Consider the following 72089-nt stretch of genomic DNA (forward strand, 5'->3'; position numbering starts at 1 on the left):
GTTTCATCCGCAAAAGAGAAACCCTCCGCCTGAGCACAAACAAAAATATTCCACTCGCACGTACGGTTTAGGATGCAAGAAAGGGGGGGAGGGGGGGGGGGGGGCTTCGAAGACATCTCAGCGTCTGTTCTCCCCTCTCATTCATGTCTGATTCCTGCGTTCTCTCAGGCGGATGTTGTCGGCGCCGTCTGCGCGGGGCACGGCGCGTGGCAGAACTTTGAACTTCTCCGTGCCCCATCCATGTGATTTTTTTTCCTCTTTTTTTTTTTTTTTCCCGCGATCGCGCTAACTGCCACGTTTTCTTTGCACCGCCGTGGCGACGCCTCCAGGTAACAAGGAGATTAGAAGCAGTCAGAGGCCCATGTACCACAGCAAAGGTTTAGCAAAAGGGGGTCTTTAAATATTTAAGGTGTGAACAAAGAACACAAATGTTTCGCTTGGAAATCATTTACATTTCATTGCCGAGACTCTGTTGTGAGACTGATGCAATTTTTGAATGTTGAATTTACGGGGCTTTTTTTTTTGGGGGGGGGGGGGGGGGGTGGGGGGGGGGGGGGGGGGGGGGGGGGGGGGGGGTGTGTGAAAAAAAGGATACAAAAGCACGTCTTGGTTGAAAATAACGCCCCAAAAATGCTTCTTACTCACTGCGAATGCAATCTTCACGCAGGTTTCCCTTTGGCATCCACATCAATAAATCGTAAACAAGTAAACAGATCGATCACATGTGGTGGAAGAAGGCCGACTACTTCGGCCTCTTGTCAAAGTCAATTAGAGTCCTCAGGTGACGACCCTATTTGCATTGTAAACTGGGACCCATCGTGTGAGAGCTAATGGGGCCACAACCTGAGGAGATTAATTGAAAGTGACATTACTTGAACTCTCCTCTCTTGTTTTTCCTCCCTCTTGCGCAGCCCCTTCCGAAAGATCGCCTCATCTTATTTTAATGTGGTGCCACAAGTCTAAACAGCGAGGTCACGTCCCCTCAAACTTTGACACCAGCTGGAGAGAAGAAAAAAAAAAAAAAAAAAAAAAAAAAGGCGTTGTGGTGTTGGGATTGCTCAAACGCAAAGAAGGGTACCGTTCTACAAATGCAAAGGAGTATCTGCTTTAAAGATGGACAAGAAATAATTACTGCTTTACGGACAGTATGGTGTTCACAATGACATATGACACATAATAACGTTAATGCAACAATGCACGTCCTTGTCTGATTACCACTAAAAGTTAATATATCTGTATATTTATCTTCAATGACTCGTAACACAATAGTATTCATATATCCAGAGCACATCAGGTAATTATTATGGAATCTTATGGATTGATAGATGATTGGGGGGGGGGCATTTTCTGCAGTTTGACAAAAACAAGCATTGATGTTCCATCTGGAAAAAAACAACAGATGGTGAATAAAGCAAAGTGTCACTTTACCGCCATCCCTCTTGTCCCGTCTAATTAGTCTTATTAGATGTTATTATAATATGGTTATCATCTTCCTCCGATATAACAACGAGGGAAACAAAACACCATTAATTCACCCATCTGCTTTTTGTCTTTATATAAAGCAAAAGAAGCAGCCGTGATTTGTCCTCACGGCCCGAGAGCTGCAGACCTTCATTTTTCTGAGTGAAAGAGTTGCATCCCACCCAATTGAGCAGGATGAGGTGATGGATGGCTGGATTAATACGCGGCAAGTCAGAAGAGGCGGCCACCGCCGGCGCTCTAATTTATTTAATATTGCAAGAGAAATGACCTTGAGACCAGGGGAAGGGCTGAATTTCTCCCCAGACGGCAAACAGAAACAATGGAGCCGTCCTAATTGTGACATTACAATCCAGCACACAGTGAGCGATCAGAGGGGGATTGATTGGAGGAGTGGAAAGGTGGACAACTTTGTGAAAAGGTCATAGCACTCTCCACCTGGAGTTTTGAATATTTCCAACTCTCCGCCTCCTCTGCGAACACGGACAAAAGTGGAAGAAGAAAAAAAAGAAAAGAAAAAAAAAGTACAACTCCTGTGTGATTACAGACTTTCTGGACGGTGCTATTTTCCCCAACGCATTAGTGAAATAAGATGGTAATTTCCCTGGGCCAGGGTGTATCGAGGCAGAAAATGACAAAAGGAAATAAAGATAGAATGGAAAGGGGTGTGTGTGGGGGGGGGGGGGCGACTCATCCTCCTTGCTCTCCCAGCGTGGGCGCTGACGTGGAGGCTAATTGAGGGGTTAACAGGGGGTGGTGTCGGCTGAAGGTCAGACTGCTGTTACAGCCAGCGGGAGGTCCCAGCTCCCCGATGAACTCATCGAGTGTCGTTCGCCACGTTTCCGTGTTTTAGTGCCAACGCTGCTGCCAGTGTTAGCAGCGGGCCCCTCTGCCAGAGAGAGGGGGGGGGGGGTCACAGGTGAGGCCGGCGCAGAGGTTACAGATGTGGCCGCCATGAAACGCAATCGTTCCGCCGCCTCGCTTACAAGAGAAAGAGGAAATTAGAAACAGAGTGTTTAGAGCAACAACAATAATGGAGGTTAAGCAATAGCAAACTTTTTTAGATTTTTTAACAAACATAATAGTGAAGTGAAGGAAAATGATGGAACCACAAAGGAAGTGTTGATAAATTACATTGATTTTCAGTATCTCATCACACGCCCATCTCTGGTTGGTCTACAATCCACCAGGCAATGGGGAGAAATGTGCATTATGTTGTTTCACAGCCTAAGGAGATGTATTGTGTGAGATGTGGCATTTTCCAAAACCCAAAGATATTCATAACGCATATCAAATAAACCAAAGATAAGCAAGACACGAGAAACAAACCACAAAACGAGTCACTAAAGGGATTCTTTAACAACCAAAATAGTCGCCCAATTTCTGGATCCCTTGAATGTAATTATTAGAATTTTTAGAGATGTTGCAATAAACACACGAGTTAAACCATAGGAATCAAAAGCACACTGATACAAATCAATGTCATTGGACTGAGCCTGAACAAAAGCATCAGCCTGTTATTCTAACAGGAACATAACGAGGAAGATAACGGCAACAAAACAAACATACATTTTAGGAAATAGTTTTATTTTTTTCAAACTTTTCTGAGATTGAAGATAATGTACAAAAGTAAGAACATGAGCTGTGACCCTCTAAAATTGACAAATTGAGATGAAAATGAGAAGGACCAAGTGTCAAGCACAGAATAGAAATAGACAACATAACTACTGTAGCTACATAGCAATGTATACATTTCTCTCTTTTTAGATGAATTCTTCACATTATCTATCATGTTCTTTGATACTCTTGGCGTGAGTTAATCATAAACATGTAAATGAGGTTTTACTTTCTGCTCAGAATCTGCTGCAGAGGTTCCTCTCCAACCTCCTCACACACAATAACGGTGCGCCATTAAGACGATCCGTACATGACAGCACATTATCTTTGTTTGGCGTGCCGGATGGGACACTTTTTGTAACCAGTTAGCAAGCAGCGCTAATGAAGGCCAGCATTACCGATCATCACTTGAACAGCATCAAAGCGGATCTCCGAGGGGAAGGGAATGACTCCGCTGGTGATTCACCAAAAACTCATCTCGAGATACACAGAACTAGGGAACCGAGGGGAGAAAAGGTGAGGAAAACTGCCTTTACCCTGCATTAGTTTACCATTCCAACATGACAGTCTGTGATTCCTTTTTTTTTTTTTTTTTTGTATTACGAGTCACAAGGCCTGATACACGAAAGCCGCTTATGCGGCACAAGGGTCGCCGTTTTTAATTCCGAATCAAACCCCTCATGAACGGAGTGCAGTTTAACATATTTACACGGTATGTATGGAGCATCACAGGAAAAAAACTTGTACCATATGCAGCTGAGAAAGCCTGATTGTAGATGGCTGACATTAGATAAAGAAAACACATTGCTTATCTTTACTCTGCAGTGAGATGTTATTTTTCTTGAGTATCTGCGCTGTATTTCTAGTAATCCCAAAGCGTCAAATACTGCCAAATGTGGAGTGATGTGCGATCCATTGATAAAACGTGCTTTCATTGACCTGCCACCAGGATTTAGCAAATAAATATGTGCTTATCAGCATTTTTGTCCAGTTTGTTTCAGGTACAGGCATCGTCGATTAAGAAGTATGCTTGGAATAGAAATGCACAAAGAACCAAGAAAGGCACATGCGTTGCTTTTGGTTATAGAAAGTAGCATTTGTGATTCACCTTTGATATTTCACCAGTTTGAACTGTTCTACAGTGCTACAGTAAATAACTGTATATGAGACTTGCAAAACTACAATATGCAACTATGAATGTATGAAGTGCCACTTAAACCTTTTACAGTGTTGTACAGTACGAAGACTGTAACCTCAGATTTTGAGCATAAAACATACTGGAAAAATAAAAATCAGAGTAAATGCATCATTACGTTTTTTTTCTCACAATGACTGAAACGATAAGATACAATTAGAGAGCATTTCGGATGTAACAGAAAAATCTTTAAGGCGGTCTGTAATAATACGTCTTATGTAAGAGAATACTTAAAAGGTTACCGTATTAAACTGAATCAATTTAATACGGATGCCTCTACATGGCAAACATAAGTAAACGAGACCCCCCCCAGTGAGAATATCGTCCATTTCTATATATAGTTGTTCTTAATGCTTGTTATCGGGGCTGTTGCTGTCGCTGCAGCCTCTGCAGCAGAGCGGGGCCTCTCCACTCCTACCTGGGCCATACAGGCCTACTCTGCTGGAGGGAAGGAATGCATGGACAACCAGAACCAGGACGACACAGGGCAGCACCGTTAGGCCCCAATCCAGTAAAATCAGAGGAGTGAAGCGTTCAAACAATTACTTTAGCGAACAGGGGTGTCAAATTCCGTTCAAGTTCAAGAAATGTTTAGACTAATACAAAAAATGATCCCACTAAATCTTCACTTAGATATAACTGAATGTAGGTGGTACGACTGTCTGCAGAGACCCTGCCCTCCGCCTTATTCTGCTTTGTTTGGGGTGGCGAGAATACTCAATAAAAATGGAGTAGGTGCGAGATTGCAAGCACGCATCCAAGAAGAGGGTAATAAAAATGGCAAATGCATCCCGGAAACACCCGAGGCAAAACAAAAGTGAATCTGGCGTCGGTCTCCACCCATCGTGGACCCTTGTTGAGGCGACAAATTGTATTGATGTGATGACAAACCGCAACCAATAAAATCCCACTCATTGTGCCTTGAAAGAAACAATTTCCGACACACCGGAGACGAGGAGGAGGCACTTATAGCTTCTGCTCAGCTGGTTTTGATGGAATGACCCAGTGTCAAAATACATCTTTCAAAGCATGCTTTCCTCAGGCACACCTGCAGCAGAGGTTACTGCGCGCACACACTCAACGGTCATCAAAAAAAAAAAAAAAAAGACATCCACAAACACACGTGGACTAGCAGACAAACACACACAGTCACGTTCTGTCTGTTGCTGAATTTCCAACTCATTCTTCCAGTTGTCTCGCTATGTGGGGAAGCAGATGCCGCAGCACTCCATACAGATTTCCAGGCAATCCGAAGACTCGCAGCAGGCGTCCATGATGCCGCAGTCCATGTCGCAGGGGCAGTTGCAGTCGTCGCCCAGGTCGTCCGCGCAGCAGCAGCAGCAGCAGGCCTCCGGTGTGCAGGCGCCGCACGAGGCCTGCGTCGCCACCATGTTGCAAAGTGTCAGGAACTCGCAGAACAGGCAGGCCAAGATGCAGTGGACGCAGCAGTCTGGGTCGGCGTGTCGAGTGGTGAAGTACAACAAGGGCATGAGTGAAAAGTACACAAGAAACACACAAGTAAACCAAAAAAGTGTGTGTGTGTGTGTGTGTGTGTGTGTAGGAAATCAAAATGCCAGAAATACACAGTAGGAAGCGCAGGGCAGGGCGCCTGAGCGAGGAGTCGCATGCTCTGCAAGCCGACAGGTGGAACAGAGGTACGCTGTGAAATGGTGAGGGCTAACTGGGCGGCGCAGGGGGGGGAGAGAAATTCAAAGAAATGGATTCCTTTCCTGCGGTTTTGATTAACCGAGTGTTAAATAATTGTGGCATTATCATGCAAACTGCTCGGTTGATCACACAAAGATGATTAGCGAGGTCCAAGAGTCCCTCCTGGTAAATAGGTGGATTAATGCTGGCAGGGCTCACACCACTGATTAACATTTAACCTCCTTGCAGAATTGTCTTTAAAAAGCTGGTGGCGAGTTCCAGCTTGTTGTTGCGCAGCAATAAAAGGGTTCCCCTTTGAATTACCAATACACCCATTAACCGTCACAAATCTGTTTCTGAATGGCTGAATTAGTTTCATTAAAACGCTTCAGTCATGAATAGGTAATGAAAAAGAACAAATGAAATGTTTTGCTTCCGCTGACACAGTGTGTTAGTAATGCCATGCAGCAAGTGCAGGATGCAGAGCCAAAAAGTTTACAAAGGGGGTTATTCCTCTTCAATATAGTTGCAGTGCAGAAATTAAAAAAAATACATCTACTTTTCTCATCTATATTTTTAAATCAAACTCAGTGAAATGCAATACATAATAAGGAAAAATATAAAAGGGTGCACACACGGGGAGGTTAAATAGATAACTGCTTATGCAAAGCCCACAGATTGCATCACACTTTTTGTTGCCACACCAGAACTTCTACAGTTGGATCAGTAAATCCTCCGGAAAGTGTGCCTGGCATATGCTCCTTGCAGCTGTCTCCTTTTTGAACCACGTCCACTGCACCGCCACTGCTTTGGAGTGTTAAAAAGACATGATGTGGATGGATGCAGAAAAATAGCATTACAAACAGGGCACATTTGCATAACTTTCATCAGCCCATCTAGAGCTGTCAGAGGGGGCTGTTACTGATTGGGTTAGAGGGAGCGGAAGAGCGAAGGGAGGAGAGTGTGGAGGACGGCATGGGAAGGCGAGCTGAGGACCGCTGGATGCTCATGTTTGATTAATCAAAGTAGGTTTTTTTTGGATTTTTTAACTCTATTTTTGCGGCGCTCAGGGCTGCAAAGCTGACCAGAAGCACTAACTGACTGTGATACAAACAAGATAGAAAAGGGAACATGAAACGAGCAAGTGCATGTACGTACGTGTGTGTGTGTGTCTGTGCACGTCTGCGAGGGTGCCTGAAGTTTGAATGCATCTTATTATCCTTATCTGGCAGTGACGCAAGATGCATGAGAATAAATTCACTTCTCAACATCTGGTGTGGACTTGCCAGTAAACTGCTGTCGGGCAGATCGTGGATCTGACTCACGGTGGCATAACAAAACAGATACTACATCCTATGCTGGCACCCGCTGTAACGCACTGCCGTCAGATTGGTAGATAGGGCCACCGAGAACGTGGGAACAATAAACGCTGCCAGGGCTAAAGCTCCGCGAAGGAAAAAACCTCAAAGTTCAGCCTAACAAACTTCGAAGGACCCAGAGGGTAGCACACAGGCATTAAACAGCGGACGGCCAACTCAGCTATTCACTTGGATGTATAATTCAACACCAGCGATTAGTCTGGATCTTAGAGAGGCGAGTAAGGAGGAAGGGATAGAGGAGGGGGGGGGGGGGGGGGTCGCGTGTACCGTAGACAAGAGGGCTGGACGTGAGTCACATCTCCGCAAAAAAACAGAGAAAGGCGGACAGACGGAGAACACTGGGTGAAGCCAACCAGCAGACAGACGGAGCGGCATGCGCTGACACCGCTCCTGTTTAATGTCAGCGGGTGAAGCCGATGAAGCCCAGAGTTTGCAGGGGGCAAAAGGCAGCGTCCGGGCGCCTCTGAGGGACTGGCTTGAGACATCTGGAAGGCTCGTATCAAAAAAAAAAAGAAAATAGAAAAAAAAAAAAAAAATGCAGCGGCGTGACACAAAACAAGCTGGATGGGCCTCGGAGCGGCAAGCTGTGCAAAACATTCAAAGTTACAAAGAGGGGCTCGATGGACAGACGGTCAAAGATGAACAGAGACAGAGAGAGAGAGAGACATTGATGAGACAAAAGCCTTGGTGGCCATGGGAACGCAGAGAGGGCAGAGGACGTGGGCTGGTTAGAGAAGGCCTACAACATACACTTTAAAGCAAGGCGGTTTATAATGCATGACTGAGGGGAACAGTTGAAGCTAGAGGACTAGTGCATACACAACACACACACACACACACACACACACACACACACACAACAAGGCAACCGAGCTCGCGGCTTTGGCCCTAAATCTCTAAATGAGGCCACAGCAGCTTGGAGGCTTTAACTGATTAAACACAATTAACAAAAACACAAAACTGGATGACAAGCGTCGAGGCAACCCACCCTGCTGAACAAAAGCAGCATGTTAAGTGAGTCCTCAGAAGCCGTGGTGTTATCACACGATTGGCTACGGTGCCAACGGCGTGTGCCAAGAAACACAGGGAAGCGCAGACTCCCCAGAGATGGTTCCTGCTAGCTTTCGCATTTTATTGCCCGTGTTCAAGGGGCTGTTTAGGAGGCTAATTTCACAGGCAAACAGATTATGTTAATCCGTGTAAACATTCAAACGCCACAGCTTGGCTGTCCTCCGAGGGGAAATAAACAGTCGAGGGGGAACATATTGATTCGGAGAGCTCTTGTTTGCAAATAAGCAACACAAAAGCCATAATGAGACGGACTTGTTGAGCTGCTGTTGTTTTCCTTTTTTTTTTTTTTTTAAAGACCCTTTCTGTTCCGTTTAGTGCCAATTGAGATTTAATGAAACATGACTGGAATGTCCGGGGTATTTCTGTTGAATGCGTCCCACCTTTGTTCTGGCTGTTGTGGATGTGTGCCTTCTTGTTTGGGCCGCCCGCAAGTTGATCTTTTGCATATTTCAAGTTTGGCATCATCGGAAAAAAGATCCGACAGCCCGCTTTTGTCCTTCATTTGAACTTGTATCTCGAGCTGCCCATTGCAGATGCTTTCATACACGTTGCATTATTCTCCCTATTCCCCCATGAAGTCGAGGCCCATAAAAAGGCATAGGAACGAAAGGCCTTGAGCTGGAGGAATCGAGAGGAGTCGCCCCTGTACTTGTACAGAAACATGCCTAAACCCTCACATTGCCCGCGCTACAGAGCACACAGGGAACGCACGCATGGCCACAAACACACGCACAGCGGCAGAGTACAATGGGCGGAGGAGGGATGCCACGTTAATGAGGGCGAGGGTTCTGACGGGATGTGGGGAGAACCGGTAAGGGCCCGGAGAGGTGTGAGGGGCCGCGAGGGGCCCGGAGAAGGCTGGTCCCGACTTTTAATAGGCACCCTGCGCGCCCGGGCCTCGTTAGACGGTCACACCTATCTCCCCAATGGAAAAGGACCAGCCGGCCGCCTTCATTACTGGACTCACCTCCGCCTTGCACCTGACAAAGTGACGGCTTCCCTGCATGGCAAACGGGCCCTCTGACTTGTTGTCAGAGAAAATAAAAGCAACGGGAGCGGGGTAAGATGTCATTTGCTTGACGGGAGTGATAAACATGACAGGTCATGCACTCACATCATTAAAAGGTGAGAGAAGGTAAGGATTTATTATCAATATCTTGTAAGGAATTATTTCAGCCGAGGCCCCTCAGCAGAGAAATCCCCTTGATGGGTTAGATGGCATATCAATTCACTGGGCAGCAGATAGCAATGAGTTCAGCAGGTTTTACTGTCTTTTGTGCTGCACAGTACATCATTATTTGATAAAAGACCAGCTTGTTCCATTTGGACTGGTCATTTTCATATAAAATATTGGCGAACTGATGATGATTGTTTTTATTATATTTTATGAGAGAATAATAATTATAGTTATCAATTATAGTTATCAATAGTTTCAGCTGTTTCAATGGTGCAATTGTGTATTTTCAACCGCTGACGTACCAGGTGGACAACTTGTTTACAATAAACTGTTCTACCGTTTACCGAGGTTCATCTTTGTGCATGAAACAGAACAGAATTCCATCTTAACATTTGCACTGAAAGTAATTATTAAAAAACCAAATTACCCATAAAACATGAAATGAGAACATTTTCATTTTCCATTTGTCCCATTCAAATTGTTAAATGCCACTCAGGCAAACCATGGTGTCTCTGTGACTTGAGGATTGGCCGGGGAAATGGATTTTTTCTTCTTTTTTTTTTTTTTCAAGCAACAAACAAAAGATGTGATGCGGAAATTAAAGCGGGCAAGCAAACAAGTGTTTGAAAAGCTGGTGCGAGCGCGTGGGTCGTCGGCGGCGGCGTCGTTACCCGTGCGTGTGGACACTCACCCTCTGGTAAAGGAGGCTTCTGCGACCCCGTGGAGCTGCCTTTACTGCGTCTGCTGCTGTCGCTGTTGACCGACAAGCTGGACCTCAGTTTCCTCTGCACCCTCTGCGACACGGGCGTGGGCGGCTGCTTCCGGGGCTGCTGCTGCGTCGCCGTCGTCGTCGGCGGCGCGGCTGCCACTGATCTCGCGCCAGGTCCGGACCCACCCGCCGCAGCGCCTGCACTGGCGTTGGCACCGCAGGAGCACGTGTGCGTGGCTCCGTTGCTTAGCGCGGGCGGGCCTGAGCCGTTGTGGCGAAGGCCATTTTGGTCCCTGCCAGCGTTTCCCTCGGCCGGCTGCGAGGCCACTGTCTGGGACTGCGGTTGTGCTGGAGACGGGGGGAACAAAACAATTAAATGATGGTTGGTACCCATGTTTGGTTACAGAGCTGGTTGTTTAGTTGCAGTATTCAAGGACAATTCATTATTCTATTTCTTTGGAGTATTTCCTCTTTCTCTCATTTCCCCCCCCCCCCCCCCAAAAAAAAAAACACTGGACTGCTTTTTGATGCAAACGTGGAGGACAAGCATCCAAAGGAATATCGGTTTACTTCAATAACTTTCTAAAATGTTTCTCGGGTCTATTTTTATGGAAGTGTTCCTTTCCTCCTCAGATTGAAAGTTACTTTATTTCAATTGAGGAGAACTTTGTCTGCACTCGGTTCTTACAAACCCGAACGCAGCGGTGGAGACGCACCTTAAATAATTCCCGGCAAATTCTGCAGACGTTTCCAAACAGGATCATATCGATCACATGGCAAACATTTCCAGCCGGAATGAGGCAAAGGAGCGCTGAGATATAGGAACCTCATATGTGACAGGTTCACGAAAGCCACCGCTGTAGGCAGACAAGACATCCGTGGGAGCGGTACCCAGGTGAGTTACGGCGGTGTGTGTGTGGGGGAGGGGGTGGGGGGGGGGGGAAAGAGATTAATGCTGTGAAAGGGGAACGAGAGCACTGTGATACTGTGCATATACAAAAAAAAAAGAAGAAAAAAAAAAAAGCTGCTGTCTGCAACAGTAATGATCTCCTTTCCTCTGAAAGCTCAGAGATGGCCTTTCTAAGTGTGTGTCTGACAGCGACAGAAAGTCAGGAGACAGCGACCTGTCTGATAAGAAAGAAGGCGAAGGATGTGAGTGAGAAAAGGAGGTGGCATTTCTGAGAGGAACACCTGCACATTCAGCTCTACTGGGAGTTACCACGGCATTACCTTCCCTCCACATCAGAGCCCCCGTGCATGCGCACGCGCCGCCAGTGCACGGTTAACTTGAGATTTAGTGAATTATTCATCTCTTTCAAAGTCTGCCTGTGTGAACCGTACGTATTCAGGTTTTTTTTTTTTTTTTTTCCCTCCTCGGTTCTACACTTTCTGTATGTACGTCGAATATATAGTATCTTCGCCGCCATATTCCGCCTCTCTAGCGCGCCGTGAATCTAAGGCTTCTGCGGATGTCCCCAACGCATTTTCCAAAGGGGAGGCGGACCGACAGTGAAGTTAATATGAATAATTTCTATCCATCTCTATTTTCTTTCTGTCAGCTCACCAACAAGTGCAATTATGGTTAACAAGAGGGAGAGAGAGAGAGAGAGAGAGAGAGTGTGGGAATCGGCCCTAGCGCTTTTTAACAACACATCTCCCAAGGAGAGGCCGGACGAGGATGTGGATGTAAAACAAAGCAATTAAATACACACACTGGGTTCTGCCTTGTCCTCATTCAGACTCCTCCATGCTGGCTCGATAAACAAATATAGACTTTAGGGATCAGGACAGCGTGCAATTTGAATTAGACAACTGGGTAGCACACGATAGCATTCATTATGCAGTGGTTTAAGACCAGGTTGATGGATTTTCTTCTCCGAAAGACAGAGGCCGTGCAGCCTGCCCATGACAATGCGAAGGGTGCGGGGCGGGGGAGAAACCAAAGCTTCATAACAAGAAGGCCCAGAGTAGAGTGGCTACATCTGTTGTTCTTATGTCTGACGCCTTGCAACATTTTTCACACCATTTTAAAAAATGCGCCCTTTTTCACAACTCTTCTGCTTTAATGCTCTGCAAACCGTTGATATAAAAAAGGAAGCTAGGAGCACACACACACTTGGGTATATATATATATCCACACAGTGGACCTTACATCGTTCATGTTTTAATACTGGCATAATCCAGGAATACAAATCAGAAAGCCAACTCTCCTAATCACACTGCTGGTGGGGGAATAGCCAATGATTACTTGTCTTAACTCATTTACAGAGACCCCACACACAAACATGGCAAAAAATCACAGCTGAAGAGGCAGTGCGATAGTTATTCCTCTGTCCCTTGTGTATCTTGTCAATAAAACACAGCATAACTCCTGCCGAGAGGAGGACAGTTCAACCAATCAATCGCCGTAGTACCTTGCATAACGCAGCAGTTTCTTCCCCCCCCCCCCCCCCCCATCAAGGCTTAACTCAAAGACACATGAACACACCTCAATGCACAAAAAGGCCAAAGTAGACCGGCAGTCATAATTACCTTTCCCTTTTGAGTCAAGCTTTCAAATTTACCCAAGCATAAATAGTTTTAAAGAAACAACCGCGCAAATAAACGAGCACGCAAGCGGGGCCTCGGGTCACTGACACACTGCGAAGCCCCGAAAAGTGGTTCAAGTCGGCTGATAAGTGTGCCTCAGAGGCACGTCCCCGGGTAGCCTTTATTTTTATCCTGATGAGCGCTGCGACAGAGACGAATGGACACAACGGAGTAATATTCATAATCATTGATCACGATAATGACGATACTGTCAAAGATGGCAATGACCGACGTGTACAATCACCGTGAGACAAATGGAGTCATGAGTACAGACGTACAGTAAAAACCTAGCTGGATTTGTGCTGCGCTGGTACAACAGAGTGTCAAAATCTTGAGAAAAAGTGTGTAGCATATGTTTATTAGGACTTTTAGATTAAGGAAAAGCCCCCAAGTCTGCTTGAAAGTAGATTGAATGGCCATTAGTTTGGAAAAATTGGATATAGTTTATTGTAACATAATGCAAGAATTAAACTTTTGTCTTAATTACAATTCAACAATTTGACTGAGGAGTGTAAGTGTGAGGGGGGGGGGGGGGGGGGGCTGGAGATAAATACTCAAGGAGCAACACAGCCACGCTGTCTCTATCGTCCCTACTGCAAAACACGGCAGGAACCGCATCAAAATGATATGAACAACTCCCAGCTTGTTTAAAAGAATAGATGAAATCATACGCCTTGTAGAGATAGCTAGGTGTCCTCAGATAACCAACCGCACACAACCTGACAGGTTGCATTAAAACACCATGTTTTGGAAGAAGAAGATGACACACACACACACACACACACACACACACACACACGCTTCAAATTGGACTTGTAACTGCCCTATTTCTAGCACATCAACAACTGTTGAGAGTGTACATTTGTAGTTGAATAAAACATGGTATTCCCCTACACACACTGTCACACACATCACAGGGGAAACTAGGGGGTGAGTGGTTCTTGACTGTCTAAGCAGCATCCCAATTTGGTCCCAGCTACTAGTAGCTGACAGCCTCAAACATCTGGGGAGCATTTTTAAAAAGGCCAGTGTTTGATGGATTCATGAAGAACACACAAATATAATTGCCATTTGTCACCGAGTCTTCAGTGGCTGCGCCACACAGGGACCGAACAGCGGAGTGCCTGGAGAGCGCCGGCGCTGCGCGCTCTGTATGTAAAACGGAGTATATAAACACCTCCGTTTTTTGTCACAGAAAATAGGTCCTACAGGACGCCGACGGAAATTGTACCCAAAAGACAGAAGGAAGAACAAGAGGAGTGTATATGTATGTATATGTCACAAGCCTACTGGATCCCCTCACCCAACACACACACGCACACACACACACGCACACACACACACACGTGTGGTCAGGTAGACTTACCAGGAAGCAAAATGCAATATGCATGCATGCATGCGTGTCAACTGAGCCAGCGCTGTACAAACAAGAACTCTAAAATAGTCAAGAACATGAAGATATATCGCAGAGGTCAAACAGGGCGGCTTGGAGATTCCAATTTACACACCCGCGATGCCGAGAGTCCTGAGGTGAGGCGGGGAGCGGAATGAGCAAGCTCCGTGTTTCTGAAGCTTAGTCCTTTTTAATATTGATGCCCCGGAGACGGGGAGAGGAAGAAAAAAAAAAAAAAGGGAGACAAAAGGTGTTTGCCCAGGCTTATTAGAATGCCCATCATCGAGAGCATACAGTTATTCAAATGTCACGTCACGTCGGCCAAATAAACACCGCGATCCACATCTTGTATTCATCTCCTAATGGACGTCATTACGCGACGCCACGAGTTGGCCGCCACCGCTGAATGGGGGTTGGAGGTGTGGTAGGAGGGCCTTGATCTGTAGTTGAGGCTCCCAAACAGCAACGTGCAGAGAACACACGGAGGCAGTTAGGCAGCCACTAGCTGCACCAACACGGCCGGCGTCTTGTTTATCTTTTTGTGCCTCGCATTAGAAAGACGTGTACATTTTCTGCTCGGCTGGCCGTGCACCTGCATGATTGAAATGCTAATTTCGAAATGTGCAATGACCTAGCCAGGCGCTTCTTACCACCAGCACCAGAAACCTCCTCCCCTCTCTGCCAAAACAGCCCGAGGTATCATCTCTCCTCCTAACAAACAGCAGCGTGTGGAACAGACCCTGCTTTTCAATCCAAAGGGATATATTTTCTCATTAGAAATTATACATCTTCCCTGTCCATATTTATAGGCGCAAAACCAGGGGAATTATACTGTAGAGAGAGTGAGAGGGGACAGAGAGGGGGGAAAAATAGTACAATGAATGTTATTACAAAGGGCTCTGATTGGAATTTTCCTAGGGCGTATCAAAGACCCGTTTACCGTTTGACCTTAAACTCCGGGACAAGGACTTTCTTTATCGTCGGGAAGGACGCGTCGGAAAGGAACAGACAAGCAACTCCAGGGCCGTCACCCGAAGGGTCTCCGCCACAACAAAACCCACTAAGTGTGATTAGCATCAACATAATGCAGGTATAAGCAGTGTGAAATTGAGAGCAAATTGGTGATGCCAAACGGCAACCAATAGCTGTCATTCCATCCAGGAAATTAAAAATCCCGTAGCAGCGAGACGTGGGCGTCTTTCCAAACGCCGTTGTCTCTCGTCCCGAGCCGTTTACACAGAGCGGACGGCGACCTGGCAACGCGCTAACACAAATGTCACTTGTTCCAACAGATACGGAAGAAAATGGGACTGGGCATCACACGGCAATCCAGGTCCTGTCAGTTTCCCCACACACGCAGGAACTTTGTGTTTATCCAAGATAAAACGCCGATGATGGCGGCGCGCGTGACGATGGTCGCCGAGGATAGCTAAATTACCTGCTCTGATATTGGATCCTCATCAGCAAAAGTGACAAGCTCCCCGTGTGTGTGTGTGTGTGTGTGTGTGTGTGTGTCGGGGTGTTATGGCAATCTGTAACAGAACTCTATTAGCTGCCTTCACCTGTCAAGGCTGATCACGTTGTGTAGCATCTCATTTCAGCAGGAAACGTCACATTTTTGTCCGCCTCTTCGTCCCATCCAGGGCAATCAGTCAATATTGCTCAGCTCTGTTTCTTCCCTTTTTTTTTTTTTATGTAGCCGTGACACTTATTTTCTCACCCCGGTTTTAATTCTCTGTGGCAGTCGTTCAAATTTGCCTCCTCCAACCTGCTGAAGGGGAAGTGACACGCGGAGACAGGGCTTAATATTATTTCCGCCCTCCTCCTCCTCCTCCTCCTCCTACGCCGCCTCCGCCTGAACATTGAGAGAACCAGGGCGTCGGGGATTTACTCATTTCAAATTTTGCTGCCGATTGAGTGGAAAAAAAAATAACCCCCTCGGACCTTGTTCTGCTTAATTACATTTTAAAGTAGCAAATGCAACTTGAAAGACAAGGGCTTGATTTGAGGACGTGAATCTCTCGGCGTATGGCGCGCACACCAGGCCGGCTGAGGTGTGTGCGAGTGCTGCGAATGGGAGCAGGCAGTTGGAAAGAAAGAGGGGGGGGGGGGGGGGGGTTTCATCCATTACCCTTTGATTTCAAAACAGGACGTTTTCTGTGATTAACATGTCCGACTGCTATCTAAATCATTGCCGGTCCCAGTGAGATGCCATCTTCCCCTCACAGGGATCACGCTGAGGTGAAGTCACTCGCGCTCGGCCCACCCCGACACCCCTGCCCCCCCCCCCCCCCCCCGAGCGCAGACCGCTGAGGCCTCCGTCCTCTCCACTGCCGTGTGGAATTTGGCGCGGTGCTAATGGGAGTGGCCCTGATGTAGCGGAGGACGTTCAAAGCCTTGGAACCTGCCGCTGGGAGGGACCCTAAATGGTGCCTTATTCTCTTCCTCCCCTCATCTCAAGAGATGAATTGGTACGAGCCCGTTTCTGCATGAAGCTTTGTCAAACGCCTGTTATTCTCCCTCATCGGTTCCGTGCCGTCTAAGGAGGGGAGAGAGACTGTAGTCTTTGAAAAAAAAAAAAAAAAAGCTGCACATCTTGCGTAGGATTTAGGCTTTACACGGCCAGCTCATGCAATTTCTAGAAAGATCATTCGTGACGTGAGCGGGCCTGAGGGAGCTGCCAGGCTCCACGCTCCCAAAAAATGAAAACGTGCTCCACCCTCTTCTTGCTGAGTCAAAACAAAAAAAAAAAAACGGAGCGGGAGCGAATGGGAGGGGAGGGGAGGGAGGGAGGTATTTCAGTTACATCGATGACTCAAATATTCCACGGCCTTTAAAATCTCCTCGCTGAAGTAGAAGTTCCACAGGAAACTCGCTTGGTTTGAAAATTCAACGGCAGACGAGCGCACTTGTGTGTAGTACTGGCGCACACACACACACACACACACACACAAACAAAACAACCACACACACCCAATAAACCCCGTGTGCATCCGCAGCAGCAGCTGCTGCTGGAGCCCGAGACGAGGGATGATCAGGCAGTAGCTCAACTACTCCCTAAAAGCCAAAATACAACTGAGGTCCGTCTCCGGGTCAGAGAGGGGATAGACAGTCTATCAAAAGGCCCCCGCACCTAGTTCCTTTATTTGCTCAGTATCAATCTCAGCATTAACCCCCTGCTAATGGGACAGCTGTGGGTCAGCGCTTCGCCTCCTCGGGATGCCAATCAAGGCCTTAAGCGGAGAGATCAGCCGTCGGGACGGAGGCGCTCGTCTGCCTTTGAGTGGCTTTTTAAACACGGGAGAAGCCGGTATCGATTTTAGCTCTCGCCTGAAAGAGAGGAGGCTCGGGAGTGGAAGGGTGGTGGAAAGGGGGGGGTGGGGGAGGGGGGGCAGAGGGGGGTTGCACTAGCCAGGGCCTGTGTCCCCCCGTCACCCTCCACTGATCAGGGGGCCTTGACAGAATGACCTCGCAGAGGGGCACTGAACCTGCAAACACGAAGGGGGCAAGGAGCTGGAAGCTCTGGAGGGGTGGGGGGGGTGTGGGGGGGGGGGCTGGCGGGGGCAACATCAGCAGAGATCTCAGTAATAGAAAAGGGTTTTAACCTTAATGTTGGAGCCCAAACCCTGTTAGAGGCCAAGTAATCCCACCCGCCCCCCCCCGTGGTGCTGTCATTTGAACTGGCAGATTTTCTCTCTTTAGTAAACATCAGCAGAGCAGTCGGACTAGCTCTGCATCTAGGATTTATGTACGATGTATAATTGAATGCATTATTAGAGATTTGACTCACTAACAGGAGAGAAAGCTGAAGGTTGTATCAACTCTAACATTAGTTACACTTCTTAACAAAATGAGCAAAAAAGCTACAATACGTCTGCACCATCATAGATTTACATGTATACAATTTACACAGAAGATGTGTGCTGAAAAAATAACTGGTTGGACACAGACGTCAATTGGTGTTCAAAGCGACTTTGAAAGATTACTATTTATATTCATATTTTTTGCGATATAAGAGGAAAAATATATACATACACGTTGCCTTGTAACACAAGTGCTTAAAAGACTGCATTCCATGAATTGAGGTAAGCGTATCTATCGCCATTTGGCGCAAGTATTTTGAATATCTTCTAAAAAAAAGAATTAACGGTGAATAGGCCCGGGCACTTTGGATAAAATATGCTAATGAACACACTTGAAATTTCCCATATGAAATCTATCTGCACCAAGACAATGACAAAATAATTACAACAGAGGTAGAATTACAATGGCCATTTTAATCAACCCCTACCCTAGCATTTCACCCTATTTATACAGATTTTGATTCCATGACCCACTGGTAAGTAATCACTTGAAAATTACAGTTCCGTTATAATAGTTCTGTGCTTTAGACAAATTATTTCTGCAGAGACAGGGCTCTGAGGATTACAATAGAGATATGAACCTTGCATAACAACAATCACCATGCGCTTCCTATGGCTTCAAAAAAACATGAGAAAAGTAAAAACTGGCAGGAGGTTAAAAAGTCTATGTAACTTTGGAATATACATGAGGCAAAGTGTGACAGTATGTGAATGTTGATTCAACACTCAAGCAAAAATATTTCAGTATCGGTGATAAAATGATTGATGAGAAGGCACTTTCCCTTCATTTTATCTACAACCAACTCTGCCAACTGTCAGGTGTCAGAAAGCGTTATAGGTTTGGATAGAAATCTGAAATTGCAGAACTGTCAAGAAATCTTTTCTTACAAGAAAAAGGTGCAAGTACGAGACAGTGGCCCGTTAAACAATCCCTTTGACTGCATTCATTAGGGGTCACAATTTCACTTCCAAAAGGTCAATTCTGCACAAGGGGAATAACCTTGAAGGTGTACCACTAAAGAGTCCAATCAGGGAGTCATGTTATTTGACCTTACTTTCTCAATACAGAATTCTCCTGGGATAAAAAAAAAACCTCTTCTTTGGAAGCTAGTCATCTTTATCAAACACAGAAGCATAAAAAAAAGCGTTTTTGACTATCCGGAGAATAATGCGACAATTAAACTTAAAACTGGTGCCGGATTGAGAGCAATTTATTCTGAGGCAGGGCTGGAGTGCCGAGGTCCTGTTTGCAAGAGATATCAGCTGCTTGAAAACCCGGAACGGTCTCTTGAGGAATGTCCGTCTCCCCCACAAGGACCCCTTTCCTCCCCCAAGGATGGAGGACCCACAGAGGAACCGTTCACTAACAACGACCCAAAAAAGGAAGGGCAAAACTGTACTTTTCGTGTGTAGCCAGTAGTCAGTGGTACATGGTTGGTTAGAGTATGTAAACTCTTGTTTGGAAGCTTTTCGATTTCAGATTTTTAGGTCACACCTGATGATTAATTGTTTGGCCTGGTTTGGTTACTCACCGTTAAATGCTCTCCCGTTGAGAAAAGAAATGCATGCTGTGAGCCATTGAAAATTAAAAATGTTTTTCGGTTGCAAAAGAGAAACTTGTCAAAATAATGTTATCCTGCCAGTAATGAGATAATACTGTTATTACAGCATTGCGACAGGCTTCCTCTTGTTGTGAAAAGTCGGCAGCCACATACTGTACACAAGCCTTCAATTGGACAATGGTGTGTGTGTGTGGGTGTGGGGGGGGGGGGGGGGGGTGGCAGGACGAAGGCAGGCAGATGATTTCTTATTGATTTCCTGTTTCTGTGAAGACGAGGGCTCTCAATTACCCCGCCAGCAAGCAAGCAATCCGATTGGTCACCTCAACAAACATAGCCACAGTAAGGCTGTGACACTATCAGGTTAACATGAGCTTCCACTACTCACCCCCCCCGCCCCCAAAAAATAAAATTCCAGCTTTGATTTAGCCACAGACAGACAAAATTCTCTTAGTAAACTGCGTGTATACAAAAAGAGAGCATGTGAGATGTGTGTGCGAGAGAGGGGGAATGTGTGTGTGTGTGTGTGTGTGTGTGGGGGGGGGGGGTGTCGATGCGGGCGACATCAATTACAACGCAAAACTGTTGTCACAGGGGCTTATCTGCGGAGATGAAAGAAAAGCATGCCTCCCTGAAGAAGTGCAATACTCCACACACATCTGCCAAGATGGAAAGACCTCTAGATACACGGTGTGTTTTTTGTTTTTTTGCAACTGAATCTCTTTTCCTCACTGATTCGGTAAACAAGCCACGGGCAAGTCATTAAGCTTGATCCCAAAGAAAATAAAAAAAGAAGGCAGTAAAAGGCGCCCTGGAAAAGTTAACAACCTAGAAACAAAAGAACTGTTGTGGCAGAGGCAAACAGAATCCTTATTATAGCCTGGCACTTACAGGGATGGAAGCAATCAGCTGCTATTAGCCCTTGCTGACACATCTCACTCTCCTTAAGAACAATAAAACACACACACACACACACACACAGATGCAAAGCTTTTAGTCGCTTTCATTTTTGTGACCTGCAATCCATATGAAATCATTGCACTGAGCAAGAGTGCATGGGGACTTAATTAGAGCTGCTCGCAACTCGAGCGGTTCAAGGCCAAATAATTGTTTTATAGCACCTTCCCCGAGTCGGTACATTTGCACGTCGCATTAGCAACTTGATTGTTTCAGATTTTCAATACGGGCTTCTAAAGTCTCCCGTTATAAAATCAGATTATCAAATGCAGAAAAACAGGCAGGCATCATTTTATATTTGAAATGTATGTTATTGACGTGGTGATTATTGGTATCTGCGTTAGGATGAAAGCTTGAGACTTGACACTGAAGGATATCGTTTACACTTCCCCCATTTGACGACTCATTGTTGTTTGAGCCTTGCAGTTGTTTACTCTAAAAACATCACTTCTGTTCCCCGCGTTGGGAAAACTTACTTCTGACAGGCTCGCTGTCATCAGGCGTCTCCTCTGTCGCGTGCCTCGGCCTTTCGGCGGACGGTTTCCTCGGAGACGGCGTTCTTCCCGACGGTTCACTGTCGCAGGCATCTAGGGTCACAAGCATCGCGTGTTAAAAGGTGGCGGGAAAAAGGGGGGAGACCTGTTGCACCCAGAGTCAAGGAGCAAAATAGTATTATTATTTAGATTATTAGTATGCAGTGAGGCAAAGAAGGCGCACCAATTGCATCCTATAGAACGCTCAAATGTACGAAATGACCTGGTATTAAAGCCACGCCCCCGAAGCCGAGCCGACTTTTACGGCGAGGTCGGCCGCAGTGGACAGAGTAAAGAAGAGCCAAGAGGTGCAGAGGGCTCTGGCCAAAGAAAACACAGGCCGCCGGCGAATGGTTGCACAAGATGGCGGGTCGGTTCAGGTGAAGGCCCTGCCAGACCTCTGGATCTCATTTTCTCTCCTTCGGGGGCTCCTGGGTGTGCGATACCTGCCAAGCTTCCCTTTGCTGCCATAAAGGCTGCATTCATCTAAAATCGGAACAAGTATGTGGCCTAAAGACTCGAGGCCAGATAGCTGTGCGAAAAAATAAAACAAACACGGGAGCCGGTTTTTCGCTGGTCTCTCCGAGCCGGGCCCTGCTGGCCTCGAGGCTCGCAGACGCTTTGGTCATCGCACACTGCCGCTTTGTTGGGTGAATGAGCCACCCCCCCCGCCCCGGCAGTGACTTTATTCGCTGGTTTGGTGAAAAAGAAGGAGAAAAAAAAATGTTGAGGAATGATTCAGCGGGAGCTAGCGGCCCCCGTTATAGCGACGCATGGCGCGCTTGTTTGCGATGCTGCGACAATCTCTGTTTGTAAGCAGTGACGGATGGGCTCAGTCCAGCAAACCCGGATAGATGGGCCACATATTTCAGCTTGCCGCTGATGTATGGTAGCGGCGGTTGCGTTAGCAGCGCCGTGTGATGCATCGCGGTATTTAGTGATCACAGTTAGAAATAAATTGGTCTATTCTCAGTACATCCACAGTCCCCTGAGAGGGGAAATCCAGTCTTAACTGCGAGCGCCTTTGAAGGTCCAGTGAAAATCCATTCGCAATCCAGCAGCCCCAGTGATTGCTTACTTTGTCCTACTTTGCTATTTTTTGACAGTGCCATAATGATGCTTGGTATAAATAGGATGGTTAACGGTTCATTGCTTGTTTGAAGAAAAATGAAAAGAGGGTGTGGGGGTAAGCTTATTTTACATGTGATAATCTTAGGGGCAACTAGAAAGTTAATTAAAAACTATAATTGGCTGTGGTTGCTGTTAATAGTCACCAGGGCATTTCTTTAGACTTTATTGAGGGGAAAAAAAGCAAATGCATTATCAAGGCTTAACACCAAGCTCACATCCTGATGTACACTAAAAAAAAAAAAAATTACAAAGGCTGATTTGGCCGATGTGTACCAGTAATCGGTTAACGCGGTTGATGACTCATTATCTCCATGCGTTGCTTCTCTCACCTTCTACCACGTTTGACTGTACAAGCAACACAAGCTGTTGATGCAATATGTCACCGTTATTTATAGCGACGCTTCCCTTCCTGTGCACTGCCTGCGGAGAGAAGAAGGACCCCTCGGCGATCAAAAGAGAGAGAGGTCGATAAGTGTAAGTGTGCGTAGCAGGTACCCTTTAATGTTTGCATGTGACGCATGATGATCACATGACCGCCCCGATGACAGCATGGACCGCGTTGTCATGTGTGTGAACCGTGCAAAGACACACTTGCAACTTTGGGAGGTCTTTCCCCCTCAACTCACCTTCCAGTTGTTTTACCGCTCACTAAAAAAAGGACCTCTGGGAACCTCCAAAGGCCCCCTTTCATTTAGATACGATTCCCCGTACTCGGGGATTCCTGGCCCGTGCCATGTGGCCTTACCTTGAGAGGCTGACAGTAGGGGACTTGTCTCCTGCTGAGGGCCCTTCCCTGGCCCCGCCGGCCCATCCGGAGGAGGGACGGTGTCCTTGGACATGAGACACTAGTCTTTTTGGGGCCACACACACACTCAGAAGAAGTTGCTCCCTTCCCCTCGGCGCGGTGAAAGCCAATGTCTCATCATCAGCTCCGGCTTGAAGACACAAAGCAACAAGGTGTCATTCCTCAAATGCTCACTCACACGCCGACAAAGGTGACGTCGAGCCGCAGCAGAACTTAGTGGAAACTCTTCCCCCCCCCCTCTCTCTCTCTCGCGCATTTGACATAAACTCGCTGAAAGACTCGTTTGTTCGCGCGCGCACACACACACACAAACACACACGTTTTCTCTATCTAAAAAGCGAGCTAAGTGCTCTTTTATATCCAAGGCGGATGTATTGTTAATAAGCATAACTTACCTTTCAAACATGACAACGCTTCACACTGGACGTATTCCCATCCTTCCTTCCTTCCTTCCTCCCTCCCTCCGACTCCTTTCCCGAAACTTTGAAGGGAAAAAGACGAAACTGGGTAAAATAGCAACTTTGTTTTTTTCCCTCCGGGAAACTTTAGCAACTCCGGTTTCCAACTTGGTCCAGATGCTGTTGACGTGTGGCAAAATATCAACAATAGTCCTCTCGACGCGGTCGACGTTCAGTGGCGGTGGTTTGCTGAGGATAGTTGCGTCTCAAACATTTTCATCATATCCGGATTCCTGCAGTGGAGCCGCTCTTCTCTCCTTTCACTTCCCCTCGGCGCAGGGAAGTGAACAAAGCCCTCCCCAAACGTGTGGGGCCAGACATAAAGTTGGCCAGAAGTGAAGAAGGAAACAGAATGGAACAGTTTTCGATGTACGTGAAACGACGTGCATGTGATACGGTGTGTTATGGTTATATGGTGTCGTAAAATCATATTTGGCGGCTTATTCGTTGTTGTAAAACATTAAATACAGATGTGATTCGAAAATAAATCACAGTTTTGCTCAGTTGTCATTTTCATTCGAATGGTTCCCACGTGGTCTGGTTGTCACAAGGACTTGTCACGTGATTTTCGCTCAAGGACATGGATGTGTTAAATCTATATACTTTACTTTATTTTTCCTTTACTTTAAACACCTCTGATATAAGCTCAGATGAACTGGTTGTTGCAGGAGCACAATGACATTGTTAGAGATGAATGAGTTAGAGAAAGAACTAATGAAAAGAAAATGAACAAAAATGAAACAATGAATAAAATCTTGACAAAAAATCTCTTATACAAAGCAAGTCAAGACATTAAAAACCAATAAACATACATTGTTTAATGACCTTTACACCTAATGACATTTCCTGTGAGCATGCTGAGGGCCTGCTTGATTCTAACACCAACCGCAGCCACCTTAGAACAATTTTGGTTAATGTCTTCTTATTATTTCATTAAGTCAATATGGTACAATATGGTATCGGCAAACTGCCACCTCAAGGTAAAGTAAGAAGTGGGATTTGAACGCCCACCATCACATGCAGGACAGAAGTCTCTTTTTTGCGAAAGGAGTCCACCCTCAAGTCTGGTGCCCCTCAGCCTTCCTGACACAGCACTAATATCAAAACTCAAGGGAAGTCTCTAGAACCGTAGGCTTGTGTACACGAGACTGTCACAGAGGGGGTTGTTCAAACTCGTGACCTTATTTTGTTGCGTCAGCTAGCTCAGTCGTTGCAGCATGAGACTCTTGATCGTAGGAGGATGGTGGGTCCGATCTTTAACAGTTTGGCCACAGATCTCTCTGCTGTGGTTTCTGTGGGAAACTAGCTTTCCTTGAATAACTAGGGCCCATATTGGCTGGATGAAATCACGAGAAGATAGAAAACAAAATTGCTCTAAGTTGGGCAAGATGAGTGTAATAATGAGCTATAAAGATCTTTTTTTTATTGAACTCACAGGCTTATTTTGACGTGTTAGGCCACAGCGCAGTTGGTAACTGAGGCTTCTAATCTCTCGGGGCTGTGGGTTTATAGTCCCACATTGGCCGTTGAAGTTTTCAAACCAGACGTGAGCTCAGATTGATAAATAACATTGAGAATGCCCCCAAAAGGGTTGTGTGAGGCTGCCTCAGACGCTTCAGCTGCAAATCTGATATAAATACAATGGATTTTCTCATGCACTACAGTATATCTGTGGTTTTGCAGACAGAACTTTTCAATCAGCCCTTTGAGAAAGGTTTGTTTATAAGATTACATGTAACAAAACCGGGTTTAATTGTCTCCCAAAATGCTAAGTTTACTTGTAGTGTGACATTTTGTGCTTCATTGAAACCTCCAGTATCTGAAGTCCCGCTGGTTGGATCTTGGCCCCTGGCCGAATCTCTTTCTATGAAGAATACAAACCTGGAAGTCACCTGGAAAGTTTGCCAATAACTATAAATATAGGCCAGGCCGGAATTAAAATACAAACAAAACTCTTCATCACCAACATCATCTTTCACTTTTTCTCACTTTCAATTCATATAATTCACTTTGGATAAATGTCCTCTGTGTAGTCAGTAGGGTATTGTTAGTGCGGTGTCTAGCTGATTGCCATCATAGCCATTGAACCCTATTGGTAACACTATAAGTGAGATTTAAGCCTTGGAAACATGAGAGCGTGGAGGTGATTGATGTGAAATATGCCCTCCCTCATTGACTGGCTGAACTCCATTTTCTGCTCCTAATGCAGAAATCACTCCGGGTCCCCAGCATAATGATTTACGATGAATCTGTGTCAATGTTGAACTCTGCAAACCCCACGTAATCCATCTTGCAGATATAGGTACCTACCCCGCCCCACCTTGCCTGCTCTCAGCTGCCCGTCCCCTGCTTTCACGATGGGAAGGTAAGGAATGCGTCTTTCTCACCCTCACTCTCTCACTCTCTGTCTATAAGTGTTGAATCCATTACAGGGCTGATGTGTAATCACAAAGGACCTCTGTGCCCCCTCCGACTGTAATTACCTGGATCCAGATACTCCCTCACTCCATCCCCTAGAGCTGCTCCGAGCCAAGAACTCCGTTAACCAGCATGCAGCGCTCTCAGCGAGCTTATCTGGGTGGCAATGTGGAGATATATTTGAGAGATGGGGCCTATGAGAAGAAAATCAGGTATACAATTGCATTTAAGTAATAGGATTTTGACCTCGCAATGTGTATTGGCCACAGTTCACACCCCGGATATTGAATCACGCACTGAGCGAATCAAAGCCACCCCCCCCCCTCCCCCTCCCCCGCCTCCCCCCACATGGAAGTCTCTTTGAGGGACCGTGAAATCAACCCCCGTCGCCTGTCTTTGTCCCTCTTACGCGGCGACATCGCTGTCGCTGCTGACAAACATTATCTTGTGTGTGATCATGTGCATAGTGTCACCCCCCCCCCCCCCCCCCCCCCCCCCCCTCTCCTCCTCCCCCCCTGCCACCGCCCCACTTCAAAACAAGTCAGAGAGGAGCCGGCTGTGCAGACACAGGAGGGCTGTCACGCGCCGCTGTCAAGCGTTGCATCTGTTGCAGTCACATCTCAGAAGACGCGAGGAAGCGTCTCTCTGTTGACTTCATCTGTTTGCCTGGCAGCCGGCCTGATGGAGCCGGGGTGCGTCGCGGTGAGGAGAAAGCGCCGGCTCCCGCCAACGAGCCCATTTCACCAGGAAAAGATGGAAGCAGGCCCCCCCCCGAACCGACACACATTTCTGCTTGTGGCTTTCCATTGCGCAGACAGATACACACACACGCGCACGATAGTCCAAAATGTACTTTTTCCTATTTCCTTGTACAACTTTATCATTAACTGTCAGCTCCGCTATGATCGTGAGCTTCTTGCAAACCACATGTTTTTTTTTATTAACAAAGTTAAACTTTGGCAAATACAAAGTAGAAAAAAAAAAATATTCATCGTATCAGGAATCAGGAAACGTTTATTGCCATCATATGTCCGACATACATGGAATTCGACTGTAATACATCTTAATAATTAGTAATTATTCTTACCAAGCTTATTCCTTAGCGAGGCTGCGACTCTACTAGAGATGTTTATACTTGGCCCCTGCTGGCCTTTGCGTCTACTTTTAATGGCCGAGCAAAAGAGTCGAGGTGTCGCTTTGACCGGCAACAAGCAGCACCTGTACCCGATCAAACCTTCAAAGATTTTACCCACAAGTCCGTGCAGAATGAGTACAACTTAATAAGTAAGGCTTTTTGAAGCCGACCGTGACGCCGGCTGAACCATAACGCCCTCACATGATTAATAGCATTATTATGGTATTTTTTTTCTCTCCCCAAGTAAAGGATTGTTTGAGGCTGTCTGATCAAAACACTCAACCTTTTATTGGTCCAGCTGTCAAAGGAAGCCGACTTTGTGTTGGGCAGTTTGAAGCCTTCCATCTGGATGGGGAATAGACATGAATAGGCCATGAATTGATGGAGCCATTAGAGAAAAACCTCTCTATGATCATAGCGAAGCCCGTTACTGCAACAGATTACTGTTTCAATGCAAACAAACAAGCTATTCCTCGAGGAGTAAGCACTCTGCTGCTTGAATAATGGCCGGCTTTCTACAACGGCACATCTGGACTCCAAGTTTGGAGTAATCAGTTGTGAATGTGCACACAAACGCCCCGGACTTCATAAATATGTATCCCTTGATACGGAAAGATGATAGCAGGTGATTGACGACTACTAGCGGCGTTAAAAAAAAACAGCCAGCTCGGCACAGCAATAACCTGGAAGAAGACGCCTGCACCACAGCTGCAGAGAGGATGTAAAATGGCTTCCGCCGGGCCCCTGGGAGAACATTAGATCAGAGTTGAAGTCCATCTGAGATTAATATACAGTATAACTTTATTGACAGAAACTGTGTCTGACCCATCGGTTAGGGCTCGTCGCTCTGCCACGTGTCGACGTCTTGGTTCAGAACGTGGGTCTAAATGCAGAGACCACTTGATGTGAGGAACACGCTGTACAGTAAATACTCCCACGCTGATGCGCTGCATGCCGGAACCATACCCGCCTCCCATTAGCCGCCTCTTCATCTCTCAGGCATTTCCAACACACGGAACAAACACATCCCTCATTAGGACATTTTTACACTGCCGGAGTGAGTAATGACACGCTACTTTACATTACATGCGTGCCACTCAGACTTACGGAGGAGTCGGCTTATCGGGCCACATGGTGACAATTGACGTAACGTTACCAGTTCGTGACAGAGACGACTCGCAGCTGCTTATGCGATCTGAACCTTCACACTCGGTGAGACTCACCCGCCGCTGCAACCGTGAATTAGGAGCGGCGGCTCAACGCTTTCGACCGAACCGCCTTGTTTCTTCAAAAACCGAACCCAAATCCCACTAACCGAGCGACTTCTCTGCTAACATTTTCACCCCCGGAAAGTTTTGTGTCTCCTTCGTCCTCTGCTGCCCTCGTGGTCCAACGTGGAATGATAATCAGAGATGTCAGACTGTTTGGATTTCTATGATCCTTTGCAGATTTGCGATTAGCATAAAACCATAAGCCAAGCGAAAGCGATACTGGCTAAAATCACAGTGGGATCCGTATTTGTTAAGGCGCGAAGCCCCGTGGCCCGTGCGTCCTGCTTTGAGCCTGCTCACATGGTGCACACACAGCGCGTACCCCTGAGGCCTGTTAGTGAAACCCCGCGGATTGAGGGAGATCACTTTTTCCTCGCAGACACACGCAGCCACCCACGCGCACATGAACCGAAATGATGCACAAACAAAGCCAAAATATGCTCCCATACTCATGTAATAATCACCTCTGTCGCAACGCGCACACAAAAAAATATAAATATCTATATATGCACACACACAGTTCCCCGCAAGCTCCTCCACTCTCCACAAACATACCGATTTCTTGATTAATCGGATGCCCTGCCTAAGCTTCCTAGAATAGGCTTTGACATAGGTTATAATTAAATAAGACGAAATTCAGGAAGTGTATGAAATCTCTCATTTCCTGAACCGAAATGTGAGTTTTAATTTACCACATGCCGAGATGAGCTGTGGTCACCTGCAGAGAGCCAATTCACAGTGCATCGCTCGGCGCATGATGTCTGGCAGGGAGAGAATGCGTCGTTATAATAACCCCCCCCTCCCAATGCCAATTTATGGAACAGCGGTCAAATATTTATCCAGTTGATGAGCTGGGCTATGTGTTCCTCCCTGACAATAATTAAAGACAAACCCAAGCTAAAGGTGAGCGGCAGCCATGACATCACTCCACTCCACGCCGCTCAGATTGCCCTACTTTGAATGGCGAGCGATAGAAAAGAGCTCTCTGATTTGTACATTTTTCCCCAGCTGGATGCGTGGCGCAGCTTTTGGTCTTCAGCGTGAGTTTTTATAAATGCTGGGTAAACATCCTAAATGTCAGAGTGTTTGCATGTCCAAACTCATTTAACCTCCTCAACAGCTGCTGCCAGAGAGAAGAAGTCTGGAAACAAATGAGCTTGCCTTGTTGATCCGAAACTTTCATCTCCACCAAAAACACAGACCCCCCCCCCACCCAAACAGGGTGCATTCTCCCGTCCTTCCTCTGCACACAGAACACACTTCCAGGATGTGAGAATGAGCCGCCACGCCCCCGATTGCCCTGATTGGCTGCCTGCTCCCTTCGGCAGCGGAAGCTATTGAGACGTAGGCACGAATGGGTATGAACGGGGCGCTGGGGCCGCGTGCCGCGGGGAAGGGCCTGTTGGGGCGAAGCGGTGCCGAGCGGTTCGGGAAAATTAATGAACCGCTGGAGCCCTCCGTGGTCGTCTTCATAGAGAAACAGCAGGTCTATCTGCGCCTCTTTCTTTTTCTCTCTCGCCCTCTCTCTCTCTTCCGCCGTTGTTGTTTTTTTTTTTATAGAAAGACGATCAAGCAGACAATGAGACGTAAGGTCGGGAAAGGTCAAAAAAGCGCGTGCGGGAGATAATGCGCTCTACATGCAGTAAACACTAACTCGTCTGGATTTAATCTTCATGCGCTACAGATATTTTCTATGCATCCTTTGGTTATATATTCCCTGATAAATGTCACATTTAATCCTTGGACTCCCAGCATTAACGAAACGTGCAGGGAAACAAGTCGGGACTGGAGAAAAGGGGGATTTTGTAAATCTGCCGTCAAAGTTGTCTAATTATGTTAATCAAGAATTCTCCAAATGTCAGCATTGCTGGAGAGGATGAGATTTGGAGAGAGGGTTCTGTAAATGATGAACTAACCAAATCAGTTGGACCGCGATGATAGTAATGACATTAATTAATTAAAGCTGGACATACAAAAGAGGCAGGCTTAAATCATGGGCACACTTCAAGAGTGAACACATGAATTAATATCAAGAGTCAATTTGTTGCAAGAAGAATGTTTTCTCACGCTGAATCAGCAGAGATTTTCCTCAGCAGTGATGAAAATTAAGAGGTTTTTTTCCCCCGAATGCGAAATCTAACATCTGCAGTGTGACATTTGTTAAATGAATAAAATCATGTGTGAAGGTTTTTTTTTTTCCACAACTCAATAAAAAAAGAAAAATTCAGAAAAACTCATCCAATGTTATATCTGAGCATTAAACAGATGGAATTTGCCAGATAAGATCCTTCTGCAAGACACACACAAGTTTGAGAAAAAGATGACCTCAAGTTTAGCTGTAATCCAGTCATGTTAAAAGAAGTGTTTCACATTTTTGGAAATGCAGTTATTACCCAAAAACGTCCTCTTTTTGTTATGACAATGCTGTCGTTTAAAGCTCCCCGAGGGCACGTTTCATTTTGGTTACTTTGAGGTCACATCGTAACATTCGAAGAACTCCACGTGGTGACTATGCAGGAACTTTCCAGTAACACAACCGGGCTGGGGACCAATGTTCTGGCACCAAAGAATTTCTAGCCTGGCTTGGAGCGAGCGCACTTGTATTTCCTTTGACCCCGTTTCCCAACTGCTCGGCCATCATGCATAGAAAAATTACTCTAAATTCTTCTGTTTTACAGCTTTTTGGACCCAATTGGGCACTTTAAGTTTTCAGGGTTTGGCCGATACAAAGACTTCAAAGTCTTTAAAGTCTACACTTTTCCTGGGGGCTTTATTTCGCAAAATATTCTACAATAGTAATATATTATTCCCATTTTTTTCCAATTTCTTACAAATCAGCTTTATTAAGAAATGCTGAAGAATTAATGATATTCAGTCTGATCAAGTAGTAGGTTGAGTATACAGTACATCAAGATCAAGGTTTCTGACTCATAAAAACATACAAAAACAAAGATTGATCAACTTCTTATTCAGCAAAATCAAATAGCAGTCTATTGTGCACATTGAAATGTGCTGCCAGACTTCAGTAATGCACCAGGGTCGTGTTGGGGAAAACATTAAAAACAATCAAGCTGCTTATTGTGTTTGTAGTAATTAGATCTTTAACAGCAGGAAGCTCTTCCCCTCTGGTTCTCTAATTTGATACAGCATTGTATCATCGCCGTGCCGCAGGTTAGCCACACAGGGAGGAAAAGATCCATCTAATCCAACACTTCATTCAAAACTCCAGGGATTTGCTGCTAAGTGTTTTGCGATCTCACACTGTTAAATTAGTGTTGTTGTTTGTTTCACGACGGAACGACTAGGACATGCTTGTGAATTAGCTCTATTGCAGAGCATGCAAATGGACAACTCGAACGATGCACTGCAGCGGTTGCACCATTAGTTACGTGCCAGTGTGCACTACTGGATGGCTAACAGACTGGAATTTGAATGTAGTGTTATCACTTAATGTTATTTGTATCAATTAGATGACGTGAATCACGCTGAGCCTTCAAGCCTTTTAGTAATAAAGGACCATTTCAAAGGACGCATTAATAATTTGTCAGACCTGTAGCCGGCACACCGTTGTCATTATTGATTGCCGACTGCGTGTAATGCACGTATTCAAAGCTCTCGGTACGTGCATTTTAAATGTGACTTGATGAGTGCGCCCGATAAAATGTAAACATTTGAATTTTTCAAACGGCCAAAGACTAAAACTCATCGTCATTCCTCGCAGTCGGTGATCCATGTCGGCCATTCTTCAGGACCCATACACAGGTTGTGTTATTATTCCCGCAACACCCCAGAACTCTCTAGAATGGGCTTGAGACCGAACAAAACATTACAGCCTATTTGCATGTCATTAGGAAAATAGAAAGCCACCTCCCCCCTGTGGGTTTAACCCCTTATAAATATATTTAAATATATAAATATCATGAATACATTAATTGGGATTGTCCTCACAACACAACCACTAAAAGCAGGCGACAGTCCCTCTGTGGAGCTGCTTTGTCTTTCTTGGGAGAGGTCATGCGTGCAGATGGCTCCGTACACACCTGGAGACGCGCACACAAAACAACAATCTTGACAACTTCTACACACATTTCAACCAACTCCTCCCCGACCTCCTCATAAAAAATAAAAATAAAAACACGCACGCAGAGAGCCTCGCACTCCACCCTCTATAAAACACACACACACTTATTCTTCCTCCCCAGAATCGCCACCCACACCTCTCCGTAAAAAACCGAACCCCGGCTCTCGGGCCGACTTTACAACACACACTGTCTCTCTCTCTCTTTCTCTCTCTCTCTCTCTCTCTGTCTTTTGCTGCTTTCCACCCCTTTTTCTTCCCTTCGCCTTTTCTCTCTGTTTTCATGGATCAGCGAAGAGAGCAATTACATCAGCGTCGGTCCGGCGGCCTGGAGATGAAGAGCTGTGTGGCTGTGGGCAAACACCTGGCCACGGTTAGAGGAGCAGAGGAGGAGGAGGAGGAGGAGGAAGAGAGGGAGTGCAGACAGATGTGCTGCAGGTTCTTTGGATGGTGGGGAGGCCTGCAAGCACGGTGGTGTGTGTGTGTGTGTGTGTGTGTGTGTGTTGGGGGTGCAGGTCTGATGGAGAGCACTGGAGCACAAACCCACAATACATGTGTGTGTGCGTGTGTGTGTGTGCCTATTTGTAAATCATGTGTGAGTGTGCTTGAGTCGAGTCAGTGAAGCCCTAAAACAACCCCCCCATCACAAGCAGTTACCATTACAATCCTTCACAGCAGTCAAAACTCCGCACCACCAAAGTTTCAGGCTATCCGTTCCGCATGTGCCTACCTTTCTCCTTATTGACACAGTCACAGACATTTGCATTACAAAAGGAAGCTGTTTGAAAATATGCACAAAACATGTCGTCTCTGATACAGCTTCAAAAAATGCCCTCGAAAATAGTGCAAAACTGCACTGAAACTCAAACGTAAAGAGGACAATAGAATGTTAAATACTTGCTGCGCTACCATTTCCTCTTATCTGCTGCTGGGGGATATTTGACTAACATACAAAAATGGAAAAAGTAGGGAAAGTGCGTAAATTACATAAATGAAAGTACAAACTGGACTGAAAGAAATTAAGCAGCAGAGGGAGGGGGGGAGAGAGAGAGAGAGAGAGAGAGAGGATCATAGAGCTGCTCTTTGGCCTCACTCTAACCTCCAAGAGACTTTAGACAAACATGTGGTTGCCATCTGGCCATTCATCTATTATGCCAGCCGGATTGTTTCCTAAATGTTACTTAGATCATGCTGCTGTGGCTAATTTAGCTTTAGTCTTGTTTTATGCACAAGCTGGAATAATTCTTAAAGGCTGAAAGTCTGAAAGAATTTTCTTTCCATACTGTATATGATCTGATATACATTTTTAAATGATTAAAAGTTTGAAAAATCAGATTTTTGCTTCTTTTCAAAACAATACGGACAAGATCAGATTGTCTTCCAATGCGTAACCACGTGTTAAAAACTGACATTAAGTGGACATGAATCATAACAACGGAAAGAATGTTACTTTGTTTTATGTTTAAGATGGAGCTTATTTCAGAGCTTGTAAATTGCAAAAACGTAAAAAAAGACACTAATTAAAATGACAGATTATATGTCATGATGACTAGTTTCTCTGAGAGTCCTCAAGGTGTTTTCTTGCAAACTCCAAGCAGACTTTCACCAAGTCGAGGTTTCTAGTCACTCTTGAATGATAATTAAGGTGAGGTTTGTGCACTTTGGAACATACAATACAGCAGAAATGTTCGTAGCCAGGTCCAGCTCCGGAGATGAACATGTAGTATCATAGCATTCAAGTTGGGTTTCTATTTTCTCTTTGTTTGTCTAAAATATCTCTATTCGAGTTAGTTATCATGGGAAGCTGAAGACTAGATTAGTTTCCACGCTGCAGTAGAACTGGGGTCTGAATATGGTGCATTCATTTGTGTTTTTCACATTATAAAAATCTGAAAATACTCTACAGTGGGTTTTTGTGAAAGGGTTTGTGTCACTACAAATAAAAAAGAGAGTAAATATCATCTAATCCATGGACTATGCAGCTGGAATGACCAGCTCTTTTCAACAGTGGTACAGTTTCTCTAATCCGAGGCACTTGTTGCAGACGAGTGTGAAGCCAAACTCCGCCTCCTCGCCAATTAACAGCCGAATCAACCCAAACAGATTTCCAATAGATAAATCTTTAATGATACCAGGGATTTTACACAAATGCACACTTGACAGTGCTAATTTAAATCAAATATGAAGCTTGATTAAAAATCCCCCAGGCATAGAGAGGTGGGGGGGGGGGGGAGTTAAATGTTTGAATAATTTATCAGATTTAATTGACACGACTGTGATGCTGTAAACAGAAATGTTTTGATGTTCATAATGCATTTTGACATGATGACATTTTGGGACGGTTCTAAAGAAGAGAGCAGTTGACTTTCAGAAAGTGGGCAGAGATTCATGCGGGGGGGTGGGGGGGGGGGGGGTGGAAGATACTTCAGGAAGTGAGAGGGGCAGAGGATGCAAAGAGAGGATTTAGAGAGGACGAAGGCTGCTCTAAAATGCTCACTCCACATCAAGATGTACAATGTGTACAATCATTTTATCATCACGAATAAAAATCAATATATATATATATATGGGCAGGAAAAGTACAGGGCCATGATGGACAGTGGAAGTGATCAGCAAACACAATGATACACCAGCCTGGCGGGCGGCCTGGGGCTACGGCGCTCTGGTTTGACCCCCAGAATGTGACACTAAACAAGGATGTAAATACTGCGAGAGCCCAGAGAGGCTAGAGGAAGCGATCTGGGGGGGGGGGGGGTGAAGGGGAGAATTCTCAGGCCGAGGGAGGGAGCACACGTACGAAGCAGCACTGCAAACAAAACAACACAAGCACGCATCGGTGTTGACAGAAGCAGAGAGTGGCGGCGAGAAAGATGGGAAACAGGGCGACCTCGACATGTTCCACAGGCTCGTGGTCCGCTGGGGATCCCCCCCCCCCCCCCCCCCCCCCGGGGTTACACAGCCCCGCCAGGTGCGGGGCCACCACTCGTCTGATAAGACACCGATCTGCATGTGCCTGTCCGCTTACCTGTCCGGCCGCTGGTAAACCTCCCAGTTATCTGATGAGATGTGTGAATGCATCCCATGCGTCCCCATCTTGATGGAGCGGCTCCGAATGCGTCTCGTCCCGTGATGCGACGTACACCCGAATACATGAATAGGCAACGAGGAGGCCCTCGCTGCTTGTAACGGCCGATGTTGACTGATTTTCCAAAAGATGTTATTTTGATTTGACACGTTCCGTTGGCTCGGTGGAGTTCACGATGAGCGGGGGTGGGGGGCAGGGGGCAGGGGGGGCAGGGGGGGGGGGGGGGGGATACGAGAGCAAGAAGACAGAAAATCATGGAAGGGCCGGGGTAATGGGCAGCGAGAGAGGACGGAGACAAAAGACAGTCAGCTGGTGAGGGAAGGAATCACCAATGTTGGATGTCACAGCGACACGCGGTATAGAAAGAGGGACGGGGAGACGGGGGGTGGGGGGGGGGTAACAGAAGCAGGCAGATAAACTGATCCAAAGATGACAGGCCTGCAGTGAATCCTACATGTACAAAAAAAAAAAAACATAAAAGCTGTAACGCACAAAGGCCCCCAGATGCAAAGATACATCGCAGACAGCAAAGTGAAGTCACCCAGACCGCCTGCAGGTAATGCAAGTAATTGGCACCATTTGTTTGGTTTTTTTTTTTTTTTTTTCTTCTCCTCGGCGCCAATTCAATTTGTTTCCAGCAACGACAATAAAAGTCAAGAGTGAAAGCGACGGCATGCTCGCACACAAGGCACAAAAGGTGGCTCGGAGCCGAGCCGGCATTACGACACGCAGCATTTACGTTGCCTGACGATGCGTCGCTTTCCACATCAAAGGAAGCCTCACCTTTTCGCAGAGCGAGCGAAGGGGGGGGGGGGGGGAAATAAGTAGAGGCCCCCTCGCTTTATTAACTCCCAATCAATAAACATGCAGTCGGCGGCGAGGTAATCAGGAAACACGCGATGTATCAAAGCCGACGCTGCGAGGCAACGGCCCCCGACTCTAACAAGCATTTTATTACCGGTAGCCGTTACCGACATTAGTCAAAAACCAAGAGAGATAAAATAGAATAAGGGATGCAGCGGGGGCCGGCTGAGGGGGGGGGAGAAGAGGGGCGCCTCGCACGTCTGATAGCCGCACGCCTCCCCTTTGATACGATAACAAATAGAAATTGTTTAAGAAACATCACATGGGCGGCCCGGCGAGGAGGAGGCCGGTTAGAGGGCGATGACGCCGCTTGTCTTCACAGACCCTGGGAGGATTCTCTTGGGCGCCGATGTCCCGCCGGTGGCAGAACAAGTCAGATGTAAAAGTTGTAACGCACTTATGTAAAGAATCATGGCTACTTCACTAAGTAAGAGTAAAGGTGTTAACAGCGGGAGGCACTTATTTGCTTCCTTGCTGGAGTTAGAAGGGAAGTTTTATATGACAGCGCTAATGTTGAAGTCAAGGCTAACGGCGGTAGCTTAGCATGAAGACAAGAAACAGGAAAAGGGGGATTGGCGGCTTAGTTCAAAACCCTAACCCTAACATCCAACTTCTCTCTTTACTTTCCACTTGAGCTTTAACAGTACTTTAGTAAAGTCCATCGCCATGCTCTTACGGTTCGGGGGGGGGGGGGGGCGACATGTTCACGATCACAAACAGGTGAGAAACCCGAGATTGAAACTCGCTCCCATACCTGCAGCTAATTTGTTTGTTTCGTTCTGGGGCAAAGCTGATATTAAATGGAGCGGCGCTGCGCCGGGGGGAGGAGGGAGGGGGGGGGGGGGGGGGGGGTGGGAAGAGCGAGGACAGGGGAGGGAGCTACGAGTTTACAAGCCGCAGGTATGGCGAATGGGTGAGTGAGAAGATGCGGAAAAGGCGGCGGGGGGAAGAAGAAAAAAATCTCATCCAAATAACTTTCACCCTGTGGGCACTAAAATGCAAATCACAGATCAAAGAGGTTTGGAATGGAAACTGGCGAGATTGGGAGAGAATATCATCAAGCTGAGGTTATATATGTATGTTCAGGATGTGAGAGAGACATGCTGGACTCAGGTAATGGAGCTGACCTGTACTTGAACACTGTGCGCCCCCCCCCCCCCCCCCCCCCTCCCACCGCCACTATCATTTCCCCACCTGCCTTCTCCCAGGATTATAGCTTGTACAGTACACTGAAGAAGTAATTCAGTTTCTCCTCTTACCGTACTTTTCTTCCCTTTCGGTTCCCTCTGTTTATACAGCCCTTTCATATGAGCCGCTGAATTCCCCTCTTACATGTTGACAGCCAATTGATGTTTGGCAACTACAGTGGCCTGTTTGCATGTCGCAGCAGTACAGCCCTCCCCCCCGCCACCCCCTCCTTTGCCTCAGCACACGGCGAGTCCCAGAAAATAGTGGTTAACGTCAAGAAGGAGAGTGGAAACTGTGTGTCCAAAAACCAGCTCCGAGTATTTGGAGTAATATTCTAGTTTCATTTAGTTTGACGAGACAAACCCCCTCCCCCCCCCCCCCCCCCCCCCACTCCCAAATGCACCTGGATGGAACCAAATTTGACATGTTAAATCTCACGGGGTGGATGGAGCTATAGATGGGGCATGGATAGGAAGAGCGGGACCCTAAAAGAAGAGCCTCCACGTTGGTGCCTAATTAATGCACATTAAAGTCATTATTCATGTCCGTCTCATCCACCTGAAGCTGTCCCCCCTCTTTTTTTGGACCCAAACATCAAATACGACATCTTGGTCTTGCAGCACATAGTTTTGTTTTGTTTTTCACTTAAGCCGCCAAGACAAAGCATTTTTATGTTGTAATGTGAAGAGATTTTGATCTTTTCGGCGATATTATAACAACACATCCGGGAGGTCGCTCCTGCCAGCAGCAAGAAGGAAGAAGGGCGCTGAGGTGGTAGAATCAAGGAGTCAAATTGAACATGACCTGAGACCGTGGACAACATCTTGCTTCTCTCCGACCCGGTCCGTCGTCAGCAGCGACCGCTGAGATTGAGCTTGTGGCCCTCCAGAGGGACCCCGACCCCTAGGTTGGGAACCAGTGGACCAATGGCCAGTGTAAAAGAAGCATCGTAACATACTGGATTTGAACATCACTTGTCCACATCACTACAACCTCTTTTCTTCTCATATGGGCAACAAAGAGAAACATAACAAAGCATCTTTTTTTTTGCTTTGATTATCTCTTATCTTTAAATGAAGACCTTCAGAATGTGCTGAATACAAATAAGCCACCATATGGCACTGCACTCATAAAAAAAATTAAAAAAAACATACATTCCTTACTCCTCCACAAAGTAAAGGTTAATTTCCCAGAGCATATCTCTCTTTTTAGAGACGGAGCAGGTATTTAGCTGCAGTTCTGCATGTGCCATCTGCATCAGCACCAAAGCCCTCCACTCATGTGGATTAGTGGTTCGCAGCACTTTGACTTTCACTGCCACAGGATTTCAAAACACAGCTGTTTTTTTTAAAAAAAAAATTTTTTTAGAGTTGGTCAGCACAAGCCGCGCTCTGTTCAGCCGCCCTCAAAGACGCTGTCGGTTCTGCACTGCGGCGTCTTTTCTTCTTGTGGCATTTGCGTTTGTGTAAATCTTTAATCCTCCCTTCTTCCCTCCCCACCTTTTCTTTGTATTTGTCCATCCGTCTTCTTTCCCCTTGAACCCCTCCGTCCCCGTGCTGCTGCCAGCCGTCTGCATTTCCTGCTTTGTAATCTGATTACATCTTGGCGGAATTAGTATGCATATTTAATGCAGTTTTTTTTTTCTTCTTCTTCTTTTCTCCTCTCTGTCTTTTCTTCTTTTTAAATCTTGATGAGTGATGCAGGGAGAAATGGAGGTGGGGTGGGGTTGCTCTTCTTGCATGTCTGGCGGATATGCCAGTGCCATGCTAATAAATGACAGCTGATTTATGCGTCTGTATTCTTTTATTTATAAAAAAATAGCAAGCGGGCTGATTTCTGATATTAATAATACAAGTGGATCCACTTTGATTAGGCTTCTGTGGAGAGCTGTGCATATTCAGCATTACAATTAAAGCCTCTGATGTGAAATAGGAATGACACGCTAATGAAGCGAGCTAGCGAGCCTGAACCGAGACTGTCCAACAACATTACGGCCCATCTCGGGTGAAGAGTAATTATACAAGGAACACTGAAATGTCATTAAAAAACCTCAGTAAGTGATTTAACCCACCATTCCTCACTAATGCTAGATATTTCTTTCTTTTTCGTTAGCAAACCCCCCCCCCCCCCCGAACCCCCCAACATGATCAACTCCCAAGGTTTTCCGTTCTGCAGAAAAAAACAACATCTTTCTTTTCACAAGACCAACCTGCTCCTCCAGAAGTTCCAAAAACCAAAAAAAAAAAGCAGCACCAGATTCCTTGAACACAAACATATTGAAATTTGAGACAAAGACATACCATCGCATTGTCCTAATTTAATTGCAGTACTCTGTGGTGCCGGTGGTGGTGGGTAATTGAAATCATTCCATTATAAATTCCATTATGAATTGGTGATTAAGGCCAGAGGTGATTACCATGGATTAAAGATGACAGTTTGGATTTTTTTTCTTTCTTTTTGCCGTAACCTCTTCAGCCACCTGCACACCTGCTTGATTTATCTCCTCTCACATGTGGGGGAACAAAGTATGGGAGAGAGAGAGAGAGATACGGCGTGTTTCTAAGAGGATGTGGATCTGATTCCACCCCTTGGTTCTCGTTTGATGTGCTTGTTTTCATCGGAAGGCCTTTTGTTGTTGTTGTTGTTGTTGTCGTTAAAGAATCAAGAAAACAAACAACGAGATATATCATGTCACCATATCATATTCATTAGTCTCATTGTCAAGTCTCTCCATGCTTGTGTGTGTGTGTGTGTAGGGGGGGGGGGGTATACTGTATAATGCCACAGGCAAGAATTCATGAAAATCAGCAGTTTCTCACCATTTTGTTGGGTTTTTACCCCTTGTTTCGGTTGGAGATCTTTTGCATACATTACACAGGTGCCTGAACATCACATCCACGCCAAGTGAAAAGTACCTTCACGTCAGGTCCCTCTGATGTGAGGTTTAATGTCTCGGGGGGGTCACATCGGGGTGGAAAAATCTGTAAACACAACGCTGGGACGAGCGTCTCTCGGCATTTTAGTTCTCATCGGGAAGTCTCTCTGATTTGAGTGGAAAGTGGCTGACTGTGAAGTTTTCTTTCACATAAAAGACAAACACGTGACTCCCCCCCAAGGCGCCTGACGTGGAGCGCGACGCCGGCAGGGCGGTCACTGGCAGCGCCACGCGTCCCCTTCGCCCACCGCCCAAACCCGAGCGTTGTCCCTCCGAGCTATGCAATTATTTTCGCACTGCGTCCAATATCAACTTGAGAGCAATGCAAATTATTTAAGACGCGCTTTTCGGGGCTCGCAATTATAATAATGATGATCTCAATTAGCGTTGCCATTGCCTCGGACTGTTTAGCAGGCAATTTTGCAGCCCGGGGGCGAGGGGTCTTCTCGGGAGCCGACACGCATCGCCAGGTCAGAAGTGGTCGAGGGAGGAAGAAGGAGGAAGAGAGAGGGAGAGAGAGAGAGAGAGTTGGCACTCTTAATCAATAAACTGCAAGAGGAAAGATATTTACCACCCAATCCCACAAGGGGACGGGTCATAAATTGACCTAATTGGTCAGTGTTGGAGATGAAATGAATGATGCCAGGGTCTAATTCAGGAGGGCAGGATGTGAGCCATTTGGCTTCCCACCGCCGTACCAAAGGAGATGGCTGCCGCATGACAGGAAGTGAAACGAGCAGTTCGCCCCGGTGCACTTTGTACGGAGCGGTCGGACGAGAAGAATCGATGCCACGTTCAACATGAAGCGGTGTCATTCACACAGAGCAAGTGAGCCTACTTCCAAATCACTAAACACTTGCCATTTCAAGAAAGTTAACTCCGATTCCAGCGCCCTGTCTGCAGTCTCTCACGTAGTGCACTGCTCTGCCTCCGTATATTAAAGGGACTTCTTTTTTTTTTCTTCTTCTTCTTCTTCTTTTTCTCCCCCTCAGCATTCATGTGGAAAAGGCCCTGCACCACCAGCTACCCTTTCTTTTATTCATCGTACTGTAAATAACTCCACTTTATGAAAAGCAGCCAGTGTGACTCACGGATACCTCTCTAACCACAACCCATTATTATTTCATGGCCTTTGAAAGAAGGGTCTATGGCGGGCGCTCTGACACTTTAATGCCGGCGCCGCCTCTGATGTTGTGTAGTACACAGCGGCCCCCTTGTTGCGCTCCGTATGCGATCCCTCGACTTGAATTCACAAACACTTCCAAGTGCATAAATAGCACGGAAAAGACGAGCGCCTCGCGGGCCAGCTAACGCGCCGGAACGCCATTGCTGAGGAGATAACAGGAGCCTGCCATGGCTGATGCCTGAAACTGTCATGGGGTGGGGGGGTGGTGGGGGGGGGGGGGGGGATGTGTCTCGCCGCCAAACGCTGTTGTTGTGACCTCTCGCGGGACATCATATGGTGAGGGGGGGAAGAACATGCATCAGCGTTACGATTAAATGACCAGCGGACATGATTCAAAGGGTGGGGTGGTGTGGGGGGTCCCACGGTGTCCCAGAGCACCCTTTGGAACGTGTAGAAGGCTCTCGGCATACAGACGAGCTAATGGGCAACCCATTGGTCACGGTCCATTCCCTCTGAATCTCAATGAGGGCGTCGGCGTGCGGCTGCTCCCGTGACCGACAAGGTGCGCTGGGCCTGCTGGAGTTGATTTAGCCACGCGGCCTGTCATAGCGCTTTATCGGTCAGCATCCGTCAATCGGAGCGCTAAAAGTGGGGATTTTTTAACCCCCCCCCCCCCCCCACCTTTCTTCCTTTCATGTGTCGAGGGGAAAGGGGCCGTCCTGAAGACGGATGAAGGAGCGTCCGATGAAACGTTCACGTCTTTGTTTTCCGCACATGATGCAGCACCTTGATGCTAATCATTTTCTACACATGAGCATGACAACAGACTTTAGAATATGGTTAGTGAAGGTACGTGCTGTGTTGCTAAAGTCGTTCAAAGGTACACAGCAGTAGGGCCGTGCATTGTGGGAAAATGCTGCAGCAGTGGGCTCGAATGGTACAAAGGCTAAACCCATTACAGGTCCACGGGGTGGGCCGTGTACTGCCTTGTCCCGCTCTTCTAAACAAGACTCTAGGTGATGGAAGCCCCGAACAAAGCCTTGTAACATATACATTAAACTTTAATTATTATTTTATTTTTTCCGATCCCGTCCTTCACATCTCCGAAGGAGCAGCTCTTGAAATGTTAAAAGTGTGCTAGATTTTCATGGCTTGGCCTTTGTAGAATAAAAGATATATGTGTGTAACAATGGGGGGGGGGGGGGGGGGGGGGTTCTAGTCTCTAATGCTGGAGGTAGACAGTTGCTTTTCAAATTCTAAGTTTTGGTCCTTTATTTTATTCAGCAGTGAAATGCCATGAATACAGAAAATAATAACGTCTGTTACAATTCTCAACCATGACCTTCTAATGTCAGAGAACCTCGAACGTATGGACACAGTACACAGTAATGAAAAGTATAAAAAAAAAGGAGTTGAATCTTGATCAAAAGGAAATGAGACAAACGAAATAAAAGTTTTCACCAATTACATAAACATATGTTTGCTACAGTCCCAATTTACTGTATACATAGGGGGATCATATTCCCAATTATTAGAGAAGGATAGCAGTAGAAAGGATACATGACTCAACTGCCAGACATAATGCTTCATAAAGTATGCACAGAGGTACAAGCAATAAATACACACATTAGGTTAAGCCTTACAGCTACGCAAAGCAGATGCAGAAAAAGCAGGTTTGCTATTCTTAGCGAGCAATGAGAGAGAAAACAGTAAAAATTCAGGTAAGTCAGAAAAGAAACACTGAGATTTTTTTTTTTCTCTTAGAAAAAAGTCTGGTAAATTTATGGGTCCACCAACATTTTTTTTTACATAAGTATGCACAGTTATCAAAATACAGACAAAAATCAACCCAGAAAATCCAGACAATCCTAAAATCTAGTGGAGGAGCAGATCGCAGTTCTGGAGGTCTTTCTGGTATTATGTGCAAGCAACTATTTTAGACATTTTTTTTTCAACTTAATTTATACAAAACCCATGCAATCTACAGGTAATATGCATTCTGTGGCTGACAGGTTTTTATCCTTCCCAAAACAGTTTATCTGAGGTAACGCACTCCAATGCATGGTACGTCCATTTAGGCCATCGTCCCGATGATTTTTATTATTATTATTATTCTTTTATTGATTCTGGTTTCCAGTCACCAAATGATTTTTTTTTTTTAGACATGCATTTTTAAAACACAATATTCCTTACAGGTAATCTATACATTATCATTCTACAAATGTTTGAGGACAACCTATTACAATGCAAATCTTCCGTATCTTGACGCAGGGAATGTAAACGTTGGTTTGAGCCACGTCCGATGAGACAAGCGGTTGTAAAGTGTTACAGCTCTTGTGGCATTCTAATAACTCGTGCAATCTGTCATCATTTTTCTAAATTTGTTGTGCAGAGGTAGAAGCTTTTAGAAAGCCTTTTTGGGGTAAGTGGGAGAACCCTTTTTTTTCTCTCTTCTTTTTGTTTGAAAGACGCGGCGTCCTTTTTATTTGGTGTGAAAAGATTATTTAGAACGTCGTCTTCAAGTCGTTTTGCTGACTCCGGCTAAGTATTGACGGGATAAGCTTTGTTCTCTGGGCCCAGTACCCTCTTGACGTGAAAAACTGACATGTGTGTGTGTGTAAAACGACATGCTGCGTGTTTGTACAGCACTGCGCGTGTCTGCGCTCTCACAGCCGATTCCTTGGCTTGGCGCTAACGCATGAAAACAACAGATGCACAGTGTTTCCATTTTGGTTGTTACAGCACGACACAGAGCCACTCGCGTATGTGTGTGTGTGTGTGTGTGAGAGAGACTGTTTTAGCATTTTGTTATCCCATACAAGAGAGGCAGAATTTTGTGTAACTTTGGTTTACTGAAAACAGAAATGAGCGTTAAAGCGACAACCTTTTTCTAGATGCTATTAGCCCAGAGGACGATGATGGGTTAACGCCTTCTCTTTAGTCTCATTAAATACCGAGTGTGTTAAAAAAGCTGGTTTCCTACACAGAGTACAGCGGTGCCTCCACCAGTTGTATCTCTGTAGTTTAGAAGCTATGAAGAACACGGTGAGTACTTGATGGCGTTAAAGCAAATATCACCTAGAAAAGGTTAACTTTCAACCTTAGATATCCTCCTCTGCAATGGCTATTATTATTTGCTTTTACATGGTAACTAAGCCATTTCATATCAACTTGAAATTATGACTTATTTGGCTTTACTAGATATTTTTCATGTTTGGTTAGCGATGTTTTCAGTTTCGGTTTCGACGCAGCTCGGGAAACAAAAACCGCCACGGAAATAAGACGTGACATTATTTCGAAAGTCCCACTTAGAACATTACATATTCACCAGGTCAGAAAAAAATAACGTGATAAAAAAAAATTAAAAAAAGAGACGAGTGATGCATAAAAAAAGTGAAGAAAAAAAACAAACAACAGAATAAAAATAAAATAAAAAAGAACTTCACAACAACACGATGTTTCTACACTTCCATTGAATACACAAATGTTTTGTTTTGGTCAGGATCCACGTTTACAGTTAGCTGCTCTCTACCAGTCAAATCACAAGAATGCCTGCAGTTCAATATCACGTCACCTTTTACCTACAGTACGTCTGGCAGAAAATCTCCAAAGTGGAAGTTCAATGGGTTATCAAATTACACATCAAAATTGACTTCCCCCCCCCGCCCCCCCCCCCTCTCTTTCTCTCTCGTGATCATCTTTGTATAGGGCTAAATGAAACAATCCCAGAGGTTATTCGAAGGTAGTTTGCGGAACAAAAGCTTCTCTTTGTACTAGTTTAAAGTCACAGAAGTGGGACCAAGAGGAGTTTGGTGGCTTCTGTCTATAAGCTATTGGCCATTGCTAGTGTTGGCTTTGGTTTCTAGCTGTTGCCTGTGACTGTTTGCAGGTAGACAAAGCTTTAGAACGAGGAGGTAAGGAGAACAGCAAGAAGAAGATGATGTGGAAATGCATTGGTTTTTGTAAATGGTGCTTTATACAAACTAATATTTTCCCCAACTTAATTTCCAGTTTTTTTTTTCTTTTTTTTTTTTTTTTAAATCACAAACAGATAACAGACTGGAAGGCAACCTTTTTTTTTTCTTTTTTTTTTCTGGACAGCTGTAACAACAGTCTTGGTACCCGCATTTCCATTATGGTTTTTGATTCAGGAATGGCATTTACAGTTGTTGGTGTCTAAAATCAGATCTTGAAATTAACAATGGTAAAAAGAAAGAAAAAAAATTGAGAAGCTAAAAATAATGTACTGGTTCTATTATAGTAGCAACATACAGGCAGTGACACACATTTCTGAGACTACTCCTGTGCAAATGATAACAGAGCAACAACTTGAATTGAACCAGCAATTGTCTCTAGACACGAACAACTACTGGGGGGTTGGATTATTCACAAACATAAAACGTCTTCCTTTTTGGCAGTATATGAGGCCGCTAGCTTTCAAACGGAACATGATTTGCTCATTTGTTTCATGCCCCCTCCCCCCCCATCCATGAGTCCATCATCCTTGTATTGTGTGTGACCACGCCTTGTCTAATGAAATAGATCTCAGAGAGTTAATTCTTTTAATCAGACATCTCATGCCTGTCATGTGTGGGGGATCCCAAAGGGCTGCAACAAACAGTTCCTTTGGACTGGTCTCCATCCGGATGCATGCTCAATAAATAGTCCCAGTGGTGAGAGAGTCAGCTGTGGTTGCTCGGACTGTGAAGTGGTTTCTAGTCTTGCAGGAGGTTTGTGTGAGAGAAACAGTGTGGCTGGGGGAAGGGAGGGACGTGTCGACCAAAAACGGTATCCTAGTCACTCCAGGTCCTCTGATAAGTTCCCTTCCTCCAGCTCCCGGTCATCGTCCAGCTCTGGACTGTGATTGGCTGTCGTCACCAGGGACATCGGACAGTCATCTTCATCCATGTTAAGTGGCTCCTCCTTCACGTGAATGGGAGGCCTATGACACGACGACATCGACGAGAAATGTTAACATTGTCATTCGTTTTGTGAAAAGTTTTCTGCAGCAAACAGCACTTTCAAAAAAATACCTGCAAAAACGTACAGTTGTTAGCAGCCAAGAGAGCAAGAGTATAACGAAACGCTGATTATTATCCGTCATAGGATAACAATGACCAAAAGAGAGAAAGGGTTCCTGCTCAATAAGCCCCTTATCTGCACATGGAATACACGTTGTGGTGCTCAGCTCACAGATGCATATTTGGTTTGATCAGAAAACCGGCAGAAAACAGCCATTACATGCATATCTCGGGAAAGTAACAAGCATGTTGTTTGCGAGACACTAATTCGACACGATGCCTCACGTCTACTGTAAGTAAGCACATGAAAATTGCATGAAAAACATGTCCCCTGTAAGGCCGATAAGCTGTGATGTTCCAGACATGTTTGGCATTTAAAAGTTTACTGATGACACCAGGTTGAAATACATGAAAAGGGTAAAAAAAAAAAAACAGGCCACATAATAAATAATGGAGAATTTCTCATCCCTGAGCCCCCTGGAGCAAAGGCAGAGGAGAGGCTTTTTTATCTAGTTAATAGAAAGCGCAGCCACTCGTTAATATGCGGGGCTGTGCATGTCGCTCCTCAAGAGGGAAAAACCGGCAGCTAGGTTCTGCCATTAATCAACTTCAGCCCCGGCAGTTGGCTCGGACACCATGATACATGTTTTTAACTCTGAATGGATGAATATCTTTAGCCACTGTCAATAAGCGCCGGGCAGGAAGCAGCGGCGGCGGCGGCGCTGCGAGCAGGACGCCGCTCCCCTCAGAACAACAGAAGGAGTGGGCGGAAAAAGAAGAAAAAAAAAGGTGTTGGGGCGAGCAAAAAGAATAATAATGCTGTCACACACAAACACGGCCGAACATGATCCGGAGCCCTAGTTGGGGAGAGGGGTTTGTGCCACGATGATAAATCTGACAAAACCTAATTATTTCCGACGCATCGGATGCATCAGAAAATCCCCCCGGAGAGAGAGAGGGGGACTTATCAAGTGGCGGTGGGTTAGGACGCGTCTCTTCTCCTCTCTGCTGGGCTGCCTTTATCGGGAGAAGGGAGAAGGGGGGCGGGGGCTTTGAAGGGAATTTTTAAAAAAAAGGTACAGATGACTTTAAACCAAACACTGTAAATGAATATTCTGATGTGGCGGGATGAAAAGAAAAGGCTGATCTTAAGACATTTCTGTTTTTACCCCTCAGATTCCTGGAGGCAGCGAGAGTTAAAAAAATGATAAATAAAACACACAAACAGAAAGAGTCTGACCTGACAATACGCCGTCTACCGAATGAAAATAGGTTTTAATAAGGAGTCAATTCAACTCTGTTGTGAAATAGGTTAAATCAGATCATACTTATTTTTGATCTTTTATGTTATGATTTATTTTTTATATATTACTTTTTCTAATAGTAAATTGAGTTTGGGGCATTTGGGTTTATATATATCTCCATACACTAAATTATAAAATATTTAATTATAAAATATTTAATAGAAAAGAACAGACAAACAGACACATTACTCGTAACGAAAATAACGGCTAATGTTTGTAAGATGTTAAAATCGTCCGGGACAGAAGAACAACATAAAGTCCCTCTTTTCACATTCATAAACTTGTTATTCATTTGTTTTGTACAAAGGATTTATACTAAAGTATAATGTGATCTCACCAACATTTTTAAGTGATTATCACAGCCACAGCATTTATCCAAAAATACACATGTTCAGTGGATTGTCATTTCTTTTGTTGCCCACGGGAGGACTTCTTATCGTCAACAAACACTTTAATAAAACACTAATCACATCATAGTGTGCTGTTCCCCATTTACTAATGCTCATATAATGCGTACCAACGGCCTCTTTTCATATTCGAATATGCAGCTCATAAGCTGTTTGTGTGACTTTGATGAAAAATATGCAGGGCCACATTCACAGGCCTGAGCTTTCTGACACTTTATTAAAATATGTGGATGAGCTATTTAGTACTTAATGGCTAGCTGCCATTATTGAGTCACTCCGGAGTAAACGCTGGACTTTGCGGCGTAATAAATACCCGGTGCCCTGCGTGTGTGTGTGTGTGTGTGTGTGTGTCCGTGCTTCGGAGATGCCTGCTCTCACATCAACTGGAGATTAGCACCAGCAATCATGCAGAGGTATGTCGGGGATGCAAATAAGGTCATTAGTCCACGGGCCTAATGGTAGGTTGGGGGACAGGAGAGGTGGCACAGGGGGGGGGGGGGGGGGGTGGATGAGGGGAGCGGGCGCAGTAAAGGGAGTCGGTGAGCGCGGAGGGTGGGGAAAGCAACCAGACATATTCCTAACACCTCATCGCTATTCATTAGCTAACACCAAAACAATTTGACGTGACAGCACAAGACGCGGCCGAGGAAGCGATGGCGCACGGATCCGATTTGCTTGGAAGTTGGTTTCCAGGAACAAATGTTCTGCTCCGGCCGTCTCCTTTATGGGCGGATGTGCTCTTGTTGATGTTAGAGTTGCAGAGTCTCTCCCTCTATACAGTACCACTTCTTTTAAGCTTCACCCCCGGGGGTCTACATGAGTGTATTGCACACGCATGCACACACACACACACACACACACACATACACAGCTAGCATGGCCTGGGGCGATGTGGTTTGCGGTTAAGCAGATAGCATTAACCTTCAGAGGTTGTGGGGAAGGAGCGGTTTGTCTAATTGTTGGATGGACTCGGGTTGCGGGGAGGAGTCCTCTCCTGAGAAAGGCCTTCAAGGTGATGTGCTATTTAGTTTAGTGCTACAAGCCACTCCATTATTTAAACAACATCTTGGAAAAGCCAGTCATGAAAAACACATTTCTTCCATTTTGAGGTTGTCTCGGCTGTGTAAAGGCAGTCGGTGATGGAGGGAGGGAGGGGAGGGATGGATGAATGCATCTCGTCCTCCATAGCCACTCGTGTCAGCGTCGAGGCGGCGTGGCCAGAGAGAAGAGAGAGCAGGCAGGAAGACGGAGAGAGTCCGTGCAGTCCGGTTACTAAAAGTTAAATGACCTGGGGGAGTGGTAACACCGGGATTCTGTCCAGAGCTGTGCAGATTTGCTCCACTTAACAGCCCATTTCAGAGAGGGGTAAACACGTCCAAATAGATTAACGTATGGATGTCCGGGAGGGCTTACCAAACACTTTTTTCTGTTCTCACAGATACACTCAAAGAGAGGAGAGCACCCTTTGTCCATTACAGGAGTGGTTGGCCCATGTCGGCCGACTATGCGACCTGAGCTTTGATGGACAGAGGGTGAGAATCATTTATGTGCGATATCTGTTTGTCTCACGTGTCAAACTCACATTGGATTCTTTTTCTTTTTCTAAACACTCTTTCTCTCTCACCTCCATTAAAGCAGAGATGAGAAAATACATTTTTTTAAAGTAATTACAGTTACTCAATATTAATGGGAGCTGTCTTATGTAAAATATGGCAGTTAAAACCCTGTAAAGCACACTGTGGTGTAATTAAAGATGAATGTGAAATGGGGCCTATTTATAGAATTAGAACCAACTGTTATTCAAAACGTCAGGCTCACCTCAGCTATTAGCACAAAACAATTTAAATAAACCCAAAACTGAGACAAAGAGAGAAGTCGGATATGATACATACTGCAAACTGAACCTTGGCCTCGGGTCATGGCATACTGAAGAACATACTGATACCGTGGGTTAAATATCAAGCAATTAAAGTGACAAAGGGCATAAGGACAGCGAGGGGAGGACTGAAGGTGGGTGGTTGAACATGTGCGTGCATTCTCAAATAGGTACTCGTAAAAAACTGTAGGATGTGGTCTGTGTGTGACACAATTATCTCAGGGAGGGATTCTGGGTCAGAGGATAATGAGTTCACTTCGTTGGTTCACCTTCTTATTTTCACTTGACTGCCGTTTAAAAAAATAGTAGAGAGTGTTGAGAAAGGATGTTTTTTTTCATTTGCATTACTTGGATGCAGCAGCGGTGTTGGTACTCACATGTGTACTGGTGGGGAGTACCCGGGGCTGCTGTGTCCGTTGGTGTCCAGGTGGTCGAGTGAGCCGTTGTAACCGTCGTGGGCAGAGTGCATCAGGGTGGGGGGGCTGCCGCTCAGCGTGCATGGCGGGCTGCAGCCCAGCAGCCCATGCGGGCTCCCGCCCAGCATCCCGGTCGGGCTCCCGCCCAACAGTCCGGGCGGACTCAAGCCCGTCAGGATGGACGGATCTCCGCCCAGGAGGCCGTGGCAGCTGCCTCCCATCGGGCCCGTGGAGCCGCTGTTCATGAGGCCGGGGGTCCCCAGCAAGGGCAGGGAGGTCTCAGCCAGGGCCGCCTGCAGGAGGGAGGGGGGGGGGGGGGAAATAGAAAAGGAATATCGAGGATTAGAGTATGATTGACGGTTGGAGGAAGATGGAGGAAGGATATTAGTGCGGATCCATGTCAAAAAGGGGTTTTTATATGGTGGGAGGCAGGCCTGGCGTGTGGAGGGAGAGAGGGGAAGCATGACATACGGCAGGTGAGAGAATAGTAATTATTTAAACACACACTCGTCTCAATGTTTTTTTTTTACTCTGTAGCTGGCTATTTTCCTCCTTGTGACACTTTGCCGACAACTACCTCGCCCCCCCCCCCCCCTCCTACCCCCACAGCTGCTATTCATAAGCCCTAGTGTGGCTATTAAAAAAAGTCCCCCAAAACTTTACCTCAAAATAATAAAAACTCCCGACACTTTCGGCTGCTGTGCATTAAAGTTGTATACAGGGATTCAAGTTTTTGCCATGAGCACCTCACCGTCGTACACTGTGAAGCCAAATCATTCATGACAGTTTAGATAAATATTAATGCACATGCCCTTGCATTTGCACATGCCACTATCAATCTCGGGTGGCTGCTACAGCGAAAAAAATGGGAAAGAAAGTGTGTGTGTGTGTGTGTGTGTGTGGGGGGGGGGGGGGCGTTGCTTCCTTATTTGACCACAGGGTGGCCTTCTGAGTTTGACGGTGTTCAGGGGATAGAGAGGGAGAAGGAGAAAAGGCAACCATATGTGTGAATGTGCTAATGTGGAGACAACCATGCCATTTGGTCAGTCAGTGATCAGTCAAACTAACGGGCGGCTGGTGAGTCAGAGCTTCTCTGAGGCTTTCGCTTCGTACCTGTAAGCTGGCGTTTAGTGCAGTTCCATAGCCAAGACTGGAGGGCAGGTTCTTGACAAGCGATGGGCTTCTGGATATGCATTCAAACAGAAAAGAAATGAGTACAACCTGGAACTTGCCTTGTTCCTAATAATGTCATCAGTTTAAACAGAAAATATATGAAATAGAAGTAACTGAAGAAAAAAAAAACACTGCATAGATGGAAGACTAAACAGTCCACATAATTAAAAAGTATGAAATAACTGAACAGAAAAGGAGACGGAGAGAGACTGATGTTGGCTGAATCGGGCCCCTCTGATCCTCTACATGTCATTGACCTTCAGATCGAGATCTAAGGAGAGGTGACAGCATTCGTACCCTGTGATCTTCTGCGACCTGCGTTTCTGGTACTCCATCTCGTCTACCGTCCACACCGCCCCCTTCACGTTCTCCACACGCACAAAGCACTTGTGCAGACTGAGGTTGTGGCGAACGGCGTTCTGCAGAGAGACATGACACACGGGTCAGAGGGATGAGGTAAAACGAATCACATTCGTTCATTAACCATCAAGAAAAAAGGAAGGCTTGGAAATTGTTTTTTTTTTTTTTTGCCGCTTGCATTTTGAAGAAATTCTTAACATTCACGCACCATTGATTTAATTAGTAAAAATTGAGTGAGAGCGAATGCTCTTACAAGTCCTGCACACAGTACATATCAATCAGAGTAAGTAGGCTAAAAGGAGGTAATCAGCATAGCGAATGGCTTATGGTGGTGACAGAAGTGGTAATGCCGGCCTTGATAATGGTGATGTCAGTAACCCTTTCTGCTCCAGAAAAGCATTTCTCTTAATGGACACATCGCTTTAAAGATGACAGAATTGCAAGAAAAAAGACAGTCATCAGGAGGCCCTTGTGTCAGTGTGTGTGTACTGGGGAGAGTGTGTGTGTGTGTGTGTCTGTGTGCATGAAAGAATAGGGAGGATTAAGATGAAGTGTATCTGACATCTGTATGTCCAAATATTCTCCATGCTGGGTCACATTGGGCATTGAATAAATGCTTAAATGACATGTCACCTTGCAAAATTATGAAAAGCTGTATTTGAATTAAAATGTACGTAAAATCATACAATAAACCAGAAGGGTGTTTTCATTCAATACAAAATAAAGAATGCCTATTGAAAAAAGTGCTCCAATATTAAAATGACAATACGACCATAATTAAAACATGCATCAGACTCTACAAATAATAACCTTGGCTTTAATATCCCTGACTCTCATATTTATCATCTCCCTTATGTTGGTGTGTACTGCTCTTTCTAAAAGAAAAAAGGAAAAAAAAAACGATGAAAAAAAAAACTCATAAGCAGATCTTGCATCTGACCTGAAAATCCCAGGATTTGATTGATCTTAATGCCCATGGCTGTGAAAATGATAATTTTAATATTAATGAGCAAATGAGCAGTTTTATTATGCATGCTATATAGTTAGAACTAATAAGCTTCTGGGTGAGAGAAAAACAGAGAGAAAAGGGGGGGGGTTCTTTTTTTGAGCTGTTCAGACCAAACTGAGATATTAAACTTCCTTTCATTTCTTTCTTTCTTTGCTTCTTCCCTCTTAAAAAAAAAAAAAAGAATCTCCCCCGTTAATCAAACGACAAGCCAAACGCTGATCATCGCACTAATGCTTACAAAGGGAATAGTGGAGATGTGGATGTAAATAGATCATTGTGAGAGCCAGGAGACCAGATATTTCTAATGTCATTGTAATATCATTGGTATTTTATCACGGGAAAGAAAAAAGCACAAAAAAAACCCCCACATTTGAAATGGTACATTTGTGCAGCAAACATTAGCCGCAAAACCGCCGAAAACAAATGTGTGTCATAACATTACCGCCAAGCAAAACACCGTAGCTAACAAACTGGAAAAGGGCAGCGATCTTTTTGCATGCCCTCCTGAATTGGTGATCACACGCCCGTGTGCTCATTTGCATCCCAAATCCAAATTAATTCACTTTGCTTAAATCTAGCGCCGCGCCACGTCTTGCATGCTGATGAGCGGCTGGTCGCGTTTTCCCTCCAGTCCTCCGCTCAGCCACAAAAGGCTGCAGGCGGCTAACGCGTGACGCGCGGGAGCCTCGGGACGAACCCCCGACTTGCTTCATCAGCAGGCGGACACGCTGCCGGTTAGAAATACGCGCTGCAGGAAAAGACCCACCTTTCTACAGGCAGACCATAAGTTCTAGGGACGGACACGCAAACGGGCCCCTTTGTGTGTCTAAATAAAGAGCGCTACCTCCATGACGGGGCCGGTTTTCACACACCTCCCTGCTTTGGGGGCACATGAACGAGAACCCCTTTTACCGGCTCTCTCAGACACGTATGTGTTGGCGTACACGTGGCTGTTTGAGAGATGGTTAGCGGGTAAACGGCCATCTTTCTTACCAATACACCAATGATATGCAAGAGAAGGTGGTTTGGGGACTAGGCGGTGGGGTGTCTCCCATAACAAAAGGTGCTGATGATGGAGTGGCTGCAGTATAATTAGTGCTTCACAGCCCTCTCCTCTCCACGCCAAGCCTCCGCTATTAATTGCACCCAAATTAGAAAAACGATAGCTAAGGCAGAATAATTCCTCCGGCTGTCATCTCCGAACAGAAAAGGCAGAAGGAGAAAATAAATAGGAGGACGAATGGGCTCTATTCTAAGGGAGAGGTTAGAAACAAGGGGAGCGGAGCATTAATCGCCCGGCGCTCGGTACATATGTCGCTTTCTCCCGATTTGATTTTTATTTTACTTCGGCCAGAGGAAAAAGAGGGAAAGGGCAGGTGGAGGGCTGCATCGGGGGCTCGGGGTCATCGAGGTTACCTTCCAAGTTGCAGCGTTGCGTCTGAAGTAGGCGAACGTGCGTGTGAACCAGCTGTAGATTTCATTAAGCGTTAACTGCATGTCGGCAGAGTCCATGATAGCCTGAAATGAGATGACATCAAATAATGGTTTACTAACGAGACCACGTAACTGGCGCACACACACACACACACACACATTAACGAACTGAGAAAGCTGCCATGATTCATGCAGCAATTAATTTTAATCTAATCAGACAAAGTTAATTTATTTCCCACTCACCTGTCTTATGAGGGTTGCATAAGTAAATGGCGGTCTGACATCTGCGTTTTTATAAAACTCGTAGTTTGGGGCAATCTCTGGAAAAATAAATACTGTGTCACCACCTGAAATAATTGGTAAATTTTATTCCTTTAGGTATTGAATTCACTCAAGGTTACATCAAATTAAAACGGGGGAGAGAGAAAGGGGAGGAAGGGGGAGAAAAGGAGAGCTGGGTGGGGGGGGGGGGGGGTTAGGGGGGGCACATCAAATCAGCATTTTCTATGTCTAACAAAATGCATTTTTAATTAATCTCTCTCGTGAGAGATCTTAGACACTCATACATCCATAAAATGAGATACGTGTAGTTAGTTAGGGTGAAGTTGAATAATTTATACGTCTTCACGCTAAACACAGAGAGAGTAAATATAAACATCAAAGACGGACCGTTTAAAATGCTAAGCTTAAAACACGGAATGTCTTAATGTAATAAATATTGTATTTTTCCACCATTATTTGAACTTAATTAACATTCATGTAATATTTATGCACAGAGGAAGTTCTTGTCTATTTACATATAGAGTGATTAAACAGAGGCTTGCTTTTATAAACCCACCAGACGTCTCTCATTGCTAAGACCAACAAGCCCATGTGGTTGTGTGTTTATGTCAGTGTACGTGTGTGTGTGCGTGCACATGCATGTCTATGTGTGTAAAAAAAAAACCCCACTGCAACGCAATTATGGATTGAGTACTATTAATAGTGCAGTGTTCAGGGTTTGGGTAATTTGCTATTTCTATGTCATTATAGTTTAATAGAAATTCAGTTTAAATGGGGAAAAAATAAGTGTTCTAGTCAACACATTCTGAATTGAAATTTAAATCAAATGTGTCAAATGAGTGACACAATTCAGAAAAAATGAGTAGAGACTATTTGAGCTGAATTAACATCTAACAATGCGTCATGTGTGTTTGTCTCAGGATCAGGTTCCAGTCACGTTATATTCAAGCAATTTGACACAACACAAAACCTCTACACTGCTTTTTTCCACTCCAAAGGAGTCCCTCAATGGAAGTGAACTTCCCTCGCTCACTGATCATGTCCGGGTGTTGTGTCGAGTGCAGAGTAGTTGGTCTCACCTGACGACAGAGGCATGGAGTATTTGTCAGAGTGGCGTCTGCGCATGGCTCCCATACTGGGGACGTTCGCTCCTCCCAGTACTGATGGCACCTGTGGCATGGCCGCCATGGGTGTGATGGGTGCTGTGGGCGTGGTGGGTGTCTGAGGTAAGTTTGGGGGCGATGCCGAGGGCAGGTTCTTGGACATGGTGACGCTGGACACCAAGTTGAGCTGGGGGAAGAAGGAAGGAGGGAGGGAGGGAGGCATTATTTTGTGGTTTCTCTGACAGTGCCGAGTGCCTGCTCTCCTCCTCTCGAACACAGCTGTGTTTCCACTAACAAGGCTCGTGGAGAGGAGCCAGCCCATCTGCACTAATTACTACCACCAAATTGTATCATAAGAATTCTAATTAGAGCATGCTGTTCGAGATTATCCAACGATCAGCCTCCGTGTTATCCCCATCCCTCTTTATCTCTCTATTTATCACTCCCACCCTCCTTCTCTACCGCCCGGTACAATCAGCCATTCTCGTCCACACTGGAGCAAAGAGCTGGCAAAAACCGAGTCATGTCCGGACCGATAACCCCACTCAGGACCTTATGCTTTGGCACAGAAGGGGAAACCCAAGAAGTTTCTTTCATGTCCACGTCGTGGTAGATGCGGCGGGCCAAGGATCCCGCTGTTACGAGTGGAACCAGTAAGTGGGTTGTGTAATAACGCTGCTACGTGAACCCCGGGTTGATTGCCCATTCATTCAAAGACTTGGGTGGGTAAATCTGATAAAACATCATCAACGACACAACTGGAAGTCATTAATTACGGTCGTAGTCGATTCACTCCCCACCCGCCAGTCCAGTGAGACTTCCCGTTGATGAGGAAGCACAACAATCAGTAAAAGTAGAAAAAGAAAAGAATATATATATATATATATATACTGCCCGGACTCAGTTCACTCTGTCTTTGTCTTCTCAACTCCCTCAACACGCGGGACCAGAGACTCTTAGCCACCCCTGGCACGGATGTCAACTGTGCGCGCTAATCGTCCGGCTTTTCCACCACTTTTGCGCCCGCTCCCCAAATCTCATGTGAGAGGCTCTAACCGACTGGAAAATTCCTAACTGACCTTTTAGTCTCCGCGCTAATTTAGTTGGAATGGTAATGACATCGTTACATATTCAAACCAAATTGCCTTAATTGTGAGTCTACAAGTGGAATGCAGTCGATGCGAGAGTTTGAACTAAAGGAGGAAGGGGATGGGGCGGTGGGGGGGACTGGGGGGGGGGGGCACAGGCACGGAGGGAGCAAGGCTGAAGAGAAAGTACCGGCGGCCATTTGTGGCATATGTTGATAAATACAATAAAATGTCAAGTTTGAAGGACTCCAGTGGATGTAGGGGTTTTCAGATGATAATTATATGCCCACTTAGCTCTAAGGAGCTGCTGCACAATGGGCTGATTATATACAGGCCTCTGCTGAGTGCAGTTGAAAAAGTATACACATCTATTTGTGAAAGTTTTGACGAATTGTTAGATAGTTTTTTTTTTTAAATCCCATTTATCGGGTCTCCACTGCCTCCGTGCCATTGTGTGTCGTTTCCTTATTCCCTGCATCCTGCTACATGCACCCAAAGCGGACACGGAGCCAAGAAATCCCAACAGCATTTGATAAACACTCACATACTGTATGGCAGGAAACACCTTCAAAAAACTAAATTCCAATCTTTTGGGCATGTACATTTATAACGTGTTAAAACATAATTTCCTGTCCTTTTTGCCGTGTCTTCACCTACGAGACACATCTTGACACAAGCTTGACATGTTTGCAGGCATGCTATCCCGTTATTGTTTAAATAAACTTGTATACGGTCAGTGAGTACTTTGTCACCTCTCGCTCATTCTAAAGATACACTCAAGGTTGAGCGAGAGAGAGAGAGAGAGAGAGAGAGAGAGATATTATTATTCAGAACTTGTAGCCTTGCTAACTTTGATTCTCATCCATCCTTGGAATGGCCAAAAGGTAGCATTTAATGAAATGTGATTCAGAGAATAAATGAGGTCGTATTGGTGTCCTGTGTTCATCTGGCATTTGGTTGTTCGTGAGCTTCACGAGAGAAAGAAATTGGACTTTAAAACAGAGAGTACTCATATTTATGTTTCTTTGGCTGTTTCTATCCCGAACCTGTGATTGTGCTGGGCGTAAATCCGTGCTGTCATTTGCAATCCGACGACCATTTCTCTTTTGTTATGTCTGCTCAATTTTGACAGACACACACACACACACACACGTACGTGCATGTTGTTTGCCGCGCCAAATCTTCATCTTAAAAAGCCTTAAAACTCAGGACTTAACTGTTCGTTTAAGAATTCTGTCTGAATTGCCCCCACCATCAAATGCAATTAGCCGCTCTTTCATGTGTGCTTTATGTAATGCAATACTTCATTAGCATCATTCATTCACATTCAGGCATGGATTATAGCCTGCAAATTCTTTATTGGACAAGATGGAACCAAGCTTCTGGAGTTTTGAAGATTAAAAAAAAGCTACAGAAGGAGAAGGAAAGAGAGAGAGAGAGAGAGGGAGAGAGATAGAGAGATTGAATAATAAAAAGGGAGTTTGATTCCTGATGGAATTATGGGATAATTATGCTATCTTGTGATTATCTACATTCTGTGATGAGAGGTGATGGGGGAAATGATTCTATTGAAAGTAGGCACTTACTAAGCAGCAGAAACAAGCTAACAATGTTTTGCTCTGAAACATTTCAAAAAGTCTAAAATTGGAAAGAAATAATGTTTGTGAAAATGTGTCATCCTAATAATAAAATTCAAATACTGGTTTTGGGCGAAATGCATTCATCATCATTCCATCTAAAAGTAAAAGGCGAGAGAAAGAAGGTGCAGAATTATTTTCTATTTCCTTCCTTCCTCCTTTCAGAATTTGGGAGATTTCATTTTTGGGAGCAATTTTAGCCGCCCTGCTGCTATTTGTGTCAACATCACACCATCTTCTCCACTCAGCTGTAATTTACAGGTGTTTGTTGTTCAAATGACATATCTTCTCCCCTCTCATTCCGTTCCGCGGTGCTACGGCGGCCACCGAGCCAAACAGTCATCAGCAGCCAACAGGTTGTTTTGGCTATTATCTCCATCACCAAGAAATGACCCTGTACTTTAGCCGAGGACTCCACCGCTCTGCCATCTAATACACTTGCAAACTCTATTGTCCTCTCACGGCGCACAATACCTGATATGAGGCACATAAAACTTTGTATTACAAATCCCATTCCCCCCTGTCATCTTCTGCCGTGTGGTTAAGTTGTTCATTTTCTGTGTGTGTGTGTGTGTGTGTGTGTGGGGGGTGTTTACGGTGGCCAGAGCAATATGCACTCACTGGTTTGGGAGATGACTTGGGTTCCGAGGGCCGCATGTGCAAGTGGGCCATCATCGCCTGAAGACGCTCACGTTCTTTAGAAAGCTGTTAAGAGAGAAGAAGAAGAGAGTACATTAGAGTGGATTAGATGAGGGAGGGGAGGAATAGACAAAAAAAGGTGAGAATAAATGACACGGCACGTGCGGTTGGGGTGGACAGACAGAAAGAAAGAAGATGTTTCTTTGCGAGAAAAGCGAGAAACAGACGGTTCTGCTGGTGGCAGAGGTAGGGCGGGGTGGAGAGGTCGCAGACAGGTCGGCCCAAACAAATAGTGCTTCTCATCTTTTTGTCAATAGCAGAATTTAGGTCAGCGAGACTCTGACAGTAACAAGCCAGTTGGGCCATAAATGAGGCGGTCCTAAGCATCTGCTCGGAGTCCCGTGGACACAGTTAGGGGAACGGAGCGCAGCCAGCCGCTGCTGGGAGGTGAAGGGGTCTTCCAAACAGTGCACCAGGCGGCCCCGCCTCCCCGGTCCAGTTACTGGCCCCAGCCGTCGCCTATCATCAATCTAATTTATCAGGGAGTGACAGGGACCGGACCATGTGAAAGGCTCAAGCCCCCTACACCCTTAACACACACACAAACACTAGGACCAAGTACACAGGGAAGACACACGCAAGTAGGCGTGCCCACACACACACACACACACACACACACACTCAGAGAGGTGCAGAAGCAGACAGTGCTGGGCCTCATTACTAGTGACGGCTCTCGTGGAAAGAAAGAGGAAGAGAGGGTTGGTGGGAGTAAGGAAGGAAAGAGAAAGGGGGGAAGAGAAGAGACAGGACAGACAACACGAGTGCACTGTAATTGGTCACACTGTAAAGCACAAGCTTCAATAGATTTTTGTTTCAATGAAGAAACACAGAAAATGAAATGAAAAAAAAAAACTCTTTTCTTTCTCTTTTAACAAGACAACAGAGTGTATTTTCCTTTAAGACCGGATGCCTAACAATTAGATATAAACTGTTTATCACAAAATAAGTATTTGCTGGAGGAAATGCTCAGCTTTACTAGAGAGGAGCAGAGGGAGAGAACACACTTTCCAAATGGATCTCTTTTTGTAGCAGTACAGTGTTGATCCCATTTTAATCCTAGTGACTTTATATCTGGCCCAAAATGTGCCAACGTGAAGAGCACGATGGCCCCGTTTCAACCGGAGGACTGAACACTTGCACTTTGTTTGAGCCTCGTTTGAGACACACGTATCTTATTTGTTTCTAAAGGTAGAGGAGCGGTTTTCGGCAGTGCTGAGTAATAACGTCGCTCAATCAGCGCTCTCATTATCTAGCCAGCATGACTTCTTAATAAGGTCACGCTCCACCTACTGAAAATAGTTCCCTCCTTTTGAGCTTTCTTCAGGTGCAAAGTGCAGTTAATTAACACAGCAGAGCGGGCGAGATGCGCTCGCTATTAATTGGGGAAAAAAAAGAGAGAAAAAAAAGAAAGCAGAGAAAATAAAGCACACGCTTAATTCAATTAAAACAGCCATAATGGCTTTGGTTGTAAGTCCTGAGGATTCCTTTGTTTAGGGGCTTTGTTGAATTCAGCAGGTCCTGCTTGTCTGGAAGTATTAAGCAGACCACAGTGTGGCCTTTCTCTCACTCGCATAACTTTCAACATTTTTTGTTTTGACTGGATGATAAGTGACTTAAATGAGAAATGAGTTCGCTATAGTACAATGGGACAATGGCAATAAAAATGTAACAATACATATAGCTTTGTTCCAACTCTGTACCGAGTTTTTCCTTTTTATTACTCAACAGAAAACTTACCTGTATTTCCAGCTGCTGTACGACTTGCATCTGGACTCTACACTGGGCTGTGCTCCGATCATCCAGGGCATGTTCGCTGTTTAAATGCCTGCAGGTAGAGAGCGAGAGAAACGATTAAAATCCATCAAATATGTCAAAGGTAGCAGAAGACAGCAAAACTCCCTTCATTTTCACCGTGATCCAAATGAAGGAGGATGATAATTACAGTATCAACTTCACCACTGTTTTGTTTTAATGATAATATTTCTATACTGGGGACAATCATCTATAGGATACTGCGAGGAACCATTGTTCCCCTCTGAAATGAGGTAATTAGAAGCAACATGACGGTGTGGGGTGCCATGTTTAACATGACAATGGGCCCGTGCCAGTTGAGATGGCTAACTTCAGCACCACCCTGAGCGCCGCTTTCTGCAGAGAATAAAAGATGCTTGCCCAGCAGAACGACTTTGTCTCCTTCGTTTACCAAAAACAATACGCACAATTTAACACCGGCAACATTTGACACACAAAGGCAGCTCTTCCACTGAAGCTGCATTATCCAGCAGAGGACATATTAAATGTATCTGGTGTGTTCGCCTCATTAAAATGAAAAAGGCAGCCAGACAGCTATAACAGTCAATGAGGTTTTCTTTGTCTTGATTGGATTTCGTCCGTAGGAAATAAAAGAGCCCCACCATTAAGATAGACCTTTATTCCTGGTAAAGCACACATATGCACACACACACACACACACCAATATGGGGCAAAAGAGGCTTCTAAAGTGTTGTGATGCTGGGTAATGAGCCTCTATCTAAATGATCATTGGTGACAAACTCACAAAGCAAGCTTTGAGGAGGCATGCTTATGAAATGCCAGAGCTGCCACTTTATCTCCAGTAATTATAGGTTAGCTTGCAGACCCTTCAATGATCATTTACAACGCTGCCTCCAGTGCATTAGAGGGAGTACAAAATCTCTCCCTCTCTCCATGGCTTTCGCTTTATCTAAGAACACACACACTCGCTCACATTATCACAAACTTGCACAAACACTGATTGCCGCGCGCGCACACACACACACACACACACACAGAAACACACATCCCGACCACATTCTCCTCTTTTCTCTTACACACCCCTCACATCTTGTTTATCTGCAATGTGCAAAACAAGAACCCATTGAGCCGGATTCTCTTGGGCTGCCAATCAAAAGCTGAATGGAACATTTGTAATCACAATAGCTCTGTACCTTTCAATTAAACCGCACACATTTAAAACTATTCCATCACATCCCTGCTTATGCTTTTGTCTCCATTTTGGGTCTAATGCTCAGAATTTTTCATTAAAAATCAAGAATGAGGTAGCATTAAAAAAAAGGAGGGGTGAGGAGTGGGATGGATGAGGGATAGCGGGCGGAGAGGGGAGGTTTCTCCAGCCCTGTGCCTAATTGCTGTTTCAGAATGCGCATGCAAAAAGGGGGCATTACATTAATCATTTAATCACGTCCCTCGCAGGATGAGGGAACTAATGTTGCAAATACCCTTTTCATTTCACTGCCCATAATGCTATCTTATGCACTTGATGTATGGCGTGTGTCATGAATTACAGCTGCTTCAAAAGCACAGAGCGGGCTGCTCGCTGTCCCTGAAGATACCTCATTACAAAAATAAAAAAATCAAGAGAGGGGGGAGAAATCTTTATTAAGTTGGCCTCTCATCGACAAGCCGCTTGTTTCGCTCCCATTTTGTCAATGTGTGTGTGCGCGATCCTGATAAGGCCTATCGACAGTGCTTCAGCTAGTTCTTTACACTTTCACACCTTCCACCGCTAGGCAGCTAGCAAGGTGATTACAGCCGGATTAGGAGATACATTTGAGAAATATTTAAATGGATGCATAAAATAAAACATAAAAGGAGGGGGGGGGGCACAGAAAATGAGCATAATGAAAAAATGCCTCAATTGTGGACAAAATGGTAGATTTTTTTCTGTGTGACTCATAACTGTAGCAACCAGGTGTGATCTGCTAAAGCTAGAGGTGGAAGTCTCACTGTCATGCTCGGCTGGCTCCTGTTTATGTTTACTGATTGTGCCTCAGTTTAGAGGAACATCGATTTCTGCCTTGAAGAGGGAATTACTCATGTGATGAAGAGACCATGTGTGAACAGGGAAGAAAGGCTGGAGATGGAGACAGAGGGATGCAGCAAAGGTAGAGAACTCCGAGCAAATAAAGAGACAAAGGGAGTGATAAATAGAGAGTGAGGGGGAGGGAGAGGTGAGACACAGACATTGATAACGATTTTCTTTTATTTGTTATTGGATGCCGCAGTTTGAGAATAGGGAACAAAACATATCAAAGATATCCCCCCACAGCTTTATGTGTATGAATATGCATCATCAATGTCCACTACGGGCCCAATAATAAATCTACTCAGGCCAGCATATACGGATGATACATTTTTTGCTAATTGTCTGTGTGTATTATCAGGGGCTACAAAGGCCCAGGAGAGACAGCAAGTTAGGCCCCCGAACAGTCGAGGTGACCTACAAACACAGACCAAACACCAAATTCAAACTAATGCATACACACTTGAATGTAACTACACACTCTTTGCACACCTACTCCATGCATAAACAAGAGAATGTACACGTACACAGACACCCACACACACACACACACACACACACACACTGTCCCCATGGTGGTGGTGCATAAGTAATGCCCTCCGTTTTAAAGGTCTTGTCACAGTGCAGCAGACATGTGGAGGGGTAGAGGGGAGCTCAGCTATCCAGGGGCCAGGGGCCTGCCTCCACAGTGTGTGTGTGTGTGTGTGTGTGTGTGTTCGTTACATAGAGATGGAGACACTTGGCCACAGCCTTGAGGGTTTAATTAGCAGCGGGTTACAGACACCGTGGTTCACGTTAGCGGCTGAGCGTGCCTTTTTAACATGGAGCCTGCATTCCTGCCAGTAATAAGGAGAGCAGATGGATGACAGAGAGTGGAAGAGTTAAGCGTGTGTGTGGGGGAGCACTTATCTGTTTATGTCTAGATAAGGCTGCATTTTATTGAGGTAGGAAGATATTGATATCTGAGGGGAAAGGCCATAAGGGAGGACATGACATGTATATGATGATAATGAAAGAACCAAAATCTGGATGTAATAATCTATTTTTTGTTTGATTTCTACCAATAAGTTGTTACATAAACTGCAAGTACAGATATGCAAATAGTGCAAATAACGTGTCTTAATGTTCAAGCATTAATTCCTTTTTTTATTTTCTGTGTCTACAATAAAGACACACAAATAGCACTAATAGTATTAATGTTTCACCCTCTGAATTTCTTCTGTTACTAACGCAAATACACACACATACACCCAAAAACCCCACCACCCTCCACTCAAGAAACATTCCCAAGCAATATTATTTCATTTTGAACTTCAGAGAGCTAATTCAGGGTGCCAGCCACCTCGCGGCTACCTTTTCCAGGTGAGAACACTTAAAAGCACACTGAAGAGCTATTAAATGCTGATCTTGACAAGTTTCCTCATGCAACAAAACAACGGATGACTAAACGTGTCACCGCCGCTGAGCTGAGCTCCTGCAGCGAGCTACGAGATGCCAGCTTGACTTGGGTGCCCCCCCCCCGCACACATTCCCTGCTCCCAACTACCAACATCTAAACTGTCATCTAAATCTGACACCCGCTTTATGTAACCCCGCTTAAACTGTGCGTGTGTGTGTGTGTGTGTGTAGCCGACTGGCATCTCCGGAAACATAAAAGGCCTCCCTCTGACACCGACAATCACTGCTCCAAGGCACGCCACCGAGCAGCCATCTTTGTTCTGATGACGAGTCTGCCTCCTTTGTTGGTGCCTGTTTTCATGTGCTGGCTGGGTTACAGTACAGAGCCAGCCTCTGACTTGCAGGGGAGTGTGTGTGTGTGTGTGTGTGTGTGTGTGTGTGGGGGGGGGGGGGGGGGGAGCTGAACCAAGACACTGTTCTGTTTTGTAGCAGCCAATGTTCTGGCGTGTTCTTACGAAACCATCTGCCTACCTGTGCTCTCTGCTTTAAAGTTTGAAATCGACCTGTTTCCTCTCTGCCTGCGTCTCTCACTCGCTCAGTTTGTCTTTACAACCACGTATCCTTTTGCACCGGCTTACCAGCTTACCGGATTCACAGGCAAATCGCTTTATGCGGTGCATCAATGCCCCTCGCCCAAGTAACCAAGGTAAGCTACCTAGACGCAGTATCCTGAGCGCACACAGACTTAGGTTGTGTTTGCGCGTGAACAGAGCGCACGGTGCAGAGGGATAGTCGGATGTCTTCTTTAAGTAAGTGTCCTGAGGTGATTGGACCAGAAAACAGAAAACCTACTAATCTGATACAGGCTTGCCTGCACACATACACACACAAACTGCGCGGCAAACTCTTGTAGCTTGTAGTCCAGGTTGGTCGATGTCATGTAAACAGGAGAAACTGGCTTTTCATAAGCATGGCCTCTAAAATCCTAGCAGCTGGATGTGTTCTGTTTGTTGAGGAAAACACTTTTGGGCATTGGTATGTGACACATTTTCTAAAGCAAATAAGCAAAGACTCAAGAATAGTTGGTATATATATATATATATATATATTCATCTCTGTCAATTTAAATCCATTGCTGCCCATTGTTGTTCCTTTGGGTATACTGTATGTGTTGCTAAAGTGCATCTTTATGTTGTGGCTGGCTGTGTCTTTCAAATACTGTTAACAGTAGTTTAGTTATTAGTCATATCATTTCACAGATACACCTTTTAGTTTTTACTCAGAAGCTGCTGTGGAATTAGTTAAAGCGTGACCTAAATCCTGCAGCAGCTCCCCCATGGGTGGACTAGTTTAGTGTATCACTACATTCTTTTTCTCTTTCTGCAACTTATTACAGTCACTACTGTAGAGAAATGCATAATTCAGAAAATACGCCCGAACAATGTCCTGATTTCAATAGTTTACGCGAATTCACATGGACATTTACAGCCCGTGAAAAACACTCGCCAGATCGTTATTTCACAGTTAATTACAAATCTAATTAGAATATTCAAATTAAAGCTTTCTATTTCTTTTCTCTGTGTGGGAGCAGGGAGCCAGGGAAAGAGTGATAGTGTAAGAGAGAGAGAGAGAGAGAAAGAGGGAGAGAGAGGGAGAGCGGGAGAGAGGCTCTCAGTGAGTGGCAATGTGATAACCTGTAATCGGCAGTGCTGCAAACACCTTCTTCCTTTGATGTCCCCCCACTAACATCCTGGCAACAAAGCCGGCCAATTACAAATGAGCTAATTAACTAAATTGTTGATGGAGCATGAAGAGTTAATTCGCTCTGGCGCCTGCACCATGACAACGGTGAATGGGGGCCTTTGTTGTGGAGGTAAGTGTGCGGCCGTGCGAGTTGCCATTAGCTTTTGACGCTTTTTCACAAACCTATCAAGCCCTTCCACACCAGGAAGGAGATTTGTTATGGATCAGAGTTGGTGAGCATCCTGCACTGCGAGAGCTCAACCCTGTCAACCGGCTGTCTGGAAGGTCAAAATGCTCCCTTTGTTAGCCCCTCCCGGCCTCTTTAGCCACAGAAAGGAGGTGCTGTGGTGTGGGGGATAACTTCTGTGTGTGTGTGTGTTCCACAATAAAAGAGATAGACACAAAAATGGAATCCCACAAAGGGAGAAGACGTCTTACTTCAAAAACTGTCCGAAGTCCTCGCAGATGTTCTCACAGCCGGGCCACTTGCACACACCGTGACCGTACAGAGGGTGGGTGCCTCCGCTTTCTTCATGTAGTGAACTGGAGAAAAAAAGTAAAAGACACAGGTGGGTCAGTAAAGTAAGAATGGGAGGGGAAGCATCGAGTTCACAGCGGGGTCGGCAAAAGGCTTAAAGGGTTTTTGCATGTCAGGTGACGCAACCAACAAGATAGGGGGGTCAAACAGGTCAGTTGCGTTGAAACAACCGATAAGCAAAGCCAGAAGAAGGAAGGCCAGAGTGGGAGACCAACATACAAATATGTCAACAGGGGCGGATTAAAAAAGAGAAACCTTTGCCTCCACCGCGGCCCCATCTTGTAAATCCATTATCGGGAGGAGGGCTGGACGCTTTCAAGTAAACATTAAAAATCCAGACAGCCATATCATTTTCATCGGGAGATTAATACTCTGTGTAACTTATGTTCTTTGAGGACAGAGGGGGCAGGGAAGCTCTGGCGTTTTTCAAATGGCATCCAAATAAGTTACGACCCTGCCTAGACAGCACATCCTATTAAAGATGACAGTTTAACCTTTAGGCCCAGGCACTGGTGTGTGTGTGTGTGTGTGTGCGGGTCTGTCTGTGTGAAAATGTGAACCGGAGTGTGTTGCGCTGCGTGTTTGTGCGCGTCGGTCATGCCTGCGCTTGCATGCGTGTGGTCGACCCAAGCATATGTGTGTGTGTGTGTGTGTGTGTGTGTGTGGGTTATACTGGCAGAGCTCACACTACGTTTTACAGAGGGGCTTCCCCCACATCGATCCGTGGCATGTTAGTAAGCAGTGCTCCTGACAATACTCCTTGTTCGATCATTATGAGACGCCACACACCCCTCGGGACACAGTCGGGATGAAACGTCTTCTTTATTCTCTTCTCATTCCCTCCCTACCACTTTCTTTCCTTCTGACCTCCTAGTAAAGGTATCTTTTTCAAGCTTCCTTTTAGTGGTACTGGAGAGATAGCATCTACTTTAAACCAATTACACAGCACTTCCACCTCCAGTGTGAGTCTCTACCGAGCATCCACACTGGAACACACGCGCGCTGCTACCCTAAATCCCTATTATAATATCGCCCAAGAAAAGCCTTTGAATAATGCATGGGCCAGATAGGCGGATGTGTGAACAGTCAGTGTTTTGATGCCGGGTGCATTTATAAAAGACGCCATCACAAGGATAAACATCCCGGAAACGCCACTCAAGGCATCACGTATTCTGTTTACATGACAAGCAAGCAAAGAAGGTAATTTTCAAAAGGGAAAAAAAAGGGAAGAAGGCACTAAATACTTAATGTACAAGGAGGTTACCTTGTCTTGCCTGCCTGAGAGGCGTGTTGTAAGTGCGTCTGCCTGCATGGCTTCCTCTCCCCGCGTTTGATATCTGTGTGCAAGCTAAGTGCGTTCAATGGCACACGCGGTCCCCTGGGAGTGCGAGGCTCTTACCTTCTTAATATTACCAAGACGCTAATAAACTATTGAACAAACAAACAAAACATCTTGTTATCCCTCCTGCAACTATGCTGCTATTTTAAACAAAGGCAAGTGCTCTGGATGGCGGCGCGGAAAACTAAAAAACAAGCTTTTGTGACGGGTGGCAAACAAGCCGCGGCAAACTTTTCATCTTCTCTGCCTTTTTATTTTTGGGTGCTGCAAGAAAAAGGGCGGGGGTGGCATTTCAGTCACTTTACCTCTCTCGCTCCCTTTCCCGCTCCCGCTCCCGTTCCCGCTCTCTTCTGTGGTTGAGGGCTGGGGACTGTCCGTTGGCAATGGAGTGGTGGGAGATGGGCGGCGACGCTTTGGCGGGATTAGAGGAGGAGGTAGTTGAGGAGGAGTTGTTGGTGGTGAGGTCCAAACCGCCGCCGCCGTTGCCACCTCCGCCGCCGCCGTTGCTGCCGTTGCCGCCATTGCCGCTGTTGCTGTGTTTGATGCCGTTGTCCTCCATGGTGTGGCCCCCGCCTCCGGTCACATCCTTCCACAACTGTTGAAGCTCCGCAGGGCTCAGGCCAGCTGGAGAATGGAGAGCGGGAGGAAAGAAGAGACAAGACAGGGACGCATAGAGAGGAGAGTAAAAATCATACCGCACTGCTCAATAAAAACCCGTTGTCCTGATTTAAACCTGTTGATCACCTCAGTCTCAAAGATTTGTGTGTTTTCCACAAGGAAATATGATGTATAAAGTATTGTGTGCTTGGTTTCAGCTTTGGAACTAATGAGGCAATATTCACTCACTTTGATTCCCTCCCAACAACTGGGGGCCTACTGTTTTCTATCAGCGCCATTTTGCCGCTAAACAACAAACAGAGGTGTTTACTTGGCTCTGAAGGGGGAAAATGGAGCCTGCTCTCCCCTCTGTCTTTCTCTGAGTCCTTTTATTCTTTCTCCTCTCTCAGTGAAGGCAGTAAACAACAACAACAACAACAACCGAGGAAAGGAAGGAGGGGGGCGGGGGAATAGAAACATAGAAGGGAAAAGAACAAACACTCAACATAGGCAGCGCAGAGCTGAGAGAGAAACGGAGGAAGACAAAGAAAGATACAATCAGACAAGAAGAAAGAGAGGGAGGAAGAATGGAAGTCAGAACCAAACGATCTCGTGGAGAGTTTGGGATAAAGTGAAAGGTAGTAGAGCATACCAATGAGGAGCGAGCCGACACAGAGACATACTTAGAGATAACGCGTGGGGGGGGGGGGACTCGGGTGAATGCCAATGAGAAAAACAAAAAACAGGAATGATGGAAGGGCAGAAGAGGGAAGGTGACAGACATGCTTTTGAGATGTAGGACGCACATGTGACAGCAGGAGGGGGGGGGACGAGGGCGGCAGAAGCAGCAACCAAAAACAGGAAGCACGTGCTTCACCCTACGGTACCACTGCTTCCCCCTCCTTCCCCTCCCACGCACTGCCCCCCTCCCTTCCGGTCCTCCTCTTTCTCCTACCTTGCTGGGGCAGGGTCTGTCCGGGCAGGGCGGCTTGGCCCGGGGCGGGCCCGGGCAGCGAGAGCAGGCCCTGCCGCTGCATGTTGAGCAGGTGCTGCTGTTGCTGGAGCTGCTGCATCTGCAGGAGCTGCTGCTGGAAGACGAGCTGCTGGGCAGCCAGCTGCTGCTGCTGCTGCTGCTGCTGTTAGAGGGGAGGAGGAGGAGGAGGAGGAGGAGGAGGAGGAGGGAGAGAGGAGCAAGAGAGGAGCAAAGGGAGGAGGAGGGAGGGGAAAATAAATTACAGACAAATTAGCAAAACGAGGAGTGGGAGAGGAGAAGGAAGACAGAGCGCCGTTTGAGAGTCCGCCCCTCGCGCCTCCTCCGTGACCTTAGCTCTACCTCTACTCCTGCCTTTCTGCCCGCTCTCCTTCTCTAGCCTTTGCTCACTTAGTCTCCCCTCCTATTTTTCGGGCTGCACCACACTGCTGTTGCCTTCTCCCGTCTTTGTGCGCCCATGTCTGTGAGCACACGCACACACACACACACACACACACACACACACACACACACACCCAACAGACTGACATACCAGCTCTCAAGCCCATCAGTATATGTGGCCTGTGATTGTGTATGATACTAAGCCTCTGGTATAATCCCCCCCCCTGCTCCAACCCCCTCCCAACACCCCGGATAGTTAATTGTCTCGCCTTCACTGATGGTGTGTTACAGCTTATGTGGCCAGAGGGAGCCGGGGCGGAATGAGAGATTTACAGCATCACATGCGTGTGAATGCATAGGACACAAGTGCAAACACACACATATGCACACACATGCCCGGCGCCTGTCCAACCCCCCCCCCCCCCCCCCCCCCCGCCCCCTCTCTCCATTCCTCCCCGCTCTGCTCTCCCTCGATGCCTCACAGAGTTGTTTATCGCTGGGCCAGACAGACAATTGCGTAAGCCCTGTGAAAAGCAAAAAAAAAAAACAACAACAAAAATAAAAAGCCTCAAACTCAGTGACCGTGGCAAAACAAGTCAGAGAGGGAGGGCATTTTCGGGGGAGACAAAAAGCTTTGGATGCGAAACCTCAGGTACTAATTGGCTTTAAGTGCACACTATTAGATAAGATGCAACATGTTCAGTCTTTTAACCCATGTGAGTGTTTGTTCAGTATTTAGGCTCCTACCCTCATTACACATGTTTTTGTGTTTCTGTACGCCAGTGAGTGGACACTCAAAATCGTTTGGGGGTTGGGGGGGGTGGGTAAAACTTGTGATGCGCTCACTGGAAAGCAGACTGCATAATGGAGTGATAGGGGAACGCTGTTTGTCCCCCACCCGCCCTGCCTCAAGAGAAATAACGGAGCAATTTCTATTCCATATTTGATGGCGGGGGCCCCTGAAAAACTCTATTCACAAATCCAAACAGAAACAAAGCCGCCGGGATGTCAGACGCAGCTTCCTGTCGGGGCAGCATAATGAGGAGATACGGAGAGGTGCAACACGCAGAGGCAGAGCGAGAAAGAAAAGGGAAAGGCCAAGTGTGTGTTGTGGGGAAAGTTTTTTTCCCGATCAATTTAACCGATTCTGCACATACGCTCTTGCTTGGATGCGGCCCTGGCCCCCCCCTCGCCTCTCAGGGTTCATGCACCGCATGGAGCTCAAACGCGACCAGGCAAATGTCGCCTTCGTGCCCGTCTCTTCTCCTCCGATAGTCTGTCGACTGGCTGCCTGTCAACGTGATTTATGCGCGTCGTTGCGCTGTAAATTTAGCACGTGTGTTTGTGCGTCTGCGGGAACAGTTCGTTAACGGGCTCAGAGCGAGGACCCTTTGTCTGTGGTCCCCCTTCCGTAAATCGCGTGGTGTCTGAACCTCGCTTGAAAGTGTTTGTGAGTGGCGTGTTTGTTTTGGGAGGGGGATTCTTCTACTTGAGAATAACAAATCAATCAGTTGATTTCTTTCAAAGAAAAAAAATAAATCCGTAATCTAGAGCGAATGGACAAAAGGAAAAGTGCGCTTTTGGCTGACAAAATGAGAGCTTATTGACAGATTTGAATACAAACAAGAATTTTAGTTCGAGTCAAAAAGTAATTGGTCAATAACCTGCACCTACCTCTTTAGCCTGCTTGCCAGGGTGCTGCTGCTGGAGGAGCTGCAGATGAAGCTGCTCCTGTTGTTTCTTGTAAAACTCCTGCAGGTGTTGCTGTACACACACACACACACACACAC

At 45.8% G+C, this 72089-nt stretch overlaps 2 protein-coding genes across 6 annotated transcripts in view; both read right to left on the reverse strand.

The window, feature by feature from the left end:
* Positions 1–3063: 3063 nt before the first annotated feature.
* On the reverse strand, positions 3064–23940 carry mdfic (MyoD family inhibitor domain containing). Its single transcript, XM_037462193.2, has 5 exons — positions 23500–23940; positions 23045–23234; positions 21112–21222; positions 10257–10622; positions 3064–5741 (listed from the first exon to the last, which is right to left on the reverse strand). The coding sequence occupies exons 2-5, from the start codon at positions 23136–23138 to the stop codon at positions 5491–5493; spliced, it is 822 nt and encodes a 273-aa protein (XP_037318090.2). The 5' UTR covers positions 23139–23234; positions 23500–23940; the 3' UTR covers positions 3064–5490.
* A 21384-nt stretch (positions 23941–45324) lies between these two features.
* Positions 45325–72089, reverse strand: part of foxp2 (forkhead box P2) — a 94091-nt gene continuing 67326 nt past the window's right edge. For 4 of the 5 annotated variants that reach the window (XM_062560294.1, XM_062560292.1, XM_037461064.2 and 1 more), the window contains 13 exons: positions 71974–72063; positions 69883–70063; positions 68636–68954; positions 66892–66996; positions 61209–61296; positions 59394–59477; positions 56024–56234; positions 54906–55009; positions 54645–54746; positions 52157–52278; positions 51800–51869; positions 50648–50979; positions 45325–46604 (listed from right to left, as the gene is read on the reverse strand). In XM_062560294.1, the coding sequence (XP_062416278.1) occupies positions 46460–46604; positions 50648–50979; positions 51800–51869; positions 52157–52278; positions 54645–54746; positions 54906–55009; positions 56024–56234; positions 59394–59477; positions 61209–61296; positions 66892–66996; positions 68636–68954; positions 69883–70063; positions 71974–72063 (1953 nt within the window). In that variant the 3' untranslated portion in view covers positions 45325–46459. The remainder of the gene's footprint in view (positions 46605–50647; positions 50980–51799; positions 51870–52156; positions 52279–54644; positions 54747–54905; positions 55010–56023; positions 56235–59393; positions 59478–61208; positions 61297–66891; positions 66997–68635; positions 68955–69882; positions 70064–71973; positions 72064–72089) is intronic. The other variant, XM_062560293.1, reaches the window with a different exon arrangement.

The sequence above is a fragment of the Pungitius pungitius genome, chromosome 2, assembly GCF_949316345.1.
Source record: "Pungitius pungitius chromosome 2, fPunPun2.1, whole genome shotgun sequence".
Classification (NCBI taxonomy): Eukaryota; Metazoa; Chordata; class Actinopteri; order Perciformes; family Gasterosteidae; genus Pungitius; species Pungitius pungitius.

Coding starts and splice junctions, on each gene's coding strand:
- mdfic (XM_037462193.2), bottom strand. CDS start 23,138: ATGTCCAAGGACACCGTCCCTCCTCCGGATGGGCCGGCGGGGCCAGGG. Junction 21,223..23,044: donor CCTACTGTCAGCCTCTCAAG/GTAAGGCCACAT, acceptor TTGTGACCCTAG/ATGCCTGCGACAGTGAACCG. Junction 5,742..10,256: donor GAAGCCTCCTTTACCAGAGG/GTGAGTGTCCAC, acceptor ACGCCGACCCAG/ACTGCTGCGTCCACTGCATC.